The following is a 72,089-nucleotide window of genomic DNA, read 5'->3' on the forward strand; positions in this document are numbered from 1 at the left end:
CTTAATGGAGCGATAATTCTATCTACCAAAGTGATGTGCCTAATTGGGTCAGTCCAACGGGCCTACAACTTCTTTATCTACTGAGCCACGATCCCGATTTAGAAGACCACTACTACGAAGGCCCAATCACCTTCAAATAAGGTTTGGGCCGGACAAATTAACTTCAGCCCACTCAATGAGGTATACATAAGGATTTAATTCATTTGTTAAGGTATGTTCTATTATCCAAGCAATTCAACTGCTCGTATTATCTCAACTATTTCTACTATATGCACGTCTGACTTCAGCGTCAGAGGGGTTTCCGCCGGATCAACCCCCGACTTAGTTTACGTGTACTCTGTTCGCAGGAGTCTCAAGACCATCTAGCTCGTGAGCCAGTGACCTACGTTTCTCTTCCAGCTCATCCTACTGCAACTACTACAAGTGATCTGATTTTAGCATCATCATAATGGCGCCGTATGTGGGAAGGCATACTAGATCATGTAGCGTGCAGGATGCCCTTGAGACATCTGGTCGAGGCTCTGGCTTACCGCTTCCCCCTCCCCGCATTCGGGATCAAACACAACTCCCTACTTGCGAGCCCCCACTGGGGACTCAGCAGGGTCAACTTCAACCTACTTCTCAAACGGTTCAGATAACTGAAGACGCCCTTCATCACATGATCGCTTTAACCTCTGATCGTGCTGCCACTGAAGCAGTGGCACGCTACATCGCCACAACGAGAGCCAACGCTCCTCATGCGGCTCCACCCGTTGTACAGCCACCTTCACCGCCGCAGGATAACGCTGAAAATTGTGTCGTCGGCATCCACTTCAGACCCTAGGTCTCGGATGCAACAATCCACTAATTGTCGAGAGGCATGAACTGGGCAACAACACCCACGTTCACCTCCAAGAGGCAACGCCTCTCGCCAGCGAGCTCCTCCACTCAATGGTGGAAGGGATGAAATCAATAGTCGAGTATCTCGCTCGAATCACCTTCCCCACTTAGGAAATCCTATAGGTAGAAGGGCAATAGCTCCAATAAGGCGCAGTCCCTTCACTGTCGCCATACTCAATGAGATACCATCCCAAGGGGTAAAGGTCTCGGGTCTGCCGCAGTTTGATAGTGACCCACAGGAGCACCTTGCAAAGTTCTACGCCATGGTGGAACTATATGGCCCCACTGATGCGGCGTTGTGCAAAATGTTCCACGCAATGCTCTCCAAACGAGCCCTGAGATGGTTCAACTCCTTGCCCACTGGGCCAATTGAAGCCATCTCCCAACTATCGGATCGCTTCACTAACCAGTTCGCTATCAACAAAAAGTACGCTAATACTCCCGCGTACCTCTTCACTATCGCCCCTTTTGATGTATTTTATTGATAATTGGTCCTTAAAGTTTTGATTTATTGTGCTTCAGGCACAAATTGAAGAATTGAATAAATTGAGGATCAAAACTGCAATTTAGAAGAAAAGGTGGACAAAAATTGGAGAAGTCAACGCCACTGGACAGGTCAAGATCTCGGACGGCCGTCCGAGAAATACACTAGGAATCCAGACGGCCGTCCGAAGCAAGAAAGAGAAAAATAATCCACGGCATTTTAGACGGCTGTCCGAAATGGAGAACAAATCTCCAAACGGCCGTTCGAGCAGGCAAAACTACGCAGTAAGGAATTTCGAATTGTACAAGGAAACTACTTTTTCCCCAATTTTTCCTACCTTATAAAAGGCCATATCAAGTACAAAGCTAGGAGTCCTCTTTTTACGCAATTTTGAGAGCAAACGAGCAATAACGAAGACGAACAATTTGAAGACTTCAAGCATAGTTTTTATCTTGCATGAATTCTTTTTATTTAGATTTTAATTTAATCATGAGCAGCTAAACTCTTTATTTCTAGGATTTTATTTTGAACCTTATATGGGATTTATGAACCCTTTTCTATGAATTTATGCAAGTTTTAATTCCGGATTACTTCATTTACTTGTTTTATTAAGTGCATGAAACTAGCCACTTTATGTGTTTTCGTGTTATTGTTAAACGCAAGAATCGGAAGATCGGTTTAATAATTAGAACTTGGGTAGAAGAGCCTTTGTTGTATTAAGATAGGAATATAGTTAATCTCTTATGTAGCCATTATTGAGATTTGTGCTTCATGTTGTATTCTACATTTAATTGCGTAGGAATAAAGTAATTCAATCTACAATATTAGAATCGTAATACACGCGGAAGCGGGTTATGATTAATTTAGCATCTCAGGTTAGTAATCCGATTTAATAACTTGCATAATTGGAGGAATTGGGGAATTAATAATCACATAGGGGAAGAATAAAATCCTAGGCTTGTTTACTCCAACAAATCTTCATGTTTAATTGTTTTCTTGCACTCTCATGTTGAATTTAGTTTAATTTAGTTTAATCAATCTTCTCTCGACTGTGTAGGGTGGACTTGATCACAATTGGTAGAATTTAGCCATTAGAACTAGATAATTTAATATTCTATGTGGGCTCGATATTAGACTTAATTGTCCACTATATTACTTATTCAATACGTGAACTTGCGTGTAGGTAAAATCACCAACAAACTACATTCAACGATTTGTGGAGACAGCTTATGAAGTTCCTAACATGGGAGGAGGCATGCTCTCTGGAATCATTCAACAAGACTTGAAGCAAAGTAGATTCAAGGAATCTATCGCGGGAAGACCTCCAACCACTCTGGAAGAGTTATTAAGTCGCGGTGAGGAACACATGCGCATCGAAGAGGCTTCGGCCCTCACTCATCCCAAGAGGAAAAGTATTGATGATCACTTCGACACCCGACGACGAGATGACCAACGACAATTGTCAACATCTCAGGGATAATCTCCTTCCACGTCCCTGGATTTTCAATGATGTCAATGACACGTGGAGTCTTTCGAGCCCATAACAGAGTTAGTGATTGCACCATCCTAAACTAGAGGGTTATCCCACCCCATGGATGATGCATCCCATCACCTCTCCTCATCAATTGGGCGACCAGCCTCCACCTTCGTATGCCCCTCACTGCGAGACAACTCCCACGAGAAGCCAACCCGCTCTGGGCTACAAGCGCGAGAATGACGTGGAAGAAGCACCTACAATTTCTACTTAGTATAAATTTTGTTATTTCGAGCGATTCGCTCCCAACATGTTTATTTCCCTTCGCCTCAAGCAGGCTTGTAACATTCAAACTTTCAATCAACGAATAAAATAAGGTCTTCTTCTTACTCTCAGCGTTGTTACTGTTTCACTACACAATTTTCAGCTCAAGTTAACATTATTACAACCCTAGAAACACTTAGCGACATTATGGTGATCTATATAGCCTGGTCAGCTTGATTACCTAAATCTCTCTTCTTGTTTTTAACGGGTCCTTCATTTAAAATGTGGCCACGGTCCTAACATACTTACGGCCCATGAGGTCTAACAAGGGGCACGATCCCCATCAAAAAATCTTGCGAGATTGATCCCCTCGTCAAGTGCATACGCACAATGCTAAATGTAAATACATACAAGCGACGCGTCAAACCAATGACAATGTCAAACAATATAAACGTCAAACGAAATAGTAATGGGCATATCCATCTACTCCAAGTATGAAGATAAATTAAGTACTCCGCCCACATAAAGGGGAGCACATATCCTATCACATATACTACACTTGGCACTCATATTACGAGCCGAAGTCGCTCCCGCAGTGTCTTCATCTGCCTCAGCATCATTCGCACCGCCCCACGGTCGCGCCCCTCCGACCCATGCGCCAACGCGCTTTCGCGCCCTTCTAGCGCGCGCCAACGAGCCTTCACGCGACTTGGGCCCATGCGCCATCACCGCCACTGACCAACCTCGAAGCGCGCACCCGCACCACGTCAAGCGCTTTGTGCGTTCGCGCACCCGCCCTTGCCGCGCGCCCACCACACACGTCCGCGCCCCGCCGTGCACCCGCCCCGCGCGTCCGCCCTCGGTCGCGCCCCAAGCCGCCGTTGCCCGACCTCCATTGAGGAGGCGCGCGCCGGAACGCCACATCGCGCCTTTCCGCCGCCACGCGCGGTTCCCAACCCAACCTCCATGCCCAAAGGCAACTCTCTAATGCAAGAATACTACAATTTTTACTCTCGACACGATCAGGAACCCCTTTTGACTTGGATCCAAGATCGACTCGAGAGTGGGGGGCTTAATCATATACCTAATTGGGACAGCCCAATGGGCCTACAATTTCTTTACCTACTGGGCCACGAGCCCGATTTAGAAGACCACTACTACGAAGGCCCAAACATTTTCAAATAAGGTTTGGGCCCGACAAATTAACTTCAGCCCAATCAATGAGGTATACATAAGGATTTTATTCATTTGTTAATGTACGTTCTATTATCCAAGCAATTCAACTGCTCATATTCTCTCAACCATTTCTACTATCCGCACGTCTAACTAGAGCGTCGGAGGGTTTTCCACCGGATCAGCTCGTGAGCTCTGTTCGCATGAGTCTCAAGAACATCTAGCTCGTGAGCCAATGACCTACGTTGCTCTTCTAGCTCATCCTACTGCAACTGTAGCAACAAATTCTTATTTGCGATTTAAACAAACAAGAAAAACTTGCACAGAGATAATTGTTTGAATTAAAAATAAATATTGCGGGTTACAAACTCTAATTTAATCATCTGATTCTTCTCTCATAAACAATATATAGTTGAATTTGAAAATTCGGAGTCGGGTCGTTGACTTGATCTTCTGCGGATTTGATTGTGAATTTGAATAACGTTTTTCGAGGGTCTTGCGACTTGAGTCTTGGATCGAACGCTAAACTTTGACGAACTTTGACTTGAATATCTTGGAGTTCTTGATGGATTTGGCCCTTCAATCTTCTTTCGATCTTGATTTGATGTTAATAATGTTAATTCAATGGTTAAGCACCGTAATCTCGAATTAAACGTTTTAACGTGCCTTGAATATAATGAAGAACGACTTGAATATTGTTGAGAGAATTTCTTCTACGGTTTTTCTTCTTCTTGAGTTGTGTCTTGAATTGTGTAGGGAGAGTCCCTATTTATAGTGGTAGAATAAGAGTCTTAGATAAACCTTCTTGATGATGTGGCGCAATTTGATTGGCCCTTTTTAATTTGATATTTATCCCTTAAAACTTGAAAGACAAGAAACAATCCTATTGGCTAATAATTAATTGATATTATCTACATGACTTGTCTTGAAAGATAAGATATAATTTAATTTAGACACAATTTAACTGGCTAATTTAATTAACCAATTAATTAATTTTATGCGTCTACAAATGCCCCCTCGAGACTTGTTCACGGACAATGCGTCTTGGAGTGAATGAGTCTCGGTAATTTCCCAACTTCAATTGCAGCTTTGATCTAGCAAAGGACATACATCTTTTGAAATCATGACTGAACATAGAGAAATTCTAAGTTGCCTATGTACCTTGTAAAGGGATCAAGTCATAACGTAGTTCAAAATATATCCTTTTGAGGGATGTCGTGCACGTTCTATACTCATGTGGGCATGGAAAAACATATGATGTGTTCAAACTTGTACTGAATGAGCATTTGGCTTGAATTTGTAGATAGTTTACGCTTGTATCAAGGAGCCTTAATTTGGACTTGGACATATAGATAGTTTATGCTTGTAACGAGGAGCCTTGACTTGACTTGTGTATATAGATAGTTTATGCTCGTATCAAGGAGCCTTGATTTGTCTTGGATATATAGATAGCTTAGGCTCGTATCAAGGAGCCTTGATTCGACTTGGATATGTAGATAGTTTATGCTCGTATCAAGGAGCCTTGATTTGATTTGGATATATAGATAGTTTATGCTCGTATCAAGGATCCTTGATTTGATTTGGATATGAAGACCTTTTAAACTTGTGTCAAGGAGTACTTCATTTGATTTGGACATGTAGGCCTTTTAAACTCGTGTCAATGAGTGCTTCATTTGATTTGGACATGTAGACCTTTTAAACTCGTGTCAAGGAGTGCTTCACTTGATTTGGACTTGTAGACCTTTTAAACTCGTGTCAAGGAGTGTTTCATTTGATATGGACATGTAGACATTTTAAACTCGTGTCAAGGAGTACTTCATTTGGATATGTATACCTTTTAAACTCGTGTCGAGGAGTACTTTATTTGGACATGTAGACTTTTTAAATTCATGTCAAGGAGTACTTCATTTGATATGGACATGTAGACCTTTTAAACTCGTGTCAATGAGTACTTCATTTGGACATGTAGACTTTTTAAACTCGTGTCAAGGTGTACTTCATTTGATTTAGACTTGTAGACCTTTTAAACTTGTGTCAAGGAGTATTGATTTGAACTTGAATTTGTAGACCTTTTAAACTCACGCCAAGGAGTACTGATTTGAATTTGAATATGTAGACCTTTTAAACTCGTGCCAAGAAGTACTGATTTGATTTGACTTGTCATATTGCGTAGGGTGTAGCTTCTTCCAAAGACTTGCCCCCATCCTCATGATATTCTTGTTCTTCTTCAACATGTTCTTCTTTGAGCTGGTACGACTTTTGGAATGAAGGTTCTTCGACTACATTTGCAGTTATGCTCAATTCCATATCATGTGCTCGAGTGGCCAACTCTTCAAAACTTTCAGGTTGAATTGCTTGAAGGATGTATCGGAGTCCCCATTGCATTCCTTGGATACACAGTTCAATAGTTGATGTCTTAGGTAGTCGATCCTTGTAATTAAGACTCAAATTTCTCCAACGGTTGATGTAGTCGATGACAGGTTCCTTCTTCCACTGGCGGGAATTGGTGAGCTCAATCATGCTGACTGTTCTTCGTGTGCTGTAAAAGCGGTTGAGAAATTCTTCCTCTAAGTGCTTCCAACTATCAATGGAGTTTGCCCCCAAATCGATGTACCAATCAAACGCATTGTCTTTGAGCGATCGGACGAATTGTTTGAAGAGGTGATCTCCGTACGTCCCGGCATCATTGTAAGTCTCAACGAAGTGTGCCACATGTTGCTTGGAGTTGCCTTTGCCGTCAAATTGTTGAAACTTTGGAGGTATATAGCCCATTGGAATCTTTAGATCATCAATCCTTTGCGTGTATGGCTTGACATAGGTTGATGGCGACTTCGAGCTTCCTTCCAACTTGTCTTTGATAGTTCCACTGATCAGCGTCATCACTTGATCTACATAAATCAGCCCTTCGGGAGAAACTTGAAGTTCTTGAGCTTGAGCCTTCTCGTTTTCAACTGGCTGTTGCTTTGTGGATGTCTCGACTTCGTCTTGAACATCTATCTGATTTTCCACAGCTTGACTAGCATCGGCTTTGTGTATCTTGTTGATCAACTTGGCAATTTAAGAATCTCGATGTTGAACATGCTTTGCGAGTCCCTTAATGGCCTATATTAAAGTTGCAATTTGCTCTTCCATAGTAGTGGAACTTGTCACGATGAATGCTAGTTCGAGAGATTCAATAAAAGAAGAGATGAGAAGTAGATATTGTCCCCACTGGGTGTGCCAAAATTTGTAGCAACAAATTCTTATATGCGATTTAAACAAACAAGAAAAACTTGCACACGGATTATTTATTGAATTAAAAATAAATATTGTGCGTTACAAACTCTAATTTAATCCTCTGATTCTTCTCTCATGAACAATATATAGTTGACTTTGAAAATTCGGAGTCAGGTCATTGACTTGATCTTCTCCGGATTTGATTTTGAATTTGAATAACGTTTTCCGAGGATCTTGCGACTTGAGTCTTGGATCGAACGCTAAACTTCAACGAACTTTAACTTCAAGATCTTGGAGTTCTTGATGGATTTGGCCCTTCAATCTTGATTTGATGTTAATAACGTTAATTCGAGGGTTTAGCACCGTAATCTCGAATTAAACACTTTAACGTGCCTTGAATTTGATGAAGAACGACTTGAATATTGTAGAGAGAATTTCTCCTACGGTTTTTCTTCTTCTTGAGTTGTGTCTTGAATTGTCTAGGGAGGGTCTCTATTTATAGTGGTAGAATAAGAGTCTTAGATAAACATTCTTGTTGATGTGGCGCGATTTGATTGGCCCTTTTTAATTTGATATTTATCTCTTAAAACTTGAAAGAGAATAAACAATCCTATTGGCAAATAATTAATTGATATTTATCTCCATGATTTGTCTTGCGAGACAAAATATAATTTAATTTAGACACAATTTAATTGGCTAATTTAATTAACTAATTAGGGTAAATGAGTGATACCCTATATTTCTGAAAATATATATGAGAATGTCCTATTGATTTTTCTGTCATAGTCAAAAACCCAAATTTTGGTTTTTAATTTGGTAGAACCCGAGCAACTTGAAGTACCTATTTTGCCCTTATAAAATCAGTTTTTAGAACACCACGTTGGTACTCGATTCATATTCATTCATCGTTCTTTCTCCACTCGCCAAACCCTAGACCTCTATCTTCTCTCTTCTGCCGCCGCCGTGATATTTTTTCCATTCCGCCGCGATTATTAGTGGCTGATCTCTACCTAGGCAAACCGCCACTCCGTTCCCTCTCTTTCTCCACCACTGTCACCGACGCCCTCGCCGCAATAAAATCGTCGGAATTTGGAGATGATAGGTAGGAGCCGTTGTCGAGTCTGTGCCGCCGTCGTCGCGAGATCTGAGACCACAAGAAGGGAAGATGTTTCGAGAGAAGCATTGGCACCTAGTTTCTCTTTCACCTCTCATTCGGTGCCGTGGATATGTGCTGATGCGACTCCGCCTCCGCCAACGAAGCTGCGCTCGCCACTCTCCTAAACCTTGCCGTCAAAGATGAAATGTGTTGCTAAAATTGTAAGTCATTATCGCTGACATTTTTATAATTGTTTGTACGTGAGTTTGACTGCCAAATTACAGAGGAGATGACTTTCCACTTGGTTTGATGGGGATTTTTTTTTATTATTATTACAGAAAATGACAGAGGACTAGATTTTATTTATTTATTTATTTTTGGCCAGTGAAATATTTTATTTTCTGCAACTTTTGAATAAACAAATCCATGCATCCATGATCCATATATATATATGACTGTATATAGTTTGATTTTTGTGTCGATTAGTGAATCTGTTTTTTTTTTTTTTTTTTTTTTTGCGCTTTCGGTTTTGTGTTGGCTTCTTATGAGTACTTTCGCAGATTTGTTGGTCAAGTTGCCGTTTCTTCTGTCGCAATAAAACAATTATTTCGATGAAACATATAATCGTGATTAAAAGTTGTGTGCTTTGATCTAATAATTATAGGGTTTACTCTGTATATTTCGTTTTCCATTATGTTTTCATGAAACCGATTTTTAAATGGTGTCCATCATTCAAAACAACTCCTTTTGCAACTGATAGATCAGAGCCGTTGTTGTGTGGAGAAGTGGTATTTGATTCACATTTAGTCGTATATATAACTATATGTAACTATAGATGACTATAGATAACTATAGATAACTATAGTCATGACTACATATAACTATACATTACATATCTATACATGACTATATAACTTGTAGTATACTATAGTCATTTGTAGCCGTTTACAGTACAGTAAATTTATCAATAAATTATTTTTCATTGTTTTTTTGTATTTTTCATGTAATGTAATTCGCCTGTTCCATTTTGGTCTTCATTTTCTTTAAATCGTATTTTTTTTGTCACATGTTTTGCTATGTGTATAACTTTATGATCGAGATGCAGAGAAGTGCCTTGTGAAGTTGGATTCATGTTACAATAGTCTAGACTTTATGTCACTATATATAACTATAGATAATTGTGGATAACTATAGTCACATGTAGTAGCATATAGTTATATGTATGCTATGTGTTTTTTAATGCGGTAATATATGATTGTTCATGTTTGAAGAATATATGCATGTGATTGTGTTTTTTCATTTTTTGTTGGTTAGTTGATTTATAATATCAAGATACAAATTATAACTATACATGACTGTGGTATACTATAGTAATGTGAAGTATACTATAGTCATGTGTACTCAATTTCAGTATAGTAAATTTATCAAAAATTTGAAAAAAATTAAAAAAAAAAAAAAAAAAAATTAAAAAAAATTAAAAAGTAAAAAAAAATAATAATAATAAATAATAAAAAAATACAGTATATATAACAAATAATAATAAAATATACATTTATATTTTTTATTAAAAAAATCTATAAAAATGATAAATGCAGGTCCAAAAATGCTAAATACAGTTGGCCATAATGCTGAATGCAGTTAGCGAAAATACTGAATGCAGTTGGGCAAAAATTGCAAATAAGGGCACAATAGTACTTTTGCCTATGTAGGGGGTATCTCAAAAGAAGAATTTAGGGGTGGACATATCCCTATTTATTTTCCATAGTAGGTGTTAGGGGTGGTAAACGAGCCGAGCCGGCTCGCGAACTCGACGAGCCGGCTCGACAAAGGCTCGAACTCGAGCTCGGATTTTTCGAGCTCGAGCTCGAGCCCAAATTTAGTTGTTCGACAGCTCGCGAGATGCTTTTTTTTTTTTTTTTTTTTAATAATAATAATAAGAATATATATATATATATATATATATATATATATATATATATATATATATATATATATATATATATATATATATATATATATATATATATTATTCTTATTATTATTATTAACTAAATAGTAAATAGTCTATAATAATAAATATTTCTAGTATTTAAATAGAAACAAATCTATATTACTTAAATAATTCATAATAATATAAAATATTATAATAATAATAGAAAAATAAAAAAAAATATAACTAGAGTTCATTATTTATTTTATAAATTTTTTTTATTTAATTTCATATAAATATTTTTTAATAAAAAAATAAATGATTTTAATAAAAAAAAATTAAATAATAAAAAAAAAATAATAATTAAATGAGCCCGAGCTCGAGCCAAAAAAAATTGGCTCGATGAGCTCGAGCTCGGCAACATGGACTCGAGCTCGAGCTCGAGCTGGCTCGATGGACTCGAGCTCGAGCTCGGCTCATTCCCACCTCTAGTAGGGGTGTATATCAAATGACCCCTAACCAATTAATTAATTTTATCCGTCTACAACAACTACTGCATGTGATCTAATTTTAGCATCATCACAAAGTATTCTAAGTAATTTCCTTTTAGATTTATGCTAGCATTGAAGTGGCAAAATAAACGAATTTATGATGAGGTGAGTTGTTAAGGAACTAGTCAAGAATGTGACCTTATTAGTAAAATTATTAGAAAATAAAATTTGGGAACAAAACAGTTTAATACTACGAATTAAGTCCTACCATATGATCTGCTCTGCTCTCCCACAGTTTACTAGAAAAGAATGCTAGACTTATTCAACCTTGTTAGTTAATTTGCACATAAACGGTAATAGCAAATGCACAAGTCTTCATAATTCAGATGTCTCCCTTCGTTTACTTTCTTTTGTTCTTACCACTTGTTGTACTAGTATTAGGAAACGATGATGATTGTATGCCGATCAGATGCAGAAACGACGGCCCGATAATTCGGTTTCCTTTCAGACATACAAATCGGCAGCCTCAACATTGTGGCTATCTGGGCTTCGATTTATTCTGCGACAATAAAAACAATACCGTGCTCGTGCTCCCGTTCTCGGTTAATGTTATAGTAAAGAAAATCAACTATGTATCTCAAAGAGTTTTTGTTTTTGACCAAGAAAAATGTTTTCCAAAAAAGCTAACACATCTAAACTTATCTGCTTCCCCTTTCCGTTTCTTGATAAAGTTCTTAGATGACTATACCCTGTTCAATTGTTCTGATCCGCCAAGAAGAGATTTAAGCATCGTAGTTCCTTGCCTTGGCGATTCCACGTGCCAATTCTATGCCGTCGATTCGAAACTTTCGATGGAATCACTTCCTTTGACTTCTTGTACCAAAACATATGAATTCAAATCTGTTCCGTGGAAAATATTTCAAGAAAATGACTTCTATTTGGAGTGGTCTGAACCAGCATGTTCCATATGTGAAGATAAAGGCAAAAGATGCAGCTCGTACAATTCTACGACATCGGATCGTCACATTCAGTGTGTTGACCAACTCCCAACTACAAATCATCATGGTACTTTCGTGTTTAGTTGGATATTATATTTTCGTATTTTCAATGAAAAAAAAGCTTAAGTAATTTTTTTGCTTAAAGCAACAAGAAGGAAGCAACTAATTGAAGGTGAACATTTTTGTTTGTTCCTTTTTTGATATTTTTGTAATGGATTGGTTTAAGAATCTGACTTATATGTTCTGTTTCAAAGGTTTTGGTTCCATTCTTGTCGCGATAATACTAGCGGCTTTCGTCTATCTTTACATCAGAGTTAGAACATACCGAGAGAATCGAACGATGATTGGGAAGTTTTTGCGAGATTACAAAGCCCTTAAGCCGAGTAGATTTTCATATTCGGACATAAAAAGGATTACTCATCAGTTTAGCGAGAAATTGGGCGAAGGGGGTTACGGAATTGTTTACAAAGGAAAGTTGAACAATGAAATAGTTGTTGCGGTAAAAGTACTCAACAACTCCAACGGCAACGGAGAGGAGTTTGTCAATGAAGTAAGTACCATTGGGAGAATACACCACGTCAACATTGTGCGTCTTCTAGGATTTTGTGCCGATGGATTTCGAAGAGCTCTTGTTTATGAATTCTTACCAAACGGTTCTTTAGAAAAGTCCATTTTCCAAGCAGGTTCGAATAGAATTACTCTTGATTGGGAAAACCTAAAGGATATTGCGCTAGGCATAGCAAAAGGCATAGAATATCTACACGAGGGGTGTGATCAACAAATACTCCATTTCGACATAAAGCCGCAAAACGTCTTGTTGGACCACAACCTCAACCCGAAGATTTGCGATTTTGGCCTTGCAAAGTTGTGCTCAGAGGAACAAAGTGCAGTGACAATGACTGCGGCTAGAGGAACAATGGGATATATTGCACCTGAAGTTCTGTCCAGGACTTTCGGAAGGGTTTCGTATAAGTCCGATGTTTATAGCTTCGGAATGTTGTTGCTCGAAATGGTAGGAGGGAGGAAAAACGAGGATCATAATGTAAATAATACTAGTCAAGTATATTTCCCTCAATGGATATACAATCATATAAATGCGGAGGATAATCCAATGTGGGCACAAATTGATGAACAAGGAAATAGTATAGCAAGGAAACTTAGTATAGTAGGGTTGTGGTGTATACAGTGGTGTCCGACAGATCGTCCGTCAATGAAAGATGTGGTTCAAATGTTGGAAGGAGAATGTGACGATCTTACAATGCCTCCGAATCCATTTCCAGCTACTACAAATCCCATTGATGGAAAACATTATCAAACTCATATGTCAATCATATTAGAAGAGTAGTTGTTCTCTTTTTTATTTTCCATTGTAGAACTTTGTTGTGTTGTTTGTAAAAAAAAAATTAAAAAAACTTTATTGTGTTGAAGCTACTAAATTCCTGAAAGAGCTGAATAATATAATCCTTGTTGATATTTGATCCTTTCATTTTGCAAATTAATCAATCAAATCAACCATAATCTATCTACTCTACATTTAATCTATCTACCCTACCTTTAGAAACATAAATGTTTTTAGTTTCTTAACTTTTTTGTGATACCTATTTTACCCTTATTTAGTAAGTTACACTACATATTATTTATGGTTAATAAAGTAAAAATGTTATTGATATTTCAATATTATTAATATTTCAATTATCTACCCTTCCTTTAAAAACATGAATGTTTTTAGTTTCTTAACTTTTTTGTGATACCTATTTTACCCTTATTTAGTAAGTTACACTCTATATTATTTATGGTTAATAAAGTAAAAATGTTATTGATATTTCAATATTATTAATATTTCAATTAATGTATTTAATCAGTATATCATGCTCTCCCCTACTTAGAAATACAATTTTTTGTTTCTCTTTATAACATAATGAAAAGTCATGCACATTTTCTCTTTCTATTATATTTCTTTTGTTTTGTTTTGTATTTTCTCTACTTTTTCTTTATAGTAATTCCTTTCGTATTTTTCATTTTTCAACTACACAACTCTATTTTTCAAAATAAATAAACGAGAAAGTAACAATTGCTTTGTATTTTTTGACAGGCTAAAAGAATGATGAGTAAATTACAAACACACCTGAGTTGAGGTATAATTATAAAAATCCATTTTTTGTATAAGTGCATCCGCGCGTGTATTAGGCCAACAGGAGGGTTGTGCTCGTGTCAAACCACGCGAGCTTATTTCTCTGAGCTCGCCTAAAACCGCACGAGTTCTATTTATTTTAATTAGTTTTTAATTTTTATTTTCTTAGTTTATGTTGCTCGTGCGAAAACGCGAGCAGATCTATTGTTCTCGCGGGCCTGCACACGAACATAATAGATCTGCTCACTCGTTTTCACACGAGAACTTTTATTTTATTTTTAGTTTATATTTATTTATTTTAATTAAATACTAATTTTGTTTTTATGTTAAATTATAGATGGTCGGAGGTAGAGGGAAAAGTTTAATGAGTCAAGTTGCGGTAAGAGTTTGATGAAAGCTTTGGGTGGGAAGTCGAACAATCCGGATGATCCGGATCGTATTAGAGATCGGGAACTTCTTGCATCCGGTCGTAGAAGGAAAGCGTGGGCAAGAGAAGAAGCGAAAAGAGCGAGAGAAGAAGCTATTTGCAGTCGGAGCCGGGCCTTCGGTACCTATTGTCAATGATCTTCAAGTCGGTCATATTCGTACTCCGTTGCAGTATGAGTCCGATTAGACACGGCCACGGGCCGGGTTTGATCCGGACCCGACCCAAAGACTGCCCCATAAACTAAAATAATAAACTATGAAAATAAAAATAAACACGGCCACGGGCCGGGTTTCATTAGTTTTTAATTTTTATTTTCTTTAGTTTGGTGGAATGAATTTAATAGCAGGAAGCAACTAGGAACACTTTTACGGAACTTTGGTGGTCCCCACCCTTTGGATATTAATTCAATTATTTTCTTCCCACACATTTATTTCTGATTTCATTTGACTAAAATAGCATTGCATAATCTTACGTTCTTCAGTATCTTATTTTTCCTCAATCATTGCAAGGAAAAGTCAACCATTCAAAGTTAATATTTTGGGAAAATTAGCTGCACCCTCACAATTTGATAGTGCAATTATTGTAAATATAATAATATTACTGTCAACTATATTAATATTAATTTTTTTTTTTTTATTTGTTGACCGGTCAACCTAATAATATTAATGTGGTTACAATAATGCTATTATGATTGACAGTAATATTACTGTCAACCACATCAATATTAATTTTTTTTGACTTTTATTTTTGCCATTGTTGAACGATCAATATATTAATTTTACTGTATTAAACAATAATAGTTGTTATTGTTGTGTTAATATTACTGTGTTAAAGAGTAATATAGGAATATTATTGTGTTAAACAATAGTATAGTTAATATTACTGTGTTAACAGTATTATTACTAACTGAAATGTTAAATGTCGTTTCAATTTTACTAATGCCGTTTTGACTTCGAACCTGATTTTGACATATTTCTATATTGATCTTGGTAAAATTCGAAACACGAAAATTGTAGTCCTTTGGGTTAGCTTTCTGATCGAACTTAAATCCGATAGATTGGATGCAGTGTGACAAAGTTATACATGAATGAGTCACATTTTGAATTTTAGATACCTCAATACATCAAAGTTGTGGGCAATATCCACTGATTCATGTATATATTTCTCGTCTGACATCCAATTTTGGTGATTCAAGTAGGATTATAAATGTAACTCATAATACTACAAATTCTATTTTTCGGGTTTTGCAAAATTTGAAATAAAAAATGATCAAAATCACGTTTGAAGTCGTAACGGTATTATTAAAGCTCGAACGACATTTATCACATCTCTATTACTAATTAAACTTAATATTACTGTCAACTACAATATTATTACAAATTAAACGGGCCAAAAATGTTCAAGAAAAAAAGTTTCAAAAAAGAAAAAAAAAATAGTCAACGCCGCCGAACACCGGCGTTGATCGCCAGCGGAAAAAAACAGACATAAAAAAAAAAAAAAAAAAAAAAGAGTCAAGGCCGGAGACCGGTCGTCAACGGCGGCGAAGGTCAAATTTGGGTTAGGGGTCAAAATTGAATAATTGGTAAAATTTGGGGTCAAATCAATGTTGAATTGGATTACATGATGAAATTGGAGCACATTAAAATGTGAGAGGTATTTTAGTCATTTACACACCTCTGGACATTGTCTGGACTTTTTTGTAAAAACGTTTTTGGTCTGGATCCCTTTATGAATAAGTAGTCCATGAAGGGCTTATTTGTAATAAACCCTTTTAACAAATATATTACATTAACCCTCATTTTCATAATTTCTTGAAAAAAAATTATGACCATTTTTTCCGGCCGCTGACCGGGATTGACCGCCAGGCTCCGACTTTGATTTTTCTATTTTTTCTTTGGTGGGTCAGCTGTTAACCGCTGGTCTCCGATGTTGGCCTTTTTTTTTTGTTGAATTTTGCTAAATGTTTATTTAACTAAATAAATTGAGGGTTCTCATTAAAATGAGAAACGGGATATGTCAATCCTCATTTTTTTTTAGGGTTAATCCCATAAAGGCCCATGACAATGACACTTAATTAAAAGAGGGACATTCAACTTTTTGGTCTTTCAAATAAATCCAGCTCATTCAAATTTATTTGCATATAAGGAAAAACATTTTATATATACCAAAATTACCCTCAATTCATTGAAACACAATTCAACTCCAATTTCATGATTTACACCCCAATTTAGCCCAATTTCACCAATGAACCAAATTTAACCCAATTTCAATTTTGACCCCAATTTTGACCCGCCACCACCGGAGACCGCGGGTCTGCCGCCGTTGACTTTTTTTTTTTTTTTTTTTGAAAAAAAAAAATTCTGAATTTTTTTTTTCCGGTAGGTTAACCGCCGTTCACAGCCGGGTCTCCGGCGTTGACTTTTTTTTTCTTATTATCAATTTGGTTTTTCTTAAAAAAAATATTTTCATTAATATTACTGTCTTGCCTGCTAAATTACTGTCTCCAGCAGTTATTTAACTGTTGGAGACATTAATTTAACTGTTAATTAACTTTTTTTTTTCTTAATTTTTTTTAATTAATATTACTGTCTTGGCTGCTAAATAACTATCGGAGACAGTAATTTAACTGTTAATTGACTTTTTTTCTTAAAAAAAATATTTTAATTAATATTACTATATTGGCTGCTAAATTACTGTCTCCAGCAGTTATTTAACTGTCGGAGATAGTAATTTAACTGTTAATTTACTTCTTTTTTTTCTCAATTTTTTTTTAATTAATATTACTGTCTTGGCTGTTAAATTACTGTCTCCAGCAGTTATTTAACTGTCGGAGACAGTAATTTAACAGTTAATTGACCTTTTTTTTCTTAAAAAAATATTTTAATTAATATTACTGTCTTCGTTGCTAAATTACTGTCTCAAGCAGTTATTTAACTGTCGGAGACAGTAATTTAACTGTTAATTGATTATTTTAATTAATATTATTGTCTTGGCTGCTAAATTACTGTCTCAGACAGTAATATTAATGTTTGGGACAGTAATATTAGTAATATTACTATTCGAAAATATAATATTCATAATATTATTGTTCCAAACAGTAATATTACTGTCTGAGACAGTAATTTAGCAAGCCAAGACAGTAACATTAGTTAAAATAAAATTTTCTAAGGAAAAAAAAAAAAAGGTCAACGCCGGAGACTGGCCGGAAAAAAATTTTAGAAAAAAAAAAGTTTTCAAAAAAATTAATTAAATAAGTCAAACGCCGGAATCTGACCGGGAAAAAAAATTCAGAAAAAAAAATATTTTTTCAAAAAATGATTATTTTGGGGGTTAATGTGATATATTTGTTTAAATTCGGGGTCAATGTATAATATTAAGGAAGTTAGAACATAATGAATGTAATTGATAAAAAATATATTATGGAGGGTATTTTAGAATAAAGACATGGGGATGGGTTTATTTGAAAGACTGTTTCTTTTGTGGACCAATGTGCATTTAAGTCCCTTGTGATGGGTCTTTTTGCCATTCACCTTTTTTTTTTTCTTTTATAATGAAGGAACCTGCAGTCAATTATATAGGTGAACTGGATAAACCTACAAGGTCAATTGATATTGGGGGAACAGTCCATCCTCATTTACATATATAAGTGAGGATTCTACTAACAACACCTATTTAGTATAGCATTTACAACATCTAAAAATTACCGAAAGTAAGGATTGAACTTTGAAAAGTATATATCAGTTCTTTTAGAAAAATCAATCAAGACAAAATAAAAGGAAGCAACGAAGATGATGGGTGTGGTGTGGTCCTACTACTGAATTAACTATTTTCTCAATTATTGTAAAAAGAAGAAAAAAACAAAAAACAGAATTCCACCATTCACACTATAGTCATCTCTCCCATCATATGATGAGTGATTCATCATATTCTGCAACCTCAAACAATCATCCCCAAACTTAGCTCTATCTCTTCAAATTAATCACCAAAAAAATTCATACATAGATGTATATTTCATTTATTTCTTCTATCACCACCCAATTATATTTCATCCAAAAATCCCATGGAAACCAAATTAAGTACTGCACCCCTTCTTCGTGTGGCGGAATTCGTAATATTAGCTATCCTTTCAGGCTCAATACCGATCCAAAACGCTGCGGTCATCCCAAATACGTACTTTCATGGGAAAACAATACAACTTCACTATACCTCAACTCTCAAAATTACCTCGTACAATCGATCAACTACGTCAACTACACAATCTGTATTACCGATGATTCCGTATTTAGAAACAGCACTTGCTCTTTTCCCAACAACTCTCTATCGGGCTCAAACTTTAGTGCCCGGGATGCTTACGGCATCGAAAAATACTCGGGTCCGTGGTATAGTGGCGGAGGAATCCCCGATATAACATCCGCTATATATATTAGTTCGAGTGCGCCGGTGCTACTGTTCAACCAAATTTTGTGTGACAATAAAATGTTGTTTTTGTGGAAGTCGTGGGAAGCTATGAATATATGATTCTTGCAGAAGAAATTTTCAAATCTAAAAAACAAAATGTCATCTCGAAATAGGTTCCCATGACTCTGTCGAAATGTCATCTTTTGCCAATCCAAAATCAGAAAGACTTGCATTGTAGATCCGCCAAATTATGAGTTACATATTTAAAAAGTAATTAGCTAAGATTATTATACAAATGTTGAGTAGTGAATGTACATGTAATCCATGTGAATCAATTTTGTAAATAACTATGAGTACTCTTTCCTTGTTACGCCATACAAGGTCTTCAGGAGGTCCCATTTCACACAACAATAATTTTTTTTCCAACAAGAAAAAGGTACAAAAAAAGGATACAATATCAACAGACCCAAATTCTACAATGGAAGATAAAAGAGAAATATATATATATATATATATATATATATATATATATATATATATATATATATATATATATATATATATATATATATATAGCCTTTACTCTTCTAATATGATAGCCATCTCAGTCTGATAATGCCTGGCACCAACGGAATTCAAAGTAGCTGGAAATGGATTTGGAGGCATTGTGAGATCGCCATTGTCTCCTTCCAACATTTGAACCACAACTTTCATTGACGGACGATCTGTTGGACACCACTGTATACACCACAACCCTACTATACTAAGTTTCCTTGCTATATTGTTTCCATCATCGTCAACTTGTGCCCAAAAATGATTATCCCCAACACTTATATGATTGTAAATCCACTGCGGAAAATATACCGGACTAGTATTATTTACATTACGATCCTCGTTTTTCCTCCCTCCCACCATTTCAAGCAACAACATTCCGAAGCTATAAACATCGGACTTATACGAAACCCTCCCGAAAGTCCTGGACAGTACTTCAGGTGCAATATAGCCCATTGTTCCTCTAGCCGCAGTCATTGTCACTGCACTTTGTTCCCTTGAGCACAATTTCGCAAGACCAAAATCGCATATCTTCGGGTTGAAGTTGTGGTCTAACAATACGTTTTGCGGCTTTATGTCGAAATGGAGTATTTGTTGATCACATCCCTCGTGAAGATATTCTATGCCTTTGGCTATGCCTAGCGCAATATCCTTTAGCTTTTCCCAATCAAGAGAAATTTTATTCGAACCCGCTTGGAAAATGGACTTTTCTAAAGAACCGTTTGGCAAGAATTCATAAACAAGAGCTCTTCGAAATCCATCGGCACAAAAGCCAACAAGGCGGACGACGTTGACGTGGTGTATTCTCCCAATCGTACTTACTTCATTCACAAACTCCTCCCCATTTCCCTTGGAATTGTTGAGTACTTTTACTGCAACGTTTATTTCATTGTTCAACTTTCCTTTGTATACAATTCCATAACTCCCTTCACCTAATTTATCGCGAAATTGATGAGTCATCCTTGTTATATCAGAGTAAGAGAATCTACTCGGCTTAAGGGCTCTGTAATCATGCAAAAACTTTTCAATCTTGATTTGATTCTCTCTGCCAGTTCTAAATCTGATGTATTGATAGACGAGAGCGACGAGGATTATCACGGCAAGAAAGCAACCAAAACCTTTGAAACATAATTCATAAGTTAGATTAGAACCCATCTACTAGAATAATATAATGTTATTCAAAGCATAGAAATTGTTTACCTGCAATCAGTCGCTTCTTCATTGCTTCTGTAACCAACAAGCAAAATATTTCTTTAGACAAATGATAATCTATACCGAATAAAAAGAGCTTATTGCATTTATCTTATGAAAATCGCAACTGTATGTTTTCCGCGTCATTAAAAAATAGCAAATACTCTGTATTATATTCATTAGTGGAAGACGACAACCCCCTCATCGCAAATCGTGTGTCTCACTTGGGGGGTTCTGCGACTTTTCTTCATTTTTTGTGTGAAATGACGGAATTGCCCCCCAACATCTTTTTCTTCTTTTTTTTAATAAGTTAATTTTTTATTTTAATATATTTTTATTGCAGTTTCTTTGGTTTAATTTTATTAAATTATAAATATTTGTAAAGCATTATTTGGTATGTATAAAAATATGACATAATGAAATACATAATATTTTATAAATATTATGTATTTTCAGAAAATTACAATATAGTCCCCTGAATTATTTGATTAAAAACTGCAATTTGGTCCCCGGGTTCTTCGGTCCTTTTACAACCGGTCAATGGAGAAAATTTAAATGAGCCGAGTATGCTGTCTTAAAAATAAATACACGTGAATTTTCGCTAATATTTTTATGACAGGGGGGAAACGTGGAGTTGCGATTTTCACAGAGGGAGTAAATGCAATAAGCTCCAATTGAAAAATGGGATGAGATAAAACGTACCATGATGAATTGTGGTTGGTTGTTTGTCGATACAGTGAATACTATCAAGTCTGGTTGAATTATATAAGCTGCATCGTTTGCCTTGAGCTTCACAATGCCCACATGTTGGCTCAGACCACCCCAAACGGAAGCCGTTTTTATCGGATATACTGAAAGGAACAACTAAAATATCATGAATCTTTGTACAAGAAGTGATCAATTGATATAAAATTCCGTTATTGTTAGAAAAAATATAGTATTTGTTGCTGGGATCAGTAAGGCAAGGAATGAAGCCATATTCATGTATGGGGGAATCTGAACATTTAAAAATGGCGGGGTCTGATATTAAGTAGTCATGATCAAGAAGGAAGTTGAAGGATGAGGTAGATAAGTTTAGATGGGGTAGCTTTTGTGGAAGGCAATTTTCTGGGTCATAAACAAGAATTGTTTGAGATGCATAGTTGATTTCCTTCACAACAACATTTACGGAGAACGGAAGCACAAGAATAGTATCGTTTTTGTGGTCGCAGTTTAGATCGAAACCCGGATAGCCGCAGTGCTGAGGTTGCAGAGTTTGATGTCTGAAAGGAAACCGAATTATCGGGCTATGTTTACTGCATCTGATTGGCGTACAATCATCACCGTTTCCTTGCACTACTACTACTGCAACAAGTGGAAATAACAAAAGCAAGAAAATAAAGGAAGACATTATTAATCTTTATTTATGTGCATGTAATTCAAATTGGCAGACTAGAGTTTTATTTTCTCCATCTAATAACAGCAATACAGAACCTTGTATCCCCCAATTGATAGTAGTGGACCTGATGAGATAGTGATTTATATGTTTTTTCTCCAAAAAATAAAAATTGATTACAATATAATTTGACGGAAATTACTCGACTATTTCCTTAATCATGACAATAGTTGTCCTTTTGAAGTAGACTCACTCGACTCACACAAGTTGTGAAGAAGACTCAGTCCTACCACACACGCAAGTTGGTGGACTTGAATTTTCCTCCATACAAGTGTAACAACAAATTCTTATCTGCGATTTAGACAAAGAAGAAAAACTTGCACAAAAATAATTTATTGAATTAAAATAAAATATTGCGGGTTTACAAACTCTAATTTAATCCTCTGATTTTTCTCTGTAGAACGATGTATGTTTTGACTTTGAATTTTGGAGTCGGGTCGTTGACTTGATCTTCTCCGGATTTGATTTGGATTTGAATAACGTCTTCGAGGGTCTTGCGACTTGAATCTCGGATCGAACGCTGAACTTTGACGGGTTTTGACTTGAAGATCTTGGGGTTCTTGATGGATTTGGCCCTTCAATCTACCTTCGATCTTGATTTGTTGAAGAACGCCCTCGATTTGATTGACTTGAAGATCTTGGAGTTCTTGATGGATTTGACCCTTCAATCTTCCTTCGATCTTGATTTGTTGAAGAACGCCCTCGATTTGATGTTTAATGAAGAACGACTTGAATATTGTAGAGAGAATTTTCTCCTACGGTTTTTCTTCTTCTTGAGTTGTCTTTTGAATTGTGTAGAGAGGGTCCCTATTTATAGTGGTAGAATAAAAGTCCTACGTGAAGTCTTCTTGATGACATGGCGCGATTTGATTGGCTCTCTTTAAATTGATATTTATCTCTTATAACTTGGAAGAGAAGAAATAATCCTATTGGTCAATAATTAATTGATAATTATCTACATAACTTATTTTGTAAGATAAATTATAATTTAATTTAGACACAATTTAATTGGCTAATTTAATTAACCAATTAATTAATTTTATGCGTCTACAAATGCCCCCTCGAGACTTGTACACGGACAATGCATCTTGGAGTGGATGAGTCTCGATAATTGCTCAACTTCGATTGCAGCTTGATCTAGCAAAGAACATATATCTTTTGAAATCATGACTGAACTTAGAGAGATTCTAAGTTGCCTACGTACCCTATAGAGGGATCAAGTCATAACGTAGTTCAAAATATTCCTTTTGAGGGATGTCATGCACAGTTTACACTCATGTGGGCAAGGAGAAACATTTGCAGTTTAAGCTCGTGCAGAAGGAGCATTTGACTTGAATTTGTAGATAGTTTACGCTCGTATCAAGGAGCCTTGACTTGATTTCGATATATATATAGTTTATGCTCGTATCGAGGAGCCTTGACTTGATTTCGATATATAGATAGTTTATGCTCGTATCGAGGAGCCTTGACTTGATTTGGATATATAGATAGTTTATGCTCGTATCAAGGAGCCTTGACTTGATTTGGATATATAGATAATTTATGCTCGTATCGAGGAGCCTTGAATTGACTTGGATATATTGATAGTTTATGCTCGTATCAAGGAGCCTTGACTTGATTTGGATATATAGATAGTTTATGCTCGTATCGAGGAGCCTTGACTTGATTTGGATATATAGATAGTTTATGCTCGTATCAAGGAGCCTTGACTTGAATTGCATATATAGATAGTTTATGCTCGTATCAAGGAGCCTTGATTTGACTTGGATATGTAGACTGTTTATGCTCGTATCAAGGAGCCCTGACTTGACTTGGATATATAGATAGTTTTTGCTCGTATCAAGGAGCCTTGATTTCACTTGGATATGTAGATAGTTTATGCTCGTATCAAGGAGCCTTGATTTAAAAATGGCGGGGTCTGATATTAAGTAGTCATGATCAAGAAGGAAGTTGAAGGATGAGGTAGATAAGTTTAGATGGGGTAGCTTTTGTGGAAGGCAATTTTCTGGGTCATAAACAAGAATTGTTTGAGATGTATAGTTGATTTCCTTCACAACAACATTTACGGAGAACGGAAGCACAAGAACAGTATTGTTTTTGTGGTCGCAGTTTAGATCGAAACCCGGATAGCCGCAGTGCTGAGGTTGCTGAGTTTGATGTCTGAAAGGAAACCGAATTATTGGGCTATGTTTACTGCATCTGATTGGCGTACAATCATCACCGTTTCCTTGCACTACTACTACTGCAACAAGTGGAAATAACAAAAGCAAGAAAATAAAGGAAGACATTATTAATCTTTATTTATGTGCATGTAATTCAAATTGGCAGACTAGAGTTTTATTTTCTCCATTTAATAACACCAATACAGAAACTTGTATCCCCCAATTGATAGTGGTGGACCTGATGAGATAGTGATTTATATGTTTTTTCTCCAAAAATAAAAAATTGATTACAGTATAATTTGACGGAAATTACTCGACTATTTCCTTAATCATGACGGCCTGTTATGTGATAGTTGTGCTCGGATGGTGATTGGTGTGGTGTTGCCCTTTTGAATTACTCGACTCACACAAGCGTAAATTTAACGGTAGACTACTTGTTTAATTATTGTGAACAAGACTCAGTCCTTCAACACACTGATGCGATCTCTTGAGTATCATAAGAATTCTTTACGAAACGTAAGAAAACTCTTCTTTATTATTTCTCTGCATTCTAAAACCCTAGCACAATACGACTATTTAAAGAGAATAAAACCCTAGAATCCTAATCTAACTAGGAAAGATAATTAATTACCTATACTAATAAAATACTAAATATCTATCCTAACCTAAACACACGGCTATGTATATAATAAACCTAAACAAACTATTCTAATTAATTAATAATAAAAATACTAACTATCTAATAATTAAACGATATATATATTCGTATCAAACCACCCCTCTTGAAATGAACCTTGTCCTCAAGGTTCGAGTCAATTTGGTCCCTCTTCCTTGCGTTTCCACCTATGTTTGACTTCATCGATTTGTTCATTGACTTGCTTCCGAATTAACTCCAAAAAACACGATAAAAAATCGAGCTCTTTTCGAAAGATAAACCTATCTGCCCGAATTAAATTTCTCAATCTCTTTCCCGACAAATCGACCTTCTCAATTGCCTTTTCAAATTTCATCTCCTTCACAATCAATATCATGCTTTTATTTTTCTCAGTCGTCTTTACAAATCGGGGCTCATTCAAAGTCACCAAATCTTGTTCGTCTCCTTTCTTTTGCACACTATGGAAATCTCCCAATATCCACTGTAGTTCTTCGTTCTCTTCCTTAGTTAATTCCTCTTCTTCGTCCCAAATTACCTCAAGTGAATCCGATAATTCATCTTTCGGCGAACTCACAAAAAATTGGGGTTCTTCGAAAAAATCATTGTCGTCATCTTCCTCTTCCTTTTGCGGTAGGCTTGGCATTGGTGGCGGCAGTGGATCTTCGAAAAAGTCATCGTCGTCCTCTTCCTCTTCCTCCGGGAATAGGCTCGGCAGCGGCATCGGCAGTGGCGGTGACGGGCGGCGGTCCCTTCGGCTTTTGTGATGGCGTTGACGTCGTCCTTGACTTTGTTCGAGCAATTTCTGAAAATCAATCCGTAATTTCTCCACGGATTTCTCCAATCGCTCCAACCGTCTTGTTTCTGACATCATAATTTTCACAAAGTTTTGATGTGATCTCAACATTGCTCCAGCTTAGCTTTGATATAATCGCTACCTTGCTAACGAAGCGTTGGTGTTAATCGCAACTTCGCTCTGATACCAATTGATGCGATCTCTTGAGTATCATAAGAATTCTTTACGAAACGTAAGAAAACTCTTGTTTATTATTTCTCTGCATTCTAAAACCCTAGGACAATACGACTATTTAAAGAGAATAAAACCCTAGAATCCTAATCTAACTAGGAAAGATAATTAATTACCTATACTAATAAAATACTAAATATCTATCCTAACCTAAACACACGGCTATGTATATAATAAACCTAAACAAACTACTCTAATTAATTAATAATAAAAATACTAACTATCTAATAATTAAACGATATATATATTAATATATCGTATCACACACACACACATCAATCTTCACCCATCAATATATCCTCCAAAAATCTTTTTATTGCTCCAATAGTTTCTTCAAACAAGTATATTAATTCTTTTAGAAAATGTGATATCAATCATTTTCCTGTGCAAGTAGTTGGTGGACTTGAATTTTCCTCCATACAAGTTGAGTTGACTGCATTTCCTAGTTGTGTTGAATTCACTATTTGCTCAATTATTCTTAACGAAAAAACAAACTACATTCACACATTGCGTAAAACCCACTTGTGTTTCATTTTACTTTGCACGAAATTCTTTATCCGTTAAAAGTTAACGCCGTTAACTATAGAGAAGATTTTATGCTTTTTTTAATAGAGAGGGATTTAGTGCATATTTTCTACAATACAAGGGGGTTGTATGCATAATTAATTTATTCGTTTAAATTTCATATTATTTTCTTAAATTAATTCGAGCACATTTATTCAGTTACAATATGAAAAATAGAAATTTAATAGGTGTACATGGTGAATGTTTCAAAAAAAAATCAATTTTTATATGATATAATTTATTAACTTTTTTGATTTTTTATAATATATTATTTTATTAGAATTATTATATTTTTTTATAATTTATTGTGGATTAATTATTGTGAAAAGAACATAAATAATTTGAGAAAATAATTGAACTTTAAATCAATAAATTAATTATCCATAGATCCCCTTGTGTTGCAAAATCATGCTCCAAACCCCCCTTATGTTACATTAAAACCTGCAGAAATCATCTTTTTAGTTAACAGTGTTAACAATTAACAGATATGAGGTTTTCATGCAAGAAAAAATGAAATACAGGGAGGTTTTACGCAATAAAAAGAACACAGGGGGATTTGGTGCAGGTTTGTCATAACACAAGGGGGTCCTAGCAGATCGTAGGTCTCGCTCGTGGGTTCTGCGAATTTTCTTCATTTTTTGTGTGAAATGACAGAATTACCCCTAACATCTTTTTTTTCTTGTTTTTTTAATAAGTTTTTTCTATTTTAATATATTTTGTTTACATTTTATTTGATTTCAATATATTAAATTATAAATTATAAAGCAATATTTGCCATTTGGTACTTAAAAAAATTATGAAATAATAAAATACATAATATTTTACAGGGAAAATGATTGATAACCCGCTTAAAACACAAAATAACAGAGCCAGATCAATTTTATAAGGGTAAATTACAAACACCCCCTGAGGTATGGTCAAATTATAAAAACACCCCTCTTGTTTGGATAATTACAACCACCCCCTCAACTCCTAAAATTTAGTGGAATCTTCGAGATTATATGGAATATTATCACTTGTGTACCCGTTTTATCCCATTCAAACTCTACATTATGAAGCAAAATGATCATAATATGCGATTTTTAGCTTATATATATCAGTTTGTGGTGCATCGGAAACTGTATTTTTACACAAAACGAGTACAAACTAGAGCACATTCCATGTAATCTAGATGATTATGTTGAATTTGGTACAATAAGGGTGGAGGTGTAAGAAAACATTATAGTTGATGGGGGTAGATGTAATTATCCAAACAAGAGGGGGAATTTTGTAATTTGACCATACCTCAGGGGGTGTTTGTAATTTACCCATTTTATAATTGCACATTTGTCAGGAAATCCAAAACGGGTATTATGAATTGTTGGACCCCTAGCCTTATTGGTATTAGGCTACTGCCTTTTCTTTCTACATCTTCTTCTTTATCCATATGTTTTTCTTCATTTACCTTATTTCTCTTATTTTTTTCAGATTATCTCTCCATTTTCTACTCCGCTCTTTCTCCTTTCCCAACAAACATCACGGTTATTTATTACTCTTTCCTCTCTCTCTCTTTCCTCACGTTTCTTTCTCTTTCTCTGTTTCTTCTTTCTCCCACTTTCTCCCCCTTCTTTCTGTCATTCCTCTCCCCCTCATTTTCTACTTTATGAATCATATATTTATGATTTTTATCGCTGGAGATAAAATTTTGTCATCGGAATTCCATTTCGAATACCGGAATCTCGACCTTAAATTGAATATTAATATAAAGGCTAAATACACTTTTCACCCTTAAAGTATGACCCTCGTAACACTTACCTCCCTGGAGTATATAATGTAACACTTATCCCCTTACCTTTTATAGAAATTGCACATTAAATTTGAAATGACACTCATACCCTTTAAATTATTATTTATTATTGGCTGACATATTTTATTTTTATTTTAACTATCTAATTAAAAATAATAACTGAAAATGCCAATACATTAATTTTTATTTTAAAATCATCCTAACTTATTGAATGAAATAATTTAAAGAAAAAAAAGATTGATTCACGTTTTTTACAAGAAAATTCAACTAATTAAAAATTCAAATTTACAGTTTGAGTATTGTTAAAAAAAACAAATTAATATATCATGCACCCACAATAAACAAAACTCGAAATAAAAAAAAAAAAAAAAATCGATCCTAGCCTTTTCCAATTGTAAAAATTTGGATGTATGTAATAATTTTTGTTCTCAACTTATTTAATAAATTAATTCAATCATGTTTATTTTTTTTCTTTAAGCATTTATTCGAGTGCCACCTAGCTAGATAAACATTTTATATTTATATAGTATTTATTGCATTGTTCAGTTAGTTGAGATAGTTTTTTTCCAATTAAATTCTTCAGTAAATAATGTGTAAGTATAAGGGTATTTGCGTCTTTTTAATTTTAATATACTAAGGGCTCGTTCGGTTACCTATATTGGATTAGATTGGATTACATGAGATTGGATTAACTCCCTATTGACTAATTAATTTTTTAGTTAGTAGCATGTTCGGTTTCTTAGATTAGATTTTCTATTAAATTTGTTAAAATCAGTTATTATTTATGAATTGTCTATAAAACCACTTAATTTACAATAATAAAATATAATTTTAAGGATAAAATTGTATTTTTCTTTTTTAGTCACCCCCTATTAAATTAATCTCAGGGGGAGGGGTGCTACTAATTTAATGAAATAGTAGCATTTAATAGCGGGCTATGAATTTAGTAGCGGGTTTGAAAAAGTGTGAATCTTACCAACCGAACATGTTATTAGCCCCTACTATTTAGTCAGTAGAACCTTATAGCGGTAACCAAACAAGCCCTAATTAAATAATAGTTGGGGGGTTAACTGTTACAAGTGATATTTCAGGGAGGTAAGTGTTACAATAGTCATACTTTAAGGGTGTAAAGTGTATTTAACCCTTAATATAACTAACTGATGAGTGAGTTATAGTTGACTTCGGCTAAATTATAGTTGACTTCCTTCACAACAACATTTACAGAGGAGGGAAGCACAAGAACAGTATCATTTTTGTTGTTGCAGTTTAGATCGAAACCCGGATAGACACAAGGACCTTGTAAGCCAATTGATAGTGGTGGAACTGATGAGATTGAGATGGTGATTTATTTGTTTTCTCTCCAACAAATTCAGTACAATATAATTGAGCAAATTGTAAATACCTCCCCTTTGTAATTACTAATTGGCAAATACCCCCTTAAAAAAAACTCACCAATGCCCCCTGTGTAACCAAAGTCAATGCATCAAGATCCCTTAAGGCAAATCGTGTCTCTCACTCGCGGGCTCTGCGAATTTTTATGTTATTTCTAGGGTGAAATGTCATAGATACCCCTGTATAAATAAAATAAAAAATCCGAGTGGTCAAATTATAAATAACTATAATTTATAGGACCAAATTGTAAATTTTAAAATTTCCAAAATTGCAATAAGGAACAAAAATTGAATTTTTTTTCAGATCTTCTTCCTCGTTCCATTCCGCCGCCCAGCTCCCAACCTAGAAAAAGTTCGGCATCGCCGCCGTCTTCTGGCCCGTCTAGCACCACCGCCGCTCTTTGGCCTGTCTCGCACCACCGCCATCCACCTACTCCTTCAAATTTCTCTCCCTTGTCACCGCCGCCTTCTGGCCCGTCGCACCACCGCTACCCACCTACTCCTTCAAATTTCTCTCCCTAGTCACCGCCGCCGTTTGGCACCACCCATTTCTTAGCGAGAGAGAGTTGTGTATAGGTAAGATTTTTCTTCTCCAGCACATAATCGCCGTCGTCGCCGCCTTTGTTCAAATTGCAGATATGGGCTGCCATAGGAAGAGTGGAATTGGAGGAGAAATTGTACTACGCGAAGATGGGGTGCAAGAAAGGTGAGCCGATGGTGGGGAAGGTGCGTGGGGGAGAAGAAGTGTTGATTTGGGTGGTTGGTGGGGTGGGGGGAAATTCTATGCTACACCTGGTGAATATAACCAGGCACCATAATTAATAAGATTCCCACTACGGGTTCAGTTATGGCCCAATGGGTTTTAGAATTATAATTATAAAATAAATAAAAAAGAACACGTACATGTCAAGAAAAGAACACGTACATGTCAAGAAAAGAGCCACCCGGTGAAAATCACCGGGTGTAGCATCGTATTCCCCGGGGTGGGGTGGGGTGGAGCGGGGAAGAAGAAGACTTATTTTTGTTTTTTTTTTCTTCTTCTTTTTTTTAAGGGTTAAATACAAAAACACCCCTGCACTATGAATTTTGTATCGTATACCCCCTGTACTACACATAAATACAAACATCCCCTCACATTATATTTTTTTCAAAATATGGCGAAAATACCCCTACTTAAGTATATATATGTATATAAGGCTTTGTTTGAGCCATTTTCAGTCAATTTTACGTGGGGAATTTTGGTATTTATATTTTTTTTCTCAAAAACATCTAATTGCTTAGATTTTTTTAATTTTCTGATAAAAATCTTTTATTTTTGACATTTTGAGTTTCTTCATTTTCTTTTCTTAAATTTCTTCCGGTAGTTCAAACATCATAAGATTACAAACATCTTTACAATCCTATGATTGTTGAGAATTTGAACTACCGGAAGACAGTTAAAAAATAAATGAAGAAATTCAAAATGACAAAAATAAAAGGTTTTATTGAGGAAAAAAAAAAACTAAGTAATTTAATGTTTTGGAGAAAAAAATATAAATATCAAAATTTGCCAAGTAAAATTGACCGAAAATGTTAAAAATATAGTGGAAAATGGCTCAAACAAACCCTTATGTTTATAGTCTAAGTAGGGGTATTTTCGTCATATTTTGAAAAAAATGTAATGTGAAGGGGGTTGTTGTATTTATATGTAGTAGTATTTGATACAAAGTTCATAGTACATGGGTGTTTTTGTATTTAACCTTTTTTTTTAATGTAAATTAAAATGTAATATAACAAACATATAAAACATATAAAATCTTTTCATACAACAATATATGTTTAATTTCTGTTTATATTTTGTAATTACAAAATTATTAATAAATAAGTTTATAAAATTAAAAATAACTACACAAAAAAAAAAATTAAAATAATTGTGTAATAAAATTTGGTTTAATTAAATTAATTATAGAGTTGAGAAGTTTTAAAAAATAAATCCGTACAATATATATTTTACTAATTGCTGAAAAATCCATAGGGCATTTTTGTCATTTCACTTTTAGTCAATGCCTAAGAAGACAATTTTGATTTGGTGAGTTTTTTTTGAGAGAGAGTATTTGCCAATTAGGGATTACATAGGAAAGGTATTGGCAATTAGCTCCAATATAATTTGAAGGAAATTACTCGACTATTTCCTTAATCATGACCTGTTATGTGATAGTTGTCCTCGGATGGTGATTGGTGCGGTGTTGCCCTTTTGAAGAAGCAACACCACACACAAGCGTAAATTTCACGGTAGACTACTTGTTTAATTATTGTGAAGAAGACTCAGTCCTTCCACACACACACACATCAATCTTCACCCATCAATATATCCTCCAAAAATCTTTTTATTGCTCCAATAGTTTCTTCAAACAAGTATATTAATTCTTTTAGAAAATGTGATATTAATTTTCCTGTGCAAGTAGTTGGTGGACTTGAATTATACATTACTGCAGTCTTCTCTCATCTCTTCCATCTAATTAATCATATCCCCAAACTTATAAGCTATAGATAGCTCTTCAAATTGATCACCAAATATTCATACACAAAGATGTATATCCTCAGCCAAAGCCTCCTCCTCAAATTCATTTATTTCTTCATCACAATCCAATTATATTTCATCCAAAAATCCCATGGAAACCAAATCAACTGCACCCCTTCTTCGTGTGGCGAAATTCGCAATATTAGCTATCCTTTCAGGCTCAATACCGATCCAAAACGCTGCGGTCATCCCAAATTCGTACTTTCATGCGAAAACAATACCACCTCAATATATATCAACTCTCATAAATACCTCGTCCACGAAATCAACTATACCAAAGATACCATCCGTCTTGCTATTCCTAATGTCACAATAATTGAGAGTTGCTCATTCCCCAAATACCGTTTATTCGATGACATGTTTTATTCCTATTACTACTATGTGGCAAACAGTGTTCCAATTAGTTTTATGAGCTGCCCATATCCAGTTAATGGTTCGAAGCTTTTGGAAATTACTTCACATTGTGCAGACAGAAAATTATATGGTGTGAATGGAAGTCGCGCATATATAATATTTGGCACAGATTTACACCAAGTAAAGGATATGTGCAAAATAGACCTCGTGGTGATGACTTCACTGCCACTTAAAATAGAAGAGAATGTTTCCTTTTCAACTATGCACAAAGCTCTGCTATATGGTTTTGAGGTTTCGTGGTTTTTGACTTCGGACGATAAATGTATATACAGTCCCTTTAGTAGATACTATTTTTGCGGTAAGACTCAATCAATTACGTTTATGTAATATTGTTCATCATTTTTTCATGCATAGAAGAACATTTTCCCATCACTTGAACATTTTAACATTTTACACTATTAAGATTCAATCAATACATTTATGTCATTCTAATGCTCTTATTCATGCAGGTGACTTCCCAGCTTGGTTGGCCGAGGCTCTTAATTGTTAGTAATTCTTTAACTCTCTTTTGTTGTTCAAATAATTCTTCATTTATCATCTAATTATTCAATTCTAAGCTAAACTAACTCAATATATTCGTAAATTATAAAAAAAAATTCTCTTCAATTTACAAAATTTTACTCACAATTATAAATCCCAACGGAAAAAAAACATAAAAAGGATAAAATACTGTTTGCACCCCTATACTATGAAAAATGTCGCATTCACCCATCGTAGTATTAAAAACTAAAAAAAAAACATGTCGTTAGTTATTCTGCCAGTCAAAGCTGATGTGGCACGTTGACCACATATATTTCAATATTCTGGACATTTTTATCCCTTGCTATAATTAGTGTGTCTATATATATATATATATATATATATATATATATATATATATATATATATATATATATATATATATATGGTAAATAGCACTTAACCCCCTTATGGTTTGAACATTTTGCACATGACCCCCTTCTGGTATGAAATTAAGCACATAACCCCCTTATGTTTTTAACATTTTGCACATGACCCCCTTATGGTATTAAATTAGGCACATAACCCCCTTATGGTTTTGACATTTTGCACATAACCCCCTTAAATAGAAAACTGGAAAAGACTAAATTACCCGTAAAGTTTATTCAATTTTAGAAATCAATTTGAAAATCTTTAATATTATCATTAATTATGATTATTATATTTCTCTTTTCTATATAATATATTATATTATAGTTGTTTTCAAACTTTAATTTTTTTTAAAACAAAGTCTTCATTTTTTTTTATTCTTTTGGAAAAATCTAAAAAAAGTATTTCTCCAAAGTTGAAATGAAAATTAAATTAAAAAAAAAATATATGTGCGGTAAAATTCAAAAAAAATGAGAAATATAATATATTATTATTTTTTGTACTATAGAATAATATATTATAATTTCTCCAAACACATTAAGCTTTTCATTTTATAGAATAATTATTTTTAAATTAAAACAATTGATAGGGGTAGTTTAGTCTTTTCCCCTTTTCTATTCAAGGGGGTTATGTGCTAATTTCATGACATAAGGGGGCCATGTGCAAAATGTTAAAACCACAAGGGGGTTATGTGCCTAATTTCATACCATAAGGGGGTCATGTGCAAAACTTCAAAACCACAAGGGGGTTAAGTGCCTAATTTCATACCACAAGGGGGTCATGTGCAAAATGTTCAAACCACAAGGGGGTTAAGTGCTATTTACCCATATATCTACTATTTTATACAATTAACAAAAAAATATAAAATTATAGAAATAATTATAATTTTGAAAATTTTAAATTGCAAATTATAAATTTATTACAAAAAATAATAGGAATTACTAAATAATGAAATATGCTCTAATAATTTATAAAATGACAAAAAATATATATACACAAAAAATACTTTATTATAGAAATTCAATAAATATTATAAAATAAAATAAAAATATGTACAGAATCCTGCTAGGCCCATCCCACCATCGAAATTTAGAAAACAATTCTCTTCCCACCGTTCTCCAATCTGTACAAAAATTCAGCAACATTTCTCTCCATCATCTTCTAAAAATCATCCAAATCTCATCCCATCACCAACAACTGTCCAAATTCCGTCACACCACCAAACGACAACAACTCATTCTAACCTAAACCCCAATGGTGGTGGTGGTGGCGGCAATGGTGTATCCTTTCGACGGGAGGGGATCGATGGTGATGGTGGTGGGGAAATCATCGATCGTCTCCACTTTTGATTTTGGTGGTAGGTGGCTTCGAGAAAGTAAAAGACAAAAAGAGAAGGTATAACAGTAATTTCACTGCAAAATTTAAAACCGTTAAATTTATGTTGACTGTCAAAAATAGAGGAGTCTTTGTAGTTTTTAATACTGAGGGGTGAATGCGACCTTTTTCACAGTACAGGGTGGAAACTGTATTTTACCCTAAAAATATCTATTGAAATTTCAAGATTCTTCTTATCACTAGAAGGGAATAATGTTCTTGAATGATTTTGTTTGTCACTAGAAGAGAATATTACACTTGATGCTTTTGTGTCTATTATTGAAAAGTACTAGTCAAATTATAGGGCAAAAAGAAGTTCTTCAAAAGTTAATGCCAAACTCAGGTGGACCATCTTGATTTTTGGGCTTATTTGGATTGAGTCATTTGGTAATGAACTTCAAATTCGTATCTCTCATTTTTCAATTGCTTTAACAATTAAGGTGGATTTTGAAAACCCTTCTCGTTTACAGTCGCTTCTAATCATCCCCACTTGAACCCATTTACAATCCATTCCTTCCAAAGAACACCGGCCTAAAGGTTACCGCAAGTTTCAATTGGTCATCCTATAATTGCTGTTGAAATAGTGAACTCAATTTTTTTTTAAACATGCGTTAGTTTATCCTAATAAAAAGTAAAACGTAACGTTAACGTAATCATTTTATCAGTGACCAAAATGGACTTTTGACATCATTTTTACGATTTTTAACAATATTTGAAGAATTTTTTCTTTAATCTTTAATTTATTTATTAGTTCTTTTATTAAGAAAATTGGTCAAATAGCGGTGAATGAAAACAAAGAAGTGTAATATGAATATGAATATGATATATAAACCATTTCCTTAGATTGGTTACAATCCTTATCAAACTATTATAATATTCGTACCGTGTCTGCTGCTTTCCTAATCATATACATGTGTACGTGCAGGGACCCCGTATATTCTTCGGGATGGCATAGGTGAGTATCAAATTGTTGAATATATATATATATTTTTTAAATTGTTCTTATCCATTAACATATCTTTGTAGATAGCACTTTGTCGCCTGAATTTTAGCTTGTTTTGCGTTTTGCCATTTTTATAAATATGGATTTTTTGATATAGACCCCTCATAAATTGTTTCAATATAAAGAGGTCTATTTATATTTTCTCCATTTAAACTCACGATATTTTTTAATCTCAAAATTACCGTTCAACTATCTTCTTTCCACTACACACCATCTCCATTTTTTTTTCTTACATTGATTTTCATTTTTCTTGTTTGTTTAAACTTTTTTGTCCTGTTAGGTTTATACTATAATAGAAATCGACTACTAAAATCATAGTTGATTACTAAAATTGACTGCTAAAATAGTGATCGATAATGCAATCAACTTTAAAAGTAACAAAAACAACTGTAATGTCGTCACTGGCACTCAACACAATTCAACAGAACTAAACAATAACAAACCGCAAAAAACACAAAAAAATAATCAATTAATGGCCATAAGTCCACCACCAACAACCACAAATGCAATAATAACAACAATTATTGGCAAAAATCCACCACCTACAATTCAAAAATATATTATTTAACTTCGAAAAATATATTAATCAACTAATACCTTAGAGTAATCAACTACTAAATTAAGTCGAAACAAAAATGATAGAAACATCAAAATCAAAAATCGAAACATTATACATCTCTAATAGATTAGATAATAGAAAAATAAACGAAAAATCTCCAGGTTAGAGAATAGATTGATAGTAGCCGAACAAAGAAGCACCACCGCAATACCGCCAAGCCCAATTATATGTGGCAAAACAAAGAACCAATAAACATACTAAAAAATAAATTTAAAATTGTAGTCGATTACCGTAATCAAATAATAAAATTTTTTTATGGATCCAACCGAGTTCCAACAAAATGTACTACGCACCAAACATCGGCCGTGTTTTCCTCCTCAAAACCAACTAACCACCCCTCCCCGTCGCTCCGCTCCCGCTTCTGCTCGGAGCCCCGTCGCCAACCTTCGCCGGCTTTCTCTTTAAATGGAGATTAAAAAAGACAAAGTACTATTTTGAATCATATTATAATATAAGACTATGCCCAAATGGAGATTCTCTTAAAATGACAAAGTACTAATTTATTAAATTAATGATCAAAATTATATAACGTAAATAAAAATATTTGGAGTCATATAGAATATAAAACTATGCCTAAATGAAGATTCTTATAAACAGACAAAATATTATTTTGTTACATAAATAATATTTTGAAAAATATAAGCAAGCTTTTAATTTACTGTCCCAACTACTATTATGAAAAATTTGTTGTGAGGAGGCCATTATGAACTTATTTCACAATATTTTTTTTTTCAATGCTTGTGAGTGACCCTAATAACTTCAATGTTTTCGGTTTCCAGCTTTGATACTTATGTCCAGCCTAGCACTGAGGATCGTAATTGGAATGCCTTGCCTGCTTGGTCTTTTGATCTATAAATTTCGAAGAAGGCATTTGTCGATGTTCAACGTAATTGAAGGCTTCCTGCAAAGTAACACAAATATCAAAACAATCCGCTATACATACTCAGATATGAAGAAAATCACAAAAGGCTTTCGAGAAAAACTAGGCCAAGGAGGCTACGGTTCTGTCTACAAAGGAAAACTTCGAAGCGGCCCTGATGTAGCGGTCAAAGTACTTGCCAAGCCTAGCTCAAATGGGCAAGATTTCATCAATGAAGTAGCCACAATTGGAAGGATCCATCATGTTAATGTGGTTAAACTTGTCGGGTATTGTGCAGAAAGATCCAAACGCGCCCTTGTGTACGACTTCATGCCTAATGGTTCGCTCGAGAAGTACATATTTAATAAGGAAAAAGGTAATTCACTTACTCTGAAGAGGAAGTACGAGATTGCAATTGGAGCGGCTCGTGGAATTGAGTATTTGCACAGAGGATGCGACATACAAATCCTGCATTTCGACATAAAGCCTCACAACATACTTCTTGATGAAAATTTCACACCTAAAATCTCCGATTTTGGTCTGGCAAAGTTTTATTCAACAGATAATACTACAGTGACTCTCACTGCAGTTAGGGGAACAATAGGCTATGTGGCTCCTGAACTAATAAATAGAAGCATCGGGGGAGTGTCGTACAAGGCCGATGTTTATAGCTTTGGGATGTTGTTGATGGAAATGTTGGGGCTTAACAAAGGGACGGGGCCTAATATTCCTGAAAACAAATCGACCCAATATTTTCCGTGTTGGATTTACGAACACTTGAATAAAGGCGAAGACATTGAAATCGGAAATGTGTACGAAAATAATGACGATGAGGAAAAGGAAGACGATGATGATGGGAGAAAAATGAGGAGAAAGATGACTATAGTTGGATTGTGGTGCATACAGATGAGTCCAACCGATCGCCCGTCAATGAGTGAAGTTTTGAAAATGTTAGAAGGTGAAGATGAAAATATGATGATTCCTCCTCAACCTTCACAATCATCTGAGATTCCAAGCTATGATGATCAGACTTGGGGAACTGAATCTGAATCAACCGGTTATGTAGCCTTGCTGCGTAATGACTCTTTAAGTTTTCAATAAGAGTGATAAATAAAGATATGACATTAATATGATTGTGGTATTTGCTAATATTATCTTTGTTGATAGTCCTTTTTTTTTGTATAACATTAGTATGATGGGCTACCCACCGTTGGATTCCTCTCGTTGAGATCTATATTTTGATGGTAATTTCGTTGTTTTTATGTTCTCAGATTTATTTCTATATTTTTTTGCATTTGTGGGCACGCGGAACCGTGGGTGGTTATTAGCGACGACGCCTAGGGTTTTGGTAGGAGGCGAGAGGGTGAAGAGTCACTGTCTGTTTGAATTAAAATATGTAGCATTTCCCAACAATAACCCCTCTCTCTCTATCTCTCGATCTCTTAGTGTTTGTTGATTTTTGAGTGTTTTGATGTTTCTTCAATTTTTTTTGATTTGCACTAAAGTAATTTTTTTTGTTTTGATTTTGCAATTGCAGCTTAGTGAAAGCCATTGATCATCTCCTTGAAGGTGTCAAAAATTTGGTTGAAATTACATGTGAAGCAGTGTTCAACAAACTGTATATATTACTATACATTACTATACGTATAGTAACATGTAGTTACATATGCATATATTTGTGTATTTTCGATTTATATTTTATTGTTTCTGAGGTGATTTATAATAAAAATATTGAATTTTGCAATTTTTTGTTGGGGTTTATGAATTTCTTTTGTATATGCCATTATTCGTGTGTGTATACAATTGATCGACTAAAAATATGGGAAAAAAAGACGAACATAACTACGAATTAGTATAGGTAGCATAGTTACATGTAGTTATTTTTAGTACAGTAAACATATTGTTTTGAAAATTAAAAAAAATAAAAAATAAATAAAAAAAATAAAAAATAAAAAATATTTTTTTTATTTAAAAAAAATTAAAAAAAAAAATATGTATATAAATTTAACAAACATGTTTGTTATTAATAAAACAAAAAGAAAAAAAAATAAATAAATCAGCGAAAATGATAAATGCAGGACCAGAAATGCTGAATGCAGTTTGGCCGAAAATTGTATATGAGGGTAGTATAGTACTTTCGCTTCTCCAGGGGTATGTCAAAGGATGATTTGAGCTTGATTTTATCCCTAATTTATTTGGTGGCTAGGGGTATGTAAAATAACCCATATAATTTATTTAAAAAAAATTAGGAAAAAAAATTAATTAATATATATATATATTTAAAAAAAATTAGGAAAAAAATTAAAGCTTAAATAAATTATTATATATACAGGAATACAAAATAAAACAAAATGAATTTTATCAAAATAGAAAAAATCAACGAAAATAATAAATGCAGTACGTGAAATGCTAAACGTAGTTGGTGGAATGTTGAATGCAGTTAGGACACTAGAGTCTTTGTACCTCTTTATGGGTATCTCAAAGAAAGAATTTTAAGGGTAGATCTATTCCTATTTATTTTTTTAGGGTTCATGACAAAAAGACCCATGGCAAGGGCACTTAATTAAAAGAGGGACATCCAAATTTTTTGTCTTTCAAATAAATCCAGTTCATTCAAACTTATTTGCGTATAAGGAAAATCCTTTTATATATACCAAAATTACCCCCAAATTCATTGAAACTCAATTCAACTCTAATTTCATGATTTACACCACAATTTAGCCAAATTTCATCAATTAAACTTTTTTAACCATAATTTCAATTTTGACCCCAATTTTAACCCGCCACCACCGGAGACCGCCGGTCTCCGGCGATGACTTTTTTTTTTTTTGAAATTTTTTTTTTCCCTAAATGTTTTTTCCGGCTGGTTAATGACTTTTTTTTTTTTTTTTTTTATAATTTTGTTTTTTCTTAAAAAAAAATATTTTAATTAATATTACTGTCTTGGCTGATAAATTACTGTCTCCGGCACTTATTTAACTGTAGGAGATAGTAACTTAACTGTTAATTGACATTTTTTTTTCTTCAAAAATATTTTAATTAATATTACTGTCTTTGCTGCTAAATTACTGTCTTCAGCAGTTATTTAACTGTCAGAGAGAGTAATTTAATTGTTAATTTATTTTTTTTTTTTAAATATTTTAATTAATATTAATTGTATTCGTTGCTAAATTACTGTCTCCAGCAGTTATTTAACGGTCGGAGACAATAATTTAACTGTTATTGACTTTTTTTATTCTCAAAAAAAATATTTTTAATTAATATTACTGTATTCGTTGCGAAATTACTGTCTCCAGCAATTATTTAACTGTCGGAGACAGTAATTTAACTGTTAATTGACTTCTGTTTTTTTTTTTTTTGAAATTTTTTTTCTTAAATAAAATTATTTTAATTAATATTACTGCCTTGGCTGCAAAATTACTGTTTCCAACAGTAATTTAACTGTCTCCAACAGTAATTTAACTATATTAGACAATAATATTAATAACATTACTGTTCAGGAAAATACTATTCATAATATTACTGTCCTAAACAGTAATATTACTGTCTGAGACAGTAATTTAGTAGCCAAGACAGTAATATTAATTAAAATATTTTTTTCTAAGAAAAAAAAATAAAAGAAAAAAGTCAACAGTGATTGACCGGTCGGAAAAAAAAAATTCAGGAAAAAAAAAAGAAAAAGAAAGTCAACGTCGGAGACCGGCGGTCTTCGGCATTCAACGCCGAAATCTGGCCGAAAAAAAAATTCAGAAAAAAAATTATTTTCTGAAAAGAAAAAATATTTTGGAGGTTAATGTGATATATTTGTTTAAATCCGGGGTCAATGTGTAATATTAAGGAAGTTAGAGCATAATGGATGGAATTAATAAAAGTTATATTATGGAGGGTATTTTAGACTAAAGACATGGGAATGGGTTTAATGGAGATTTTTTTTTTTTTTGACCAAATGTATTTAAGTCCCATGTGATGGGCGTTTTTGCCATTTGTCCTATTTTCTCATACGTATATCATATGTCCCCAATAAAACAATAAAAAATTGGTTGTCCGATCAACACAAAAAGGAAAGGAAAAGAATAAATGTTTCTTGGTTGACTTAAATTAGTTAATAGCAATAAAATTCTATTAATTGTAAAAAAAACGTAAATGGTCTAGTGGTTAGTGTAACAATGAACCTGGTTTGAATCCTAATAGTAGCATAATAATGAACCCTTAGTTTGGACTTACTGCTCTCGCCGTCTTCTATCTTCCAACGTTTTCTTTCCAAGCCACATATATTTAGTCTTTCATATCCAAAACAGGGGAAAAGATATCTCTCGTATTTTGTCATAATAATTCTTGCGGTCCTCGTATTTCTAGCATATATTCCTTGCACTAACAATACTAATTTGCCGCAACAAAGAAAAAAAAAACAAAATGGAATATGAGCTTGGAGTTGCTGCTCTCACCTTCTTTTTTCTTCTAGCGTCCCTATTTTGTTACTCATGGATAGTAGTACTCGCCAACTTGAAAACCGTAACCAAGCCACCACTTCCGCCCGGGCCATACGGCCTCCCGATTCTCGGATACCTCCCGTTTCTCAAACACAACTTGCACCACCAGTTCACACAATTGTCTCGCAAGTACGGCCCCATTTACCCGCCTCTGGCTCGGCAGCAAACTCTGTGTCGTTGTAAGTTCGCCTTCGTTGATAAAGCAGATAGTTCGCGATCAAAACTCCATTTTCGCAAACCGGGACCCGCCGGTTGCAGCACTAGTCGCCACGGGCGGGTACGACATCGTCTGGACGGCAAACGGTCCCTACTGGCGCGACATGCGGAAGCTGTTCGTTCGTGAGATGATGAGCAACACCAACCTCCAGGCTTCCCACGTTTTCCGCACGGAGGAAGTGCGGAAGCTTATCGGGAATCTCGATACACAAATCGGGAGTCCCGTTCAAATTGGGGAACTCATTTTCCTGACGGAGCTCCACGTACTGACGAGCTTGCTCTGGGGCGGTGAGATGTGTTGAATTTGAATGCCTATCAAAGTCCACTCATCTGTTGAGACAGACTACGTGTTACGACATTTGGTGACGTAACAGAATTGTTGTGTTGTCACAGTAATAAATCTACGAAAAGCAGAATAAATAAGACAACAATTTAATGTGGTTCGGATACAAATGTACCCTACATCCACGAGGACTTGCAAAACTAGTTCAGATTTAAGTGTACATTAATAGGACTTAATAAAACACTAAAGACTCCCTCTTTATGTGATACGCCGTTCTTGCACACGACTCGAACATGTTGATAATCAAAGCAATTCCTCCTCCGCACTCTTGGACTTCCTCCAATGTTGAACTTCCTTCAAACATCGGATCGACCTCTCCCGAGATCTTTTAAGCACTTCTCCCGAAACGCCGATCTTCTTTATGGCCTGGTAGAAGAAACCTGTTCTGTTGCCACACTTGCCGTGCAGACAGGGCTGCAGCACGGGCTGCACCCTTCAAAGCCTTTATGCTGGAATTTTTCTTGTTAAAGCTCCATCGGACTCATATGAGGTTGAGGGCCTTATATAGGCACGAAATCCATCACCCTAAACCTAACTTGGGCCCTAAGAAACCAATTAACTAGGTAATAGAATCCTAGTCGATTTCTACTTCTATTCTAGATAAGTACAAAAGATAACTAACTAGAATATAATACATGGAAACAAATCGAAGTCATAATAACAATATTACTAAAATAGGACTCTAATTAATTCCAAAATAAACATGGAAAACAAATCTTTGCCAATCTTTAATTTCCACGTATGGCGGATTTCTTCAATCTTCACAAATAGAAATCTCGTGCCAATAATCTCCCCCTTTGGCATAGATTGGTTAGAATCCATGTTTAACAAGAACCCCCCCTGCAGATGAGATTTACTCCCCCTGCAACAGAGATGCCACTTTTCTTCACCCGTCTTGGTCTTCTATCAGAGTGTCCCATCACGGGGCACGTTACAACGCAGCGGAATTGGGTGAATGCCGTGACAGACTTCCGTCTCAATCTTCCTTGTGAACACATGTCATCCAATAAGCAAAGCAAACAAATCAAAACCCAAAATCAGACACTAAGTATATCTAGTGACCCGCTCTGATACCAATTGTTGAATTTGAATGCCTATCAAAGTCCACTCATCTGTTGAGACAGACTACGTGTTACGACATTTGGTGACGTAACAGAATTGTTGTGTTGTCACAGTAATAAATCTACGAAAAGCAGAATAAAGAAGACAACAATTTAATGTGGTTCGAATACAAATGTACCCTACATCCACGAGGACTTGCAAAACTAGTTCAGATTTAAGTGTACATTAATAGGACTTAATAAAACACTAAAGACTCCCTCTTATGTGATACGCCGTTCTTGCACACGACTCGAACATGTTGATAGTCAAAGCAATTCCTCCTCCGCACTCTTGGACTTCCTCCAATGTTGAACTTCCTTCAAACGGCGGATCGACCTCTCCCGAGATCTTTTAAGCACTTCTCCCGAAACGCCGATCTTCTTTATGGCCTGGTAGAAGAAACCTGTTCTGTTGCCACACCTGCCGTGCAGACAGGGCTGCAGCACGGGCTGCACCCTTCAAAGCCTTTATGCTGGGATTTTTCTTGTTAAAGCTCCATCGGACTCATATGAGGTTGAGGGCCTTATATAGGCACGAAATCCTTCACCCTAAACCTAACTTGGGCCCTAAGAAACCGATTAACTAGGTAATAGAATCCTTGTCGATTTCTACTTCTATTCTAGATAAGTACAAAAGATAACTAACTAGAATATAATACATGGAAACAAATCGAAGTCCTAATAACAATATTACAAAAATAGGACTCTAATTAATTCCAAAATAAACATGGAAAACAAATCTTTGCCAATTTTTAATTTCCACGTATGGCGGATTTCTTCAATCTTCACAAATAGAAATCTCGTGCCAACAAGATGGACCCCACGGAGCGTAGCAGGCTCGGAAACGAGTTTCGGGTTCATATTTCGAAATTGATTGATTTGTTGGGAAAGCCTAACGTTTCCGATTTTTTTCCGGTTTTGGCTAGGTTTGATTTGCAGGGAATCGCGAAAGAAATGAGGGGTGTGGTGGTGGAGGTGGAAGGAATTTTGGATTGTTTTATCGATGCAAAAGTGAAGAGCATGGCGGCTGGTGGTGGTATGGAGGGTGAAAAAAGGAGTAAGGACTTTCGGGGAATTCTTTTGGAGCTCAAGGATAAGCAACTCGGAGAAGGCTCAACATTTGGTTTAACTCAAATCAAGGCGATACTGTACTACGGCAACGATGGTCGAGTGGGTGATGACCGAGCTTTTGCACAACCCGAGTATCTATCTATACTATCTATAAAAGTGGGAATTTTAGGGGTGGTTTCTTCCCTTTTATATGAGGACCAAAATGTCCTTTTCAATAGATAATATACTATGTACAAATAAGGATAATTGAGTAATAACTAATAGGGGTAATATGCTAGGAGTCCCTCAAATGAAACTTAATTTGAACTAAATGACAAGTTCAAATCCAACATTTTAATTAAATCCTTAATTTGAAATAATATATGACATACATCCTTAATTATTTTTTTATCCCTAAACTGCCCTTATACCCTAAATTTTTTAATCTACAAATTCACTCACGTTTTTTTAATAAATTTATTTCTATATGTTCTTCACTTTTTCTTTCTCTTTATCCCTCTCTCGCCTCTTTCTCTCTCTGTTTTTCTTTTTTCTCTTTTTCCTTTTTCTTTTTTTCTCAGCATGCCTCTTTCTTTCTCTCTGTTTTTTTTCTCCTTGCTCTCTCTCTCTCTCTCTCTCTCTCTCTCTCTCTCTCTCTCTCTCTCTCTCTCTCTCTCTCTCTCTCTCTCTCTCTCTCTCTCTCTCTCTCTCTCTCTCTCTCTCTCTCTCTCTCTCTCTCTCTCTCTCTCTCTCTCTCTCTCTCTCTCTCTCTCTCTCTCTCTCTCTCTCTCTCTCTCTATCCCGATCTCCATATTCCTCGGGACTAATTTTTTATTTGGGCTCACAAATCAATTCTGGCGTATGCTTGGAGAAGCAAACACGGGCAGCAGCGGCGGCGGACGAGAAGGCGGCGGTGGCGGACGAGAATGCGGCGGTGGAGTGGGCTACAGTGAATATTAAGGTGGCGGCTGCGGTGAATCTATTGTGACGGTGGATCTGAATGCGGCGACGAGTGGGTAGCGGTAGCGCGTCGGATCTATGGTGGCGTTGGTGGATCTGGAGCGGCGATGGAGTGCATAGCGGAAGCGCATCGTGTTTGGGAAGAGATGATTCCAAATATATGAGTCGTGGTGGGTTATGGTGGGGGTGGTTATGGCAATAACGGAGGGGGTTATGGCAGAGATGGAGGGGGTGGTTATGGCAATAACGCAGGGGGTTATGGCAGTGATGGAGGGGGTGGTTATGGCAATAACGGAGGGGGTGGTTATGGTGTTGGCGACGGTGGCATGGAGATGACTGTGAGTTACTATAGACTACTATGAATTTCTGTGGGATGGCGGCTAGGGTTCAAATAGAGGCTAGGGTTTTCAAAGTGTGTAACTAAGAATACTATGGATGACTACGGACTACTATGGATTTCTATGAGTACGGACTTCTACGGATTTCTATGGGTATCTATGGATACTAGAGTCGAAAAACATTAAAAAAATTATTTTCATAATTTTCAATATTTATACAGAAAAAATAACGTTTTTATAATAGTGAACAAATATGAAAAAAGAAGAAGTGTACTACGTAAAAAAAATGAAAATGTAAAATATAAAATAAAAAATAATAAATGCAATTTAAATATTACTTTGTGCATATTTAATTTTTTGTATAGGAGGGCATTTTTGGAATGAAATTTATAAAGGATGTGAAGCAAATGTTTAGTTTAACTTGTCATTTAGTTCAAATAAGTTTTGTCACTAGGGACCTATATCTTAAGGCCCCCTAACTAATAATAATACAGTACTATAGCTCAATTAATATATAACAATGGAATTATAATTGAAGTTTATAAATGAAGAAATTTAGCCGTTTTATACCTTTTATCTAACATAAAGAATCCAATAATTATTTAAAATTTCTTAAGTTTTACATTTTTCATACTCTAATTAATTTCACTTAATTATTTAAATTTCTTCTTAAGTTTTGCATTTTTCATATTCTAAATTTCACTAAATGAATAGTTATGAAACAATAATAAAACATCACAACTTTTTTTTCTTTTCAATTCATGCAAAAATGAAGATTACTAATAAAATATTCTAGGGAATTTCAACATTTGTTGGCACAATTGAAATTTACAATAAAACTATCATTATTCATTAATCTTTATCTGCCCAAAACAAAATGCTCTTTATTAATTAATTAGTCCAAATAATTGCTATATGATTGGTTTCATTATATATAATAAATCAAATTTAATATATCCTTTGATCATCTAAAAAAAAGTTTCAATTTAGAAGCCCATCAGTTTGATTTAGTTCATTAGTTACTCCCCTAACAATTCTCTTTCACATGTTGGTTTCCCTTCTCCACATTCATGGCCTTCTAACGTAACTTATCGGTTTCCCTTTTCCATATTCATGGAGTATTAATTATTTAATTAAGTACTACTTCATCTGTTCCATAATAACTATCTCTTTTAAAACATATTTTGTTTCATATTATATGTCACTTTAGATTTCCAATACTATATTAATTACTTTATTTTCAGTTTATACCCTTATTAACTCTTTCTAATACTCTTTTTGAATTCATTTTCACTCTTATTAATTATAAGATAAGGTCATTTTAGTCCAAAAGCATACATTTTTCATAAAATCAAGACACATTTAATAAAATCATTAATTCGTGTGCACAGCTAAAAACGACTATTAAAAGGTAACGCAGGGAGTATTTAGTAAGTTAAATACTTAAATTCATCATGGATAAAACTAAATTTAAACATTAGTTATTTAAGTACTAGCGATGTTCTGGAGAAGTTGCTTACCCTCGGGCCTCAACTCCAACTTGTCTCTCTATAGAAATGGCAATTTACTTTATCGCCAAATCTCAATTTTTTATAATTAGCACAGGTGTAAATTTGATTTATCTTTCTTAAAAAATAGCTACATATTGGAAGAATGGATAACGACATCAAGAATATTGGAACACTGTTAAGTATATATTTTTATACTTTATCGTACCTTTTTATTTGAGAATTGGTGCTTAAAAAGTTGATTTATTGTATTTTAGGTATAAATTGAAGAATTGGAAAAGTTTGGGGTCAAAATTGCAATTTTGGAGAAAATATGGGCCAAAAGTGAAATAATCAAAAATCTGAAGAAATTGGCACGGGACGGCCGTCCCAAATTGACACCTAAAAATGGGACGGCCGTGCCAATAGCAGAAATTGGGCAGAAGGTTTCGGCGATTCTCGCGCGGCCGTGTGAGAATTGCACTGATTTTCGCGCGGCCGTGCCAACACACGCTGGAGACAATTTTGGACTTTTAATCACGAAACCTAATATCATCTACCAAGTTGGGACATCTATTTAAGCCCAAACTAAGCACGAATTAGAGGATTTTTGAACACAACCTTGGAGCGAGAGGAGCGAGAGAACGAAGAATCGAAGACGGAGAATTGACAACTCTTCATCATAATTCTTCTTTCACCTATCTTTTCTTAATCTATGACTTTGATTACTTTTATTATGTTTTTCGTTATGAGTAGCTAAGTTTTTAATCTAGGATTTTGTTGGAACCCTATGTGGGGATTGTGAACCCGGTTTCTTGAGATTATGCAATTATGATTTTATGATTATTTCTTCTACTTGTTATGATTGTTAGTGCATGAACTTGATCAATTTATGTGCTTTATCTGTGATTATTGGGATTGACTCGACATAGCTATTTTGATAATTAGACGGTAAGTATAAGAACCTTCGAGTAGTTTTCACCGGATGAGTGTGTCAATTGCATGTGGTGTCTTAGACATACATATATCACCTTAGGTAGCCATTTACGAGACTTGTTAGTTAATGCTTTATTCATAATTTGTTTGCATAGACATATAGTGAACCGTTTATGAATAATAGACTCATAATACACGCGACAGCGGGTTATGAGTAAATTAGTGTCTCGGGTTAATAATCATGAATCATATATTGCATAATTGAGGGATTTCGGGTCGGCAATTCTTGCATAGGGGGAAGATAAAATCCTAGGTCCGTTTTTATTGATATTTTCTCGTGTTTAATTGCTTTCATAATTAGTTTAATTATTTAGTTGATTAAATTTGACAACCTTGCGTAGGCTGGATAAAAATCATAATTGTTAGAATTTGGTACTTAGGATTAGATAATTTGAGTATTCCCTGTGGGATCGACATCCGACTCTCACGAGTCCACTTTTACTACTTGTTTGCGATACGTGCACTTGCGTGTTAGGTATTTAGCACCCAATAAACACCAAGCTCATAACCTCGCAAATATTCTAAAACGAATCAATGATTTGAAATATTTTAGGTCCAGTTCATGAGGCAAAAGATGCGAGTGAAGAGGAAAATATTTATTGTAGTAATTTGCAAGATGTGATCAGTTTTGCCGAATGCAAATGCTTTGTGGTTATTTGGTTTGCGCAATCCATATTTTAGAATCGTGAACCACTTATGATATTATACATAGGGAGCTATATAATTAAATTGATAGGTTTGAGTTAAGGATGTACTAGTACTACACCCGTGCGATGCATGGGGTATTCATCGTAAAACAAATATTGAATAATAAAATAGTTCTCAAAATAGTAAGATAAATTGTTGATATGTAATACAAAGAAGTAAAAAATATTAAAAAAAGGATAACTAATTTGTATTGTGTAAGTGATGAAATAAGCGGAAATAAATGAAAAAACTAAACATCGAAACTTTTAATTTCCACATACAAAGAGCGAGCGAATATATCGTTGGTCCCAAAGTTTAACAACTATAATGACATATGAACGTTCAAATCTTGCATTTGATCCAAACAATCGGTGTTATTTTGTTTGATACCAACCGCCCTAAACGCATGCAACAAATCCAATACAACGCAACTCACCTACATATGTTGTACAATGGTCATACGAAATATGTAAATTGTTACCAAAACAATACCAATATAACTGTTTAATGGCATAAAATTATTGTAAAAAATTTACCTTCATGAAATATAGTGAGCGGAGTTCATAGCAAGTTCGTAGTACAATTAAAATAAGAGATTAAATTCTGAACGGATCAGCCGATAGTTAATATAAATCGGATTTCACTAATTTTGTAACACATGGCACTCTTAAGTCTTAACTCTTAATAAATCACGCTGATTATAATTAGGGTTAGTGGGGTTATGGGTTTTGCTTGGGTTTTCTTTTCCCTTTTTTTTTCCAATTATTAGAATCCTAATATTTTTATTTAAACTATCCATGTGTCAATCATCCTATGTGATCCGATTTTTCTTTTAAAACAGACCATCCGGTCTAAATTTGCACCCTTAAAATAAACCTATAAATGAGGAACAACAAAACATATAAATAATAGATGATATAGGTCACAATTGAATATTGTAATTTTTTTTATATAAAATTACATTCATATACGCTGAAAAACTTCCTTGTATATACAACATTATTTGTAATGTTGGTCGTATCATCAGATCCCGAGTTAATTAAAATCTTTATGCCACTTCGACTCTTAACTCTCGAGAGTGCGACATAGAGTTGTCCGTGACTGGAAACAGGTCTCGGCAAGTACACGCCTACATGAGAAATAATTTTTGCTTGACTTTTATTGATTGTCATTGCAAATGATACCATTAGAGAAAACTGACGTCCCTGGAATTTAATAGGCAATGCAGAGTTGGACGGTACCAAAATCATTCTAGCAATGAACACCAAATCACCAACATGTTTACCGCAGAGGATCATGCAGTTGAGAACGTGTTTTCCCATATTAATAACCTGAAGCCTTGTTCCATTGCACAATTCTCTAGCCTGATCAATATTTTTGATGAGCATAACGGGAACACCTCTTTTCAATGTCAACTTATACGGTGGAATTTCGGAGCATTATATGGTGTTGGGAATTTCCGGGATGAATATTTCTGCGTTGACATCCGATAATAACTCTTTCTTGCACATACTATCGAAGCTGAAATAAACTTTCTCCTCTCATGTTATGATCGATAAAAAAATGATCGTCACAAAACCGACATTTTTATTAGTGGGTGCAAGAATTGCTCTGCCTTCGAAATACTCGGGAGTAAACATGTTGGTCACCAAATCGGGATAAACAAACTCGATAAGATCCAAAAAAGGATCTGGAGAATTACGAATCACCATGTCATCGGGAATTTTAATTGTGGCATCACCGTCATTTACCTCGCCCGCATCGCCATTGCCGATATTAATATCTAGTCCTCGAATTCTCTTATTTCATCTTCATTGGCGGAAGAGGATGACGACTGAAGTCTCATGTTCTTGTTCAACTTCATAACCTTACATTGTATCCGGTGATGAATTGATTGTAGCATGAACAATGTCTTGTCTAGGCGTTTTCAATACATCTGGCAAAATTTGCCGACAATCCTCCAAGAACTACAACCTTGCCTTCGAATGACATATCTGAATCAAATATAGATTTCATTGTTTTGTCAAGTGCGTCGAAACAGTACTTGTGCATCATCGGTTCCTCGTCAAATATGATTAGCTTTGCTTTAAGCAACAATTCTGCATGTGGACTCTGTTGTTTGATGTTGCATGTCGAGCTCTCATGTACAGTTATTGGCAATACAAATCTCGAATGCGCAGTTCTGCCACGGGGAAGTAGAAGCAAATCAATACCGTTGGAAGCAACATTTATAACTATTTTCCCGTTTCGAACGGATAGCAGCCGATAAAGTTTTCCATATGAAAGTCTTTCCCGTTCCTCCATGCCCATAAAGAAAGAACAGTCCATCTTTACATTTGTAACAACATCCATGATATCATCGAAAATGTTTTTCTATTCATCAGTAATGGATTAAAGGTATTTTTTAAGTTCTTCATGCATCACATCAACGTCATAGTCCAACTCGTCGAGAACCAATCTATTTACCGTGGCGTCCGTCATCGATCCAATTAGAACCGACATTGGGGAAAGTTACTCAAGCTTTTGGTGTTGCTTTGTAATATGTTTTCTATTTCGATCAAAATTAGTTTCTGTCGGACACAGGTGGGCCTTCAATATAGTATAATACGAAAAAATAACAAAATGTGGCGATTATAAAAATATATACTTTTAATTCAAACATTTGTAGTAAATTGTGGAAAAATGTAAGATGTATTGTCATACCTGAATTGGTACGACGTTGTTGCAGTTTGTAAGCAATGTCTCTACGATTTCCTTCCAGCAACACTCCCACACATATTCTGGTCTGCTCATATTATTTGCGACCAAAAGTACGACGAATAATCGTCTCACATAGTCACCACTGGCCCACTCGTTGGCCTCCTTTATGTTAGCTATGTACTCATTGTCGTCGTCTAGCAGTCCCAGCGCAAAGCACGCATCATTGAAAGTTGGGTAGACGTGATCCTCGATTTTCCTAAGATCATCGTAACACTTGCAACCTCTTTGAAAGTTCAGCAACAGTCTCAATCAATAGTCTTCACCCCTGCCCGGCGGTATATTGGTAACCCTTCCTATCGAGAATCCTATCTTTCTCAGCATCCAATAGTGAGCTTTTTCCTTATAATTTTTTTTTTAACTCTCCATACCTCAAATTTCTAGCTTCAGGCTACAACTTATTCGCATAGTCAATTAAGGAACATCATTTGCTTCGCAGTCGGTCTGTTCAGCACATCAACTAATGAGTTATTATTTGTAAACAAAACAGTCTGACTGTCCCGAAATATGAAAGTTTAATCTAATCACCGATGGATCTCTAAAGTGAATGTCAAAGCTAAATAACCTCCAAGCAGCCTCGCATTCCGAAAGATATCTGTAGTCGTAGTATGTATTTATCTCATCGCAACTTTCAGGAGTTGCATCTGGATTATTTGATTGATAAAATGCCGTTGTGACCCGATTGTGTCCTTTGTTGACGTACTTGAATAAGTACTTTATCGACTGAAAATTTTACATTTTAAAATATTTGATAAAAAATTTATGCAAATCTTTTCAATGATTGATGTGAGAATATTTATACTATTATAAGAGTAGACAATGTGTAAAATATATAATATATTATATTATTAAATTATAAATTAATACTTACATGCTCTAATGCGACCAAATATTTTGCCTTCTTCAATTCTGACATCAGAACTGTCGAGCTTCATCTTAAAAACTCGAGCAAGAATATCGGGACAGTCTTCACCCGTGCGTTGCACGGAGGTCAGATTCAAAATGACAAAATAATAATATTTAACGACTTTGTATTTATAAAAACATCAGTTCAAGTAAAACAAAATGAAAGAAAACCAAAAAAAAAATAATAAACTTTATCTCTTAATTCAGAGTTGTAACATATGAAATTCAATTAAATACTACAAAGAAGAAAACGCGAAGCGCGCAATACGCGATATGAAGATTAAGTAAAATCATTTAAAACATGTGGTATAACTCTATTTTATCGAATGCAATATAATCTACTACACTATATCAACCTTCTACAAAATAATTGACTTAACAACAAACACGATAGGAAGAAGTAACACAATAAAGATTCAAATAACCTGCAAATTTATCACTAACGACTTTCAATTAGTGATGCACATTAGTCAAACTACAATCCAAATTATAAATATGGCAAAAAAGATGAGATTTATACGCCAGTACCAAGACATACCGATGTGTTAAACATGAAAGGAAGAATATCACATATTACTAATACTAATTTTAGTACTAATACTAATAATAATACTAACACTAATAATACTAATACAAATATTAATATTAATCATAATCCTAATCCAAATCTTAATGCTAATTATAATCCAAATTCTAATACTAATCATAATTCTAAACACTATTACTCGTCATTAATTGTAATCTTACTAATATTAATACTAAAATTAAAATTAATATTAATACTAATACTTATACTAATACTAATACTAATACCAATACTAATACTAATACTAATACTAATACTAATACTAATACTAATACTAATACTAATACTAATACTAATACTAATACTAATACTAATACTAATACTAATACTAATACTAATACTAATACTAATACTAATACTAATACTAATACTAATACTAATACTAATACTAATACTAATACTAATACTAATACTAATACTAATACTAATACTAATACTAATACTAATACTAATACTAATATAAATACTATACCAATACTGATACTAATACATCTATTAATATCGATACTAATATTGATAGTAGAACTGATATCAATACTTATACAAACAGTGATACTAATACTGATACTAATACCGATACTAATACCGATACTGCAACCGATATTAATACCAATACTAATATTGATACTAATACTGATATTGATATTAATACTCGTACTGATACTAATACTAAAACTAATACTCATACTCATATTAATACTAATACTAATACTAATACGAAAACTAACACTAATAGTAATACTAATATACTAATACTAATACTAATACTAATACTAATATTAATACTAATACTAATACTAATACTAATACTAATACTAATACTAATACTAATACTAATACTAATACTAATACTAATACTAATACTAATACTAATACTAATACTAATACTAATACTAATACTAATACTAATACTAATACTAATACTAATACTAATACTAATACTAATACTAATACTAATACTATTACTAATGCTAATGCTTATACAAAAACTAGTATTAATTAAAATACTAATACTGATACTGATACTGATACTAATACTGATACCTGACATTGATACTGAAACTAATACTAATATTGACACTAACACTGATACTGATATTGATATTGATATCGATACTAATATTGATACTGATTCATAGACTAATACTGGTATTGACACTAATATTGATATTGGCACTGATACTGATATATACTGACACTGATACTGATACTTATACTTATACTTATACTTATACTTGTACTTATACTTATACTTATACTTATACTTATACTTATACTTATACTTATACTTATACTTATACTTATACAACTGATATACTGTTATTGATACTCACAGGGATACTGATACTAATACCAACATTGACATTAATAGTGATACAAAATACTGATATTGATATTGATATTGATATTGATATTGACACTGATACTGATACTGATACTTGACAATGATACTGATATTGGCACTAACACTGACACTGACACGGATATTGATACATATACTATTACCAATAATGATATTGATATCGATAATGATATTGATACTGATATTGATATTGAAATTGATATTATTACTGAGACTGATACTTATATTGATACTGATACTGATACTGATACTGATACTAATAGTAACACTGATACTGATATTGATGTATACTGACACTGATATTGATACTGATACTGATACTGATACTGATACTTATACTTATACTTATACTTATACTTATACTTATACTTATACTTATTGATATTGATACTAGCAATTATATTGATACTGATACTAACATTAACACTGTTACTGATAATGATATATCTTAACACTGACTCTGATACTGATACCGAGACTGATATTGATATTGATACTGATACTGATACTGATACTGATACTGATACTGATACTGATACTGATACTGATACTTATACTTATACTTATACTGACACTGTTATAGATATTGTTACTGATACTAACTCAGTAACACTGATATTGATACTGATTTTGATACTGCTATCGATATTGATATTGATACTAATGCAAATACAAAGACTAATATTGATACTAATATTGAGTTTGATACTGATACTTATACTTATGCTGACATTGATATTGATACTGGTACTGATACTTATACTGACACTAATACACTTATACTCATCCTGCTACCAATGACGATACTAAGACTGATAGGGATACTCATACTTATACTTACACTGATATTGATACTGTTACTGATACTAACACTAACATTGATACTGATACTAACACGTATGCTAATACAAATACTAATACTAATACTAATATTAATACTAATACTAACACTTATACTAATACTAATACTAATGTTACTGTTAATTTTAATGCTAATACTAATGCAAATACTAATCCCAATGTCTATACTAATTACTAATACTATTCATAATAGTGATACTAATGCTAATACTAATACTAATACTAATACTAATACTAACAGTTGTACTAATAATAATACTAACAGTTATAATAATAATAATAATAATAATTATACTAATAATAATACTAACAGTTATAATAATAATAATAATAATAATAATAATAATAATAATAATAATAATAATAATAATAATAATAATAATAATAATAATAATAATAATAATAATAATAATAATAATAATAATAATAATAATAATAATAATAATAATAATAATAATAATAATAATAACAATAATAACAATAATAATAATAATAATAATAATAATAATAATAATAATAATAATAATAATAATAATAATAATAATAATAATAATAATAATAATAATAATAATAATAATAATAATAATAATAATAATAATAATAATAATAATAATAATCATAATAATAATAATAATAATAATAATAATAATAATAATAATAATAATAATAATAATAATAATAATAATAATAATAATAATAATAATAATAATAATAATAATAATAATAATAATAATAATAATAATAATAATAATAATAATAATAATAATAATAATAATAATAATAATAATAATAATAATAATAATAATAATAATAATAATAATAATAATAATAATAATAATAATAATAATAATAATAATAATAATAATAATAATGTTATTGTTAATGTAAATAATAATGTTAATGTTAATCCAAATACTAATTTCAGTGCTAACACTAATGCTAATAATACCGATGTTAATACTAATACTAATACTACTACTACATATGAATTAATTTCGACATTTTTTTCACTTTTTAATAGTTGATTTATTTCAAATAAAAATATTATCCAGATTAATTCTAATTCTAATTAAAATATTTTGTACTCCATGATTTATAATTATTTGTACATTTAAAAGAATAGGAAAAAACGTTAATATAATGAATTATATTAAAATGATTAATTATATTTTCATAATATTAATTTTATAAGGAAATATTGTTAAAGTTTTTAGTAATTATGAAAATGTGCATCGAATGTTACCAAATAAGCAAGATTTACTATTAATGATGATCGATTATGTATATAAATTATATGAAACACGAAACGCAGAAAAGCTTATGTAAAAAACAAACTTTGTACTAAAAGAAAGCAATGCAACGATTGAAAAATAAAGACAAAAAAATAGTATTTAAGATTAAAATCCTAGGATAAAAATTAGAAGATAATGATTTAGGCTGGTGACGAAAATGAATGTATTAAATGGACGATTTATTCTTAAACTGGAAATGGTGTGTAAGGAAACTAATTCACTCAAAACAATTTTACGGATTGATTATTATTTATGTATGGAAACAATAATTATGGGCAGATTAATACAATAATACAATAATAGATTAAAAGGCAATTCACTCAAAAAATAATATTCTGTGAAATTGATAGACAAAAACTGTAGACATACTTCTTTACAATAATAAATACATTAGTAGACCAAAAACTTGACAGTAAGTATACCTTACATTGGAATTATGGAGAAAACTTTCCAATAATTGTTTATTTCGAACCGAAACTTTATATAATAATAGAGTAATTGTTTATAGTAATGAGTCTATAATAGTTGTTACAGTTTGTCTATTACATTTTTCACTTGTAATGTTTGGATATCACACGTAAACCAACTCATTGTTGAGTTCTTTTTGGTTAGATAGATGCATATTACACATCTTATATATATCCTGAAAAATAAAAAAAGAAAAAAAAAATAACAACCATTAACAAAAAAATAATAAGCATCAAGAATAATATAAAAAAGAACATAACAACAAAATAAAATTGAAAGTAAACATCTAAAATAAATAAGAATTAAAAAATAGTGAATTATAACTAAAAAAATAATAACAAAATAAAATCAGAATGTTTACATACCACAATATATTACTTAAGATAAATAATAAAGACGTAATACAACGAATAATCAAAAAGCAGAAAAGGAAGATGAGATGGAAAAAAATTAACAACGAATAATAATGAAAAAAGAATATCAAGAAAACTAACCAATTAACAATTGTATCAAGAGCAAATACACATTCAAATGAAAAATGAATATGATCCGGCAATGTGAAAATGAGTGAAAACTATTGAGTATTTATAGGGTTTAGGATTAGAATGTGTGTAAAAAGATCTTTTAGACATTAATGAATTAGGAAAGTATATTATGTTGATATTAATATAAATTTGTAATTATTGTGTAAGAAATCCGGATTGATTGAGTACAAATAAATCAATTTGTTATAAAGATTTCCATGATTTGTTGTAATTGATCATTTATGGAAATAATTAATAAAAGTGCCGATTTTTTTTTTTAAATTAATGTGCCGATTATTTATGCTAAATTAAATGCTAAATGAACTACACTAAGTCCACAGCGGATTTGGTGGGGATTTGGTAGAAATGAATACTTATAATTTTAAAATCGGGATTAATTATATGAAAAATGGTTGAATATGGTATAAATAGTAAAATAAGTTAGATTAGGATATATGATATTTAATAATTCATTGAATTGAATTGAATTTTTATTGACACATATGCAATGAGTAGGATGTCTATGTGGATGCCAAATGTCATAATTCTAGGACATGAGGGTTTCAATTTATATATTATATAGATGGTTATGGTGTTTCAGCGATTTCCATATATTTTATTTGAAAGACTTTTATTTATTTTATGCGGAAAACCTTAATCACAAAATCTTGAAATCAAGTTCATCTTAAGAACATAATCATATAATTGGGATTATCGACATACCGTTCGCCATGGATTCCGATAGAGACGATGAACAAGGATGATAGCAATCTACAAGCCGAGCCTAGCCAGGCCTCCTTCAAATCTCCTTGAGAACTTTATTCGTAGCACACCTTCTTCTCTCTATCTCTCTAATATCACAACTCACTAAGTATTTCTGTAATTGATGGAATTCTCAAATTGCATCTGATGGTTGAGGAGAAGAGCTGTGGATTTCTTTTATAGACGAGAGAAGAGGGTCACGATTGATTTGTAACGGCAGAAGACAAATCCCACCCATCATGGTCTTTTATTGCCTTCAATGTTAGAAATCAATTACCATAAAATCACCTTAATACCATAATTAAATTACCCACAATTTAATTAATTAAAATAAAAGATTAGTGGACCAAAAAATAAAACGTTAAAAAACGTAAAACTAACATTCTCCATTTTGGTCCACTGAATCGATTAAGAAAAATAAGTTTAAAATTATTTAACTCGGTGGGCTCTTCATACAAAACATTTGACACGTGATCACGATTTTAAAAGAAAATTAAGGTGATTACCATAATAGGTAAGTAGAGTACTTTAATATTAGAACTAGTTTCAGTTATTAATGTGAATCATAGCGGTCATATGATTCATTCATCATATTCCCTTCTATGTATCAGCCCACTAATAACCCTTACTATTCTAATCTATAATAGCCCCTTTAATTTTGTCTTCTAAGGACAAATCCTGTTAAATTAATTCCAAATATAATATGCGCATACATAATTGGAAACAGGAAAACAGAAACATTTGATTAAATAAATTAAGTGTTAGTTACAATCATAACTCATCAAATCATGGATTGTTCAAAAGACCCATTCTAATAACATGTTCCTCATATGTCTTTATAGGGAATCCCCTGGTTAATGGATCAGCAACCATAAGAGTTGTACTTAAATTTTCTATTGACACTTGTTGTTTCTTGACTCTTTCTTTAACAACCAAGTACTTAAGATCCATGTGCTTGGATCCACTTGAATACTTTCCATTCTTAGAGAAGAAAACGGCTGCGGTGTTATCACAATATATCTTGAAAGGCTTAGCAATTGAGTCAACAGCCTTAAGCCCTAAGATAAAATTTCGCAACCACAGTGCATGACTCGAGGCCTCAAAACATGCTACAAACTCAGCCTCCATTGTGGAAGAAGCAATAATACTTTGTTTTACGCTCTTCCAAGAGATTGCTCCACCAGCTAGTAGAAATACAAAGCCCGATGTGAACTTTCTACTATCTACACAACCAGCAAAATCGGAGTCTGAATAATCAATAACCTCTAATTGGCCCGATCTCCTATAAGTAAGCATGTAATCCTTTGTTCTTTGAAGATACCTCATAACCTTCTTTGCTGCTTTCCAATGATCTATTCCCGGATTACTTTGATATCTACCAAGTACTCCCACTGCATAACTAATATCTGGTCTAGTACAAGTTTATGCATACATCAGACTTCCAATTGCTGATGCATATGGAATCAATTTCATTTTCTCCTTTTACAAATTATTCTTTGGACATTTCTTTTTATTTAATTTATCACCTTTCGTGATAGGAGCATTAATGGCTGAACAAAACTGCATATTAAATCTTTCAAGAACTCGATTGATATATCCTTTCTGAGACAAGCCTAACAATCCTCGAGATCGATCTCTAAAGATCTCTATCCCAATAACATAATTTGCCTCACCCATATCAACCATCTTAAAATTCTTGGAAAGATAATTCTTGGTTTCGTGAAGTAAACCAAGATCACTACCTGCTAGTAAAATATCATCCACATACAAGACTAAAAAGATAAACTTGCTCCCATTGACCTTTAGATATATACACTGATCAATAGTGTTTTCCTTAAATCCAAAGGAAGTAATGGTATCATTGAATTTTATATACCATTGTCTAGAAGCTTGTTTAAGTCCATATATGGATTTCTTTAATTTACAAGCCAAGTGTTCCTTTCCTTGTTTTGCGAATCCTTCAGGCTTGTCCATATAGATATCTTCATCTAAATCCCCATTCAGAAAAGCGGTTTTCACGTCCATTTCGTGCAACTCCAAATCATAATGAGCTACAAGAGCCATAACGGTTCTAAGAGAGTTTTTCTTAGATACTGGAGAGAAAGTTTCTCTATAATCAATGCCTTTCTTTTGAGTGAAACCTTTGGCCACTAGTCTAGCTTTAAATCTTTCGATATTGCCTTTAGAGTCACGTTTGGTCTTGAAGACCCATCTACAACCGACTTTCTTACTGTTATTAGGCAATTCGACAAGATCCCAGACACCATTATAGTCCATTGATTTCAACTCTTCATTCACAACATCAATCCATTTACTAGAATCTTTACTTTTCATGGCTTGTGAATATGAAACTGAATCATTTTGAATACCAATATCAAAATCAGATTCTTGTAGATACACCACATAATCATCGGATATGGCAGATTTTCTTTTCTTTTGAGATTTCCTCAAAGCTACCGGTTGTGGTGGTTCTACAGTATTGCCAATGATGACATCTTCATGGAGTGGTGAATTGAGTGGTGAATCATTTGTTTCAACCTCCTGTATAGGTTGAAGATTAACTTTATCTTGAGGGAAATAAAATGGTAAAATATCCACCCTAAATCCTCAAGTTCTACCTTTCTTGACTCAACACTCCCACTGACTTCACCATTCTCTAAGAATTTGGCGTTTCCAGTTTCAACTATCCTCGTAGTATGGTTAGGACAATAAAATCTGTACCCTTTTGACTTTAGTGGATAGCCAATAAAATATCCATAAATTGTTCTAGGGTCCAATTTCTTTTCATTTGGATTGTATATTCTAGCCTCTGCTGGACAACCCTAAACATGTAAATGCCTTAAACTAGGTTTCCTACCAGTCCACAACTCGTAGGGAGTTGATGGGACTGCCTTACTGGGAACCCGGTTTAAGATATACATAGCGATTTTCAAGGCTTCATTCCAAAGTGAAATGGGTACAGTTGAATTACTTAACATACTCCTAACCATATCCATAAGAGTACGATTACGACGTTCAGCAACTCCATTTTGCTGTGGTGTTCCAGGCATTGTGTATTGAGCACAAATACCGCGCTTTTCTAAGAATTTTGCAAATGGGCCAGGATTTTGTCCCGACTCATCATATTTACCATAGTATTCTCCACCCCAATCTGATCGTATAACTTTAATTTTTCTATCTAATTGTCTTTCGACTTCCGTAACAAACACCTCAAGCATGTCCACGGCTTGAGATTTTTCATGAATTAGATAGAGATAACCATAACGAGATAGATCATCAATGAAGGTGATAAAATACTTTTCTCCACTAAAACATGGAATAGGTAGTGAGCAGATATCTGTATGAATTAACTTAAGAAGCTCTTTACTTCTTGTGGCACCTCTTTTATTGTGTTTGGTTTGCTTACCCTTAATGAAATCCACACACATTTGAAAATCAGTAAAGTCTAGATTTTCCAAAATTTCAGTTTTTACCAATCTTTCGATGCTTTCCTTGGAGATATGCCCCAATCGTTTATGCCACAAGATAGAAGAATTTTCGTTATTTAGGCTTCGCTTTACGCCAACTTCCAAATGAGTGGTTAATAATGATTGTTCAAACTCATGATTCAAAGATATTTTATATAAACTATCACATATAATACCGGAACCAATTATTATTGAATTAAACATAAAACTGAGTTTTCCACAACCAATTAAAGCTGAATAACCACAAACATCCAGTTTTGACAAAGAAACCAAATTCCTAGAAAACGAAGGTACATAAAAAGTGTTTTCAAGATCCATCTTATGACCCGTCTCTAATATGAGGCGATAAGTGCCAACAAACGCCACTTTAGATTTGAGACGGTTCCCCATATAGATGTACTTTTCACTTTCCTCCGGTTTTCGAGTTGTAAGGAATCCCTGTAATGAATTTTTAATAAGAAAATCGGATGCCATAGGATGATTGACACGTGGATAATTTAAATTAAAATATAATTAGTATTCTAATAATTGAAAAAAAAAGAAAAAGGAAAAAAGAAAACCCAAGCAGAATCCGTAACCCCTCTAACCCTAATTATAATAGCGTGATTTATTAAGAGTTAGACTTAAAAGTGCCACATGTCAAAAAATTGGTGGAATCCAATTTATATTAAATATCGGCTCATCCGTTCAGAATTTAATCTCATATGCATATTCCATCATTATATTGATTATTATTACATTAATACACTAATCAGTTAATTGACGGTGTTTTTATGTTTACTCTATTTATTAAAAAAAATATAGTATATATTAGTACAAAGTATTTAAAAAAAAATATTTAGATAAAAAATACACAATATTCAAAAAAAATCAAGTACAAAATATTTATAAGAATACAAAATAGAAGGAATGTTTAATAATTGCTAAGTAATTACAAAAGAAATATTACTCTTAAAAAATAACTAAAAAGGTTATAATTTTCATCGGCTCCTCACAAGCAAAGGTTTCGTGTTTATAGCAAATGAGATAATTGAAGTTGAAAATAGGTATGTAATAAAGAATAAGTTACAAGAAAAATTGTGGATAACCGCTTACAAAAACATGTAAACACTATCCAAAGTTTTCATAACAATGAAAAAAATTAGTGCAAGAGTCGAAAAAGAACGGTAAAAAAAAAAGAAAGTTTTAACAATTAACAAAACATGTAAAGTAATTGTCAATTGAATTAGAACAAAAAGTATAAATTTATTAATGTATTTCGTTATTTAATGAAATTTGAATCTACGGCAAGAAAATGTTAATTTAACGAGATACTTATACATTTTATAAATGTAATAATATTATTTTTATACAATAGAGCATGCATATACATAATTAAGAAATATAGAAAAATTAATACAACACGTGCAATGCACGTGCACCTTCCTAGTATAATAAAAAGCCAAAAGAATTAATATTACTATGAGTGGCAGTAATATTACCGTCAACCACAGTAATATTATTGTGTTTTCAGTAATATTACAATAATAGACAGCAATGTTTTGAAAACCGGACCGGACATCGACCCGACAAAGCTACCGGGTCACGGTTGGACCGGTTCAACCGGGGTCCAACCGGGTTTCTCATTTTTTTTAATATATAATTATTTTATTAATTTAATACCTCAAATATAATATATTTTATATTTCTATATCTCCTTCCCACTTTCATCACTTTATTATCCCACTTACCCCACCTTTTTTATAAAAAAATAGTTTAAAATTATTAATTTCTCCACACTCCTCTCTCTCTCTCTCTCTCTCCTCTCCCCCTCTCTCTCTTCTTTCTTCTTCCTCCGTCTTCACAGATCCCCCATCCCCTTCTTCTTTTCTTCTCTTCTTCATTGTTGTTTATTCTTAATTATATATCCTCATTTCCACCCAGACATATACTCTATTTCCTCAACTAATTTTTTTTCATTTTTTTCATCATTTTCACTTTCACCTTCTTCGTTTTCGTTTCTTCGGTGGAGAGCTATGGCGGCCACCACTTGGATTGGGTCACATACGACCCATATCCGTTCACCAACACACGTTTCCGACAAGATTCAATCACCAACAACCACAATTGACCAAGATCCGACCATGAATTTTATTTTTAGCTGAAAACCGGTTTTCGGCATGGGTTCCGGGTTAACCGGTTTTTACCGGTCGAACCGGAATTTTGGCAGTTGAACCGGGTTTTTGGGCTTTTCGGGTTTTCACAACTAACCGGACCGGACATGGCAGCGGTTCGCGGTTGAACCGGTCGGACCGGCCGGTCCGGTCCGGTTTTCAAAACATTGATAGACAGTAATATTATTACGTTACTCCGTGAATAACTCAAACAAAATAAAAAAACCAAAAAAAAATAATAATATTGATATAGTTGACAATAATATTATTGTGTTTACAGTTATTTTACTATCAATGACAGTAATATAATTACGTTGACTTGTCGAAAATCAAACAAAAAGAAAATAATAATAATAAATAATAATATTGTCGTTGACTCTAATTGTACTGTCAACAGTAGTACAATTGCATAAATGTATTGTCAACGGCAGTACAATTACGTTAATGTACTGTCAGTGACATTATAATTACTTTAATTTACTGTCAGTGACAGTATAATTACAGTTAACGACAGCACAATTACGGTCAAGCGGCGAAAATACTAGAATAATAAAGATGGATGGTTAGGGACCTATGCACAAAAATCATATTTTTAATCCGAATTCCGAATTCCCGTTTTCAAATTTTTTCGAAATTTTTTGGACTGAAAGTGGAGTATATATGAAACTCCGATATCCGATCCGGTTTTAAGTTTCGAAAGTAATCCCGAAATTTTGATTTTCTTTTTGAATACTACACTTTAAATACCAATAGTATTATGTATTTTATATTTTAGGAGATGAAAAACTAGAATGTTCCAAACTACGTCAATTCCGATTCCATTTTTATTTTATTTTGGAACAAGTATTTTCATTCCAATTTTTGAAATTTTGTTTTCGATTTATTCTTTGAACAGAATTGGAACTAGTTTTTCATTTTCGAAAAAAAATCGAGATTTCCGAAATGGGACGAGGGAGTATTTTTTTTCATTTTGTTTGTTTAAAAATGAAGTAATGTTAAAAATTTGTTAGGGATAATTTAGTCATTTCATGTTAGTCAACAACTAATTTTAAAGTGATGGGTTGTGTGTTTTGTAAAATGATATATAGGGTTTCATTGCTAATTTTTTAATACAAGGATTTTTTCGCAAATTAGCAAAAACACAGGCGTTGACTTCTTTTATTTCTTTTTAGGGGTTATTTGACAAACTCCCATCATTGGCCTCCTCCAATTACGATTAGTCCAAAAAAATTCTCATTTTTAAGTTAAATCCAAAATATTTTAATTAATAAAAAATAATATAATTTCACTATCATGCTCTCCTTCCTATTTGATATAACCCTATTATTTAATATTAATTTATAATTATAATCTCCACCCAAATTCCCAAAACCCAAGATCCAACCCATATCCCATGTCATCTCGTCTATTCCTTTTCTCGGTTCGATTTCTCCAAACCTCTCTTCTCTATCTATCGTCGCCGCGCCATCTCTTCACTCTCCATCGCAGCCGCCCCCTTTCCTCTTTCTGCACCGTGCAATATCTGTGTGGTGGTAAGAAGCCAAAGCGACGGATGTGCTCTTCCTTATACATCCAATGCTTCAGATTAGGGGAGGGCATAAAAATCGAGAAACCGAAAAATCGAACCGAAAACCGAAAAAACCGAGCCGATATACACCGTCCCGACTTAAAACCGCATACACGGTAAATAATTTTTGAAAACCCGAAAAAATCGGTATGTGACATTTAGGTTTATTAGTTGTAATCTCATTATTTTTTATGGCGGTAGAGTTATATTTTTATTTTTATTTTTCTAATGGCAGTAAATTTATTTTTTAGTTAATTTTGGATTGTTACTTGTTAATTTTCTCAAACAAATGTGATAGAAGTCCAAATTCACCGTTAATCAAACATCGGTTTTATACCGAACCGATTCGAACCGATAATGAAACCGAAATCGAAAATAAACCGAATTGATACCGATACCGTTTACCGAAAATCGAAAAACCGATTCGTACCGAACCGAAAAAAAACCGACATACACAGTTTTAAAATATGAAAAACCGATATTATCGGTACGTGTTTGGTTTATTGCAAAAACCGAACCGTACAGACCCGTGCACACCCCTACTTCAGATCATGCTCTAATTAGGATTTTTTGCGATTTTGAAACAGAGATTAAACCTCAATTGGTAATGAACTGTATCGTCGTTGGTGACAAGATCATCTATTTATTTATTAATTTTTCAAAATTCTATCTTTTTTGTTTCTCTGAATTGAGAAATCAGTCGTCAGTACATAATTATAAATCCTAGGGCCTTTTCAATTAAAGTGGTTATAATTAATTAATTAATTAATTATGTTTGTGGATTTGCGTCTTACAGAGTTAATGCCTCTGGGAATTGTTTCGAAATTGTAATCCTTTATTTGTGCTCGAATTGAGTTATTGTTGGTGGTGGTGTAGATGACGGGTTTCTCGATTTTGGGGTTCTGGACAGTGCGCTGGGGGAGATGTACCTGCCACATGTTGATTCTCTCGGCCATTTTTCAATTCTCTCGTCTTGCATCTTCCTTTTTTTTAATAGTGGTTTACAGTAATTATGTACATATTTTTATAGTGGTTTTCAATATTTTTACATAAACCACTATAAAAATCTGTACAAATAATTATAGTGGTTTTCAATAATTTTTGTAAAGATTTTTATATAATTGTATATACATAGTGGTTTTTATGTTGACATAGTTGTTATACATAGTGGATTTCATCTTATATAATTGTTACATAGTGGTTTTCGTGTTTATATAGATGTTTATACATGGCGTTTTCATGTTTATATAGAGTGGTTTTTATTTTAAAAAAACTGGAAAAAAAAAAATCCATTTTCAAAAAAATTCGAAATTACGAAAAAAGAAAAACCATGAAAAAAACGAAAATAAAAATAAAACCATTTTTTTAAATTAAAATAAAAAACATGAAAAAATTTAAATAAGAAAAAAATAATTTAAAATTAAAAACCGAAAATAAAAAAAAATAAAAAAAAATAATATAATTACAAAATATTATTTTAAATCGAAATTAAAAAACCCATTAAACAAAATAAAAAAGAAAAGAAAAAAAACTGAATTGACGTGATGAGGGGAATAATTTTCGGAGAAGATTTGAGTGTAGATTATGGGGATAATTTTTGTAAAATTAAATAGTTATACTAATTAATAATTAGTGGGGGCATATATGGTTTTTCAGGCCCATTGGATTTATCTCAAATATCATTTATAAATAAATGATTTATCAAGAATTAAAATCCTAATGAAGGGTGTTTGGCATATAGCCCCTTCTTGTTAAGGGTCCATTTGATATACACCCTTAATATGAAAAATATATAGGGATAGGTCCACCCCTAAAATTCTTCCTTTCAGATAACCCCTGGAGAGGCAAAAGTACTATTGTGCCCTTATATCCAATTTTTGCCCAACTGCATTCAATATTTTTTCTAACTGCATTCAACATTATGGTCAACTGCATTTAGCATTTAGACCTGCATTTATCGCATTATCATATTTTTCTAATAAAAAATTATAAATGTTTATTTTTTTATTATTTTTTATATATACCTCTGTTGTATTTTTTATTTTTTTATTTTTTTATTTTTTACTTTTTTTAAATTGTTTAATTTTTTAATTTTGTTTCAATTTTTTGATAAATTTAGTGTACTGAAATTGACTACACATGACTATTCTATATATATATATATATATATATATATATATATATATATATATATATATATATATATATTACATATGATAATATAAAAAAAACATTCATCTACACCAAAAACAAAATTCACAATTTGAATCTTGATATTATAAATCAATTAATACCCAACAAAAAATTGAAAAAACAAAATTTATGAACATCACTATACATCAGAAAAAACACATAGCTTATACAGCTTATATATAACAATATATTACTACGAGATACTACACATGACTATATATGACTACATGTATATGACTACACGTGACTATATGTGACTACATGTATATGACTATACGTGACTATATATGAATACATGTATATGACTACATGTGACTATATAAGACTATATGTATATGACCATGTGTGACTATATATGACTTGATAACGCAAATCTCTCCAACACTGAAACAAGTATAGCCAAGTTCCGATCTGGAAAGTATTCTGCTTGCATGACCCGTGCTCTTATTGGAAAAAAAAAAAACCAATCATAAATAAAAATTCATGACAAACATGGTAAAAATAATTATTTAACCGAAACAAGAATTCACACCAACCTATGCCAAAACTATTAAATTGTTCCATCAAAAGAAATGCCTTCTATATTAATTTTATCTATTTCTTTCTCTTTTCGTAACACGGATTCTTCATCATCCTGTACAACAAAACAAAATTTCATATGTCACATACACTTTGTATAACATATAAATTTGAAAACACTGTCTTACCTAGCACAAATATTTTCCATCGGCTTATTAGCCAGAAAGATAGCACACAAACTAGAAATCATATCCACTTGATCCTCCAATTTCAAACCATTGATTAAAAAAAATTATGGAATTCTTTTTAATTTATGAACTATCAAACGAGATGAACTTTGTCAATGACCCCAAAAAAGGCAAAAATTCTTCTTAAAATTAAATGAACGCTGCAATACCTAATAATTTATGCATCATAAAATTAATGGAAGCACTTCTAAACAATTATATTGCTACGTTAAGTAAAGTGGAAAGAATATAGTTTTTTAAATGAAGTCAATTATTTACCCTGACAATTCACAATCAAATTGTAACATAATATTTGTACTGTAGCACATGTATATGTTGTGTTTCTTCTTCCTCTTCTTCGTCGGCGCCAGATCTGGCGAGAAAGAGTTTAATGAGAGAAGATCCGGCAAAGAGGGGAGTGGTGATGGGTGGCGATGTCGCCAGAAAGGAGAGTCGCGCAAGGCAGACGGAAAGCGGCGGCGGGCGACGGTGGAGTGGCGGTGGGCAGCGGCGGCCGACGATGGAGTGTCGGTGGGCGGCGGTGGGGTTGTGGTAAAACGAGATTGAAGAGAACGGGAGTTGGGGATAGAGAGAAAAAAGAAACGCAGTCGATTAAATTGTGAGGTTAGGGTTTTGCCTAGGAAATACATTAAATTGAAACTAAAAGGGTAAAACATGTATTTTAAATTATCTAGGGGTGTCTAACAAATTAAGATCAAAATTTGGGTTTTTATCTAGGAAAGAAAATATTATTGGACCTATACATATATATTTCCAAAACTAGGGGTGTATTCCTCATTTTCCCTCTTGTTAATTATGTATCATTGTAATTTATTGTGTTAATATTACTGTGTTAAACTGTGTAATATAGTAATAGTACTGAAATTATTATCAACAATAATAATATTAATATATTCTTGAAAAAATCAACGCCGACAATTATTTTTCTACATAAAGAAAGAAGAAAATAAGTCAACGACTACAACGGTCATAGTTGAAGACAAAATTAGGATTTGTTCGACCCTACATTCGGTGAAAAACACCGGGTGGGTCTTCTGCTGCCACGTGTCTCTTTTTTGTATTTTATAATAGATTCCCCACTAGAGTTTACCTTTAGGGGGTTTTAGAAAAAAAAAAAAAAAAAAAAAAGAACACGTGGCAGTAGAAGACCCACCCAATATTTTTCACCGAGTGTAGGGTCGAAGAACCCAAAATTAGATTAGTAATCAAAATTAAATAATTAGTGAAATATTTGTCAAATTGGGATTAATCTATTTTTCTTTTGAGAAATTAAAGTAAAGTGACGGCACATGGTGCATAAAAAGGTCAATTTTCAGATGCCAACTACTTATGCAATTAATTAGGGCTGGGCAAAAATTACCAAATACCGATTACCACGGTATACCTACCACAAATTATCGAATAAATACCGAACTATCGGTTACCACTGCATTTGGTACGGTATCAGTACCGTACCATTGTCTTACGGTACGGTAGCGGTATTGTATTTTCAATACCATGGTAATACCGTACCGTACCGCAACTTATTTTAAAAATTAGTTAACATATTTTTCCATTTATATTGTCAAATAAAAAAATATAGTCAACAAATATTATTAAAAAAAAATAAAAAACAAGAATAAAGATATGATACATCCTATATATATTATATATACATAATTATAATTTTTTTTTTACTATTTTATATTTATGCAAACTCAATATTTGACTCTCATTGAAGTTGTTTATGTCACGTACTTCTTTAGTTTCAAAGTCCAACTAATCTCTTATTGGTGGAATACTTTTTGCCATAATTTTCTTCTCCCTTTCTTTCCTCCCTAAGTTCTTAGCCTTTTGTTTCATTTGCATTATTGCAACATAGTTTTTTTTCTATTTCTCTTTATATAAACAATGAAACTTTTTTACTCATTAATTTCTACAATTTTTCTATAGATATCTTAGTAATCATTAGTTAATTGAAGTGCTATTACGATTGTATAATGTACATTCATGTAAATTTCCTGATTACCATATTCATTTGCTTCATTTGTTGTATTTATGCATTTATTTAATATTCATCTTAATTATGGTATCATCCGAGTTAATCAACAAAATGATGTACGGTAGATTACCACGTACCGATCATACCGTACCGAAACTAATGGTATACCGAATAACGGTATACCGCAATTGTTGGTACGGTAACGGTATAGAATTTTTCAATACCGAAAGATACGGTAGGTACACGGTATTGAACAAAATGTTCGGTAACCGTACCGAAACCACCCCTACAATTTTTTTTTTTTTTTTTTTTTTTTTTTGGCCAAAAGATTTTATTATTCCATTATGATAAAAGGTGGGGCCTCGTTAAAACCTTGTGGGCCTACACAAGGAAAAAGAGTACCCCTACAATGGTAATAAAAAATCAGAAGCTACCCTATCGAAGCTATTACAAGAAAGCCCCAAAGCGGGGTAAAAATGACAACCTCCAAAGCTAGAACTATTAAAATTGCAGTAGTTCCCCTTGGTGGAGGTAAACATGTAACATCGCTTACTCATCCAGCAAACTCCCAAAGCCAACTCCTGAAATTGCATATTAACCCCAACTCTAGAATTGGTAATTGCAGATTGCACCCTAGGAGATAGAGATGCAATATATGCCCAACTCCACTTCCAAAACCAACTGTAGAAGAAAGTCATGGACGAAAATTGGCGACTCCCAACTTATCACTTATATATGCAGCCCGGGCCTCCCTCGGTAAACTCATTTCCGAGAAATATTCTTGATTTGACTTATGAGAATACGCCCAATAAGCCAATCTATCCGCGACCGTGTTTTTTTGCCTCACGACGTGCTGGAACGAGAAGGAAGGCTCTATCTCCTTCAAGCATTGCCGAAAAATATACTCAAGCTCCCATGCAATGTGCTTGGTCCGAATTGCATTGATGACCAGTAAGGAATCACTTTCCCACTATAATTTGTGAGAGACCGAGAAGCTTGCACAATCTAAGGCCATGAACCACCGCTGAAAATTCCGCAAAGTTATTGGTGCCAACCCCAAAATATTTTGAAAAACTAGCAACTATTCCTCCTTCCGAATCCCTAACAATCCCACCGCCCGTACATTCCTCCGCCTTGGAAGAGCCATCAGTATTAAGTTTAAAAGCACCACCCTTGGGCCGCTCCCATTTGAACCATTTTCCACGCTTATAGCTAGGCTGCACTAAACAGACTCCAATGGCTTGGAGTTGGAGACTTTGAAGCTTCGTAGACGGCTGTCGAGGAACATGATTGATGACCACGTGCTGAATGTGAGAGAATACTCGACGAATAATATT

General features: G+C 33.5%; 8 protein-coding genes across 9 annotated transcripts; 4 read left to right on the forward strand and 4 right to left on the reverse strand.

The window, feature by feature from the left end:
* The first annotated feature begins 11,219 nt into the window (after nt 1-11,219).
* LOC148770636 (putative RING-H2 finger protein ATL21A) lies at nt 11,220-12,131 on the forward strand. The gene has a single exon (XM_088817960.1). It carries the CDS (start codon nt 11,394-11,396, stop codon nt 12,129-12,131), a length of 738 nt encoding a protein of 245 aa, XP_088674086.1. The 5' UTR covers nt 11,220-11,393.
* Nucleotides 12,132-12,159: 28 nt separating this feature from the next.
* On the forward strand, nt 12,160-13,450 carry LOC105958411 (rust resistance kinase Lr10). Its single transcript, XM_088818820.1, has one exon. It carries the CDS (start codon nt 12,217-12,219, stop codon nt 13,348-13,350), a length of 1,134 nt encoding a protein of 377 aa, XP_088674946.1. The 5' UTR covers nt 12,160-12,216; the 3' UTR covers nt 13,351-13,450.
* A 6,065-nt stretch (nt 13,451-19,515) lies between these two features.
* LOC105954859 (rust resistance kinase Lr10) lies at nt 19,516-20,815 on the reverse strand. The gene is made up of 2 exons (XM_088818823.1): nt 20,714-20,815; nt 19,516-20,631 (listed from the first exon to the last, which is right to left on the reverse strand). Exons 1-2 carry the CDS (start codon nt 20,733-20,735, stop codon nt 19,541-19,543), a joined length of 1,113 nt encoding a protein of 370 aa, XP_088674949.1. The 5' UTR covers nt 20,736-20,815; the 3' UTR covers nt 19,516-19,540.
* A 112-nt stretch (nt 20,816-20,927) lies between these two features.
* LOC148770637 (putative RING-H2 finger protein ATL21A) lies at nt 20,928-22,280 on the reverse strand. Its single transcript, XM_088818824.1, has one exon. It carries the CDS (start codon nt 22,092-22,094, stop codon nt 21,348-21,350), a length of 747 nt encoding a protein of 248 aa, XP_088674950.1. The 5' UTR covers nt 22,095-22,280; the 3' UTR covers nt 20,928-21,347.
* Nucleotides 22,281-32,175: 9,895 nt separating this feature from the next.
* Nucleotides 32,176-38,600, forward strand: LOC105958425 (LEAF RUST 10 DISEASE-RESISTANCE LOCUS RECEPTOR-LIKE PROTEIN KINASE-like 2.4). Of its 2 annotated transcripts, XM_088818821.1 has the most exons (4): nt 32,176-32,993; nt 33,145-33,180; nt 35,883-35,912; nt 37,359-38,600. In XM_088818821.1, exons 1-4 carry the CDS (start codon nt 32,291-32,293, stop codon nt 38,537-38,539), a joined length of 1,950 nt encoding a protein of 649 aa, XP_088674947.1. In that variant the 5' UTR covers nt 32,176-32,290; the 3' UTR covers nt 38,540-38,600. The 2 variants fall into 2 exon arrangements, with proteins under 2 accessions (XP_088674947.1, XP_088674948.1); XM_088818822.1 differs by lacking the exon at nt 35,883-35,912.
* Nucleotides 38,601-41,919: 3,319 nt separating this feature from the next.
* LOC148770638 (cytochrome P450 84A4-like) lies at nt 41,920-42,446 on the forward strand. Its single transcript, XM_088817961.1, has 2 exons — nt 41,920-42,057; nt 42,135-42,446. The coding sequence occupies exons 1-2, from the start codon at nt 41,920-41,922 to the stop codon at nt 42,444-42,446; spliced, it is 450 nt and encodes a 149-aa protein (XP_088674087.1).
* A 6,981-nt stretch (nt 42,447-49,427) lies between these two features.
* On the reverse strand, nt 49,428-50,817 carry LOC148770639 (uncharacterized). Its single transcript, XM_088817962.1, has 4 exons — nt 50,689-50,817; nt 50,077-50,469; nt 49,949-49,981; nt 49,428-49,541 (listed from the first exon to the last, which is right to left on the reverse strand). Exons 1-4 carry the CDS (start codon nt 50,815-50,817, stop codon nt 49,428-49,430), a joined length of 669 nt encoding a protein of 222 aa, XP_088674088.1.
* A 205-nt stretch (nt 50,818-51,022) lies between these two features.
* Nucleotides 51,023-52,778, reverse strand: LOC148770640 (uncharacterized). Its single transcript, XM_088817963.1, has 4 exons — nt 52,734-52,778; nt 52,428-52,585; nt 51,809-52,088; nt 51,023-51,478 (listed from the first exon to the last, which is right to left on the reverse strand). The coding sequence occupies exons 1-4, from the start codon at nt 52,776-52,778 to the stop codon at nt 51,023-51,025; spliced, it is 939 nt and encodes a 312-aa protein (XP_088674089.1).
* Nucleotides 52,779-72,089: the final 19,311 nt, after the last annotated feature.

Source organism: Erythranthe guttata, chromosome 5, assembly GCF_056151865.1.
Source record: "Erythranthe guttata isolate IM_541 chromosome 5, IM_541, whole genome shotgun sequence".
NCBI classification, from domain to species: domain Eukaryota; kingdom Viridiplantae; phylum Streptophyta; class Magnoliopsida; order Lamiales; family Phrymaceae; genus Erythranthe; species Erythranthe guttata.

What these genes read in the sequence shown, in the direction of transcription:
- LOC105958425 (XM_088818821.1), top strand. Translation starts at nt 32,291, where the DNA reads ATGTATATCCTCAGCCAAAGCCTCCTCCTCAAATTCATTTATTTCTTC. An exon ending in TAGTAGATACTATTTTTGCG is followed by an intron (nt 32,994 to 33,144) that starts GTAAGACTCAAT and finishes TTATTCATGCAG; the next exon opens with GTGACTTCCCAGCTTGGTTG. An exon ending in TATTCTTCGGGATGGCATAG is followed by an intron (nt 35,913 to 37,358) that starts GTGAGTATCAAA and finishes TTCGGTTTCCAG; the next exon opens with CTTTGATACTTATGTCCAGC.
- LOC148770638 (XM_088817961.1), top strand. Translation starts at nt 41,920, where the DNA reads ATGGATAGTAGTACTCGCCAACTTGAAAACCGTAACCAAGCCACCACT. An exon ending in TTCACACAATTGTCTCGCAA is followed by an intron (nt 42,058 to 42,134) that starts GTACGGCCCCAT and finishes TTGATAAAGCAG; the next exon opens with ATAGTTCGCGATCAAAACTC.
- LOC148770637 (XM_088818824.1), bottom strand. Translation starts at nt 22,094, where the DNA reads ATGTCTTCCTTTATTTTCTTGCTTTTGTTATTTCCACTTGTTGCAGTA.
- LOC105958411 (XM_088818820.1), top strand. Translation starts at nt 12,217, where the DNA reads ATGGATTGGTTTAAGAATCTGACTTATATGTTCTGTTTCAAAGGTTTT.
- LOC105954859 (XM_088818823.1), bottom strand. Translation starts at nt 20,735, where the DNA reads ATGAAGAAGCGACTGATTGCAG. An exon ending in GAAGAAGCGACTGATTGCAG is followed by an intron (nt 20,632 to 20,713) that starts GTAAACAATTTC and finishes TATGTTTCAAAG; the next exon opens with GTTTTGGTTGCTTTCTTGCC.
- LOC148770639 (XM_088817962.1), bottom strand. Translation starts at nt 50,817, where the DNA reads ATGGTGATTCGTAATTCTCCAGATCCTTTTTTGGATCTTATCGAGTTT. An exon ending in TTGCACCCACTAATAAAAAT is followed by an intron (nt 50,470 to 50,688) that starts GTCGGTTTTGTG and finishes AATATTGATCAG; the next exon opens with GCTAGAGAATTGTGCAATGG. An exon ending in ATACAAGGAAGTTTTTCAGC is followed by an intron (nt 49,982 to 50,076) that starts GTATATGAATGT and finishes CCTCATTTATAG; the next exon opens with GTTTATTTTAAGGGTGCAAA.
- LOC148770640 (XM_088817963.1), bottom strand. Translation starts at nt 52,778, where the DNA reads ATGTCAGAATTGAAGAAGGCAAAATATTTGGTCGCATTAGAGCAT. An exon ending in ATTTGGTCGCATTAGAGCAT is followed by an intron (nt 52,586 to 52,733) that starts GTAAGTATTAAT and finishes TAAAATTTTCAG; the next exon opens with TCGATAAAGTACTTATTCAA. An exon ending in GAATGCGAGGCTGCTTGGAG is followed by an intron (nt 52,089 to 52,427) that starts GTTATTTAGCTT and finishes GAACTTTCAAAG; the next exon opens with AGGTTGCAAGTGTTACGATG.
- LOC148770636 (XM_088817960.1), top strand. Translation starts at nt 11,394, where the DNA reads ATGTCTCCCTTCGTTTACTTTCTTTTGTTCTTACCACTTGTTGTACTA.